Source organism: Larus michahellis, chromosome 4, assembly GCF_964199755.1.
Source record: "Larus michahellis chromosome 4, bLarMic1.1, whole genome shotgun sequence".
Lineage (NCBI taxonomy): Eukaryota > Metazoa > Chordata > Aves > Charadriiformes > Laridae > Larus > Larus michahellis.
Window position 1 is genome coordinate 81,575,263 of NC_133899.1, and position 60,948 is coordinate 81,636,210.

A 60,948-nucleotide genomic window follows, 5' to 3' on the forward strand; every position below is an offset into this window, starting at 1 on the left:
TCCTGGGAAGGAAGAAAACTCTTTTTAGCTTTCACAAGATTTTCTTCACGTCCCTTCCTGTCAGTAAGAAGGTTTGAAATCCCTCAGAAAAGCTAGTGCGTCATGTCCCAATGTTCACAGATTCCTTGGCATTCAAGCCGAATCTGACCTCGAAGCACCTATTTCCTCAAGCAATCTTTTAGCAATGAGACACCCCTTAACCTTTCAACTCTCCCCGCCTGCATGAAGTATTTCAGTGAAGTGTTCTCCAGAGAGAACACTCTGAAACTGTGCAGACAACATGCATTGCATAAGCTTTTGGGCCCGCTTGTTGGCTGAGGGAGATAGTGTGTCACCCTCTCTCCCCTTTTCCAGCTGTATCTACTAAAAAATCTTTAGCCCTTCCTCAGGGTCTTTTTGCTAGAAAGGAAGGTCTCATGAGAGAGCTGGGCACTGTTTCTAAGATTTAACTTCAGCCTCGTTTATCTGAATACTCTGGCTGCAACTAACTTTAAATGCGTGTTTAGTCATGGTATGAAATTGCTTGTACAGGATATAACAGATAAGTAATTTTATAGCAGTATAATTTTAGAGCTTGTATTTCCTGAGATCATAGATCTTTATAAAACAGTGAGGAAGATGCAGTTCAGCACACAACGGGCTTAAAAGCTTTTGCTTTATTGCTACACTGCACAAAAAACACTTGTGTTACAGTGTAAGTGTCTACAGGAAGTTGATGATTCATTTAAGATCTAAATAGTCTAATATGCTATTACACAAATACAGTCCCTGCCAAATCCAGTGGGAGGAAATAATCCAAACTATAAATTATGATCAGATTCCAAATAAAGCTTCGACTCGTGAGCAGATTCTACATGAAGCTTTAATTTGCTCAGAATTTCTTATGTTTCGAATCGGATAATTTCAAATTATTAAACCATGTAATTCACTATTATAATATTTTTAATTGTATTTCAGAAATGCTAGTGCTGTGAGGAGTCAGTCAGGTCTATGAACTTGTTGCTGTGGGCACTGGTGCCAGATGACAGAATCCTTTGTTTTTTCAAACCCTTTCAGTAGAAAATTGTACATACTAGCAAGATGGGAATTGCTGACACCGTACCAGATAGCATTTTTTTTTTTCCCCTATTGTAAATGCATATCATGTTTGTCATCTCTCTTTGATTATCCCATTGTTTCTGGTACTCCAGGTAAAACGATTCAAATAGTGGGATTTCTTTCTTGTCTGGATAACTCTGACAAAACATCAAATAGATACTAAACTGAAGAATGTTGGAAGTAAAGTTATAAATCAGATTATCACACAGAAAAACGTTTACCAAATAATCCTGAAACCGAGGAGGAAAAGCACATACTGAAAGATGTAAATAAAGTATGCATCACAATTCAAAAGGTGCAGAGTAGATGTTAAGTGTTGGAAGGGCTATCTCTTACTTTGGTGTAGTGGTTTGTACAGTGAGGAATGAATCACAGTTTGGCATGTTTGTTGTCCACTAATCACTCAGAGCCAAGGGGTCAGGCAGAGCCTGCTTCAGTGAATGTCTGACTTCTAATTAACCTGCTTTGCATTGTGTAGCCTCTCTGTGTTACCCCAATGCACGTAACTTGACAACACAGGTTAGGCTGATGTCTGACTCTTGCTAAATTCTCCACAGTTCCCACTGTAAGATGTACAACAAACAATTACAACAAAACAAACTTGCTCCATGTTTCGCATTCTGTTAGTACAAGCGCCTGGCCGGCAGATTGTTCCCAGGACGCTGATTCTGCAGTAAGCTCCCTGTGTTAGTATATATCTCATTAAAAATAGAAAAGATAACTCTAATCAGCTCGGTGTTATGGAGCTTTCTGAATTCCTGCCAGAGTGAAATTTAAGGATTCATTAACTAGATCACTTTGAAGTTGAAATATACTGCGTAAGTGATATTTGTTAGACTAGACTATCAGAAGACTTTTAGACTGTTTTATGCTGTTCTTGGTTCCCCTCGGGGGGGATAATGCTGTTGTGAATGTATTGGCTATTTTACTAAACTTTGAAACTGTCAGTGGTGTTTAGTATCTGCTGACAATTTAAATAGTCACCTCCAAAGATGCCTACACCTAACAGATATCAGCAGAACCTCTGCATTCACTCAAGAAAAAAAAAGGGACATGTCTGGGGAATGTTCCTTAAGACTCACTCTGTGAATAAAATAACGCAAGAACCTCTCTTGAAAACATTAAATTAGATTAATTTACTGGAAAGAAAGCAAAGAATGGAAAATACCACCATAAGCCACATCCCTTATGTGTTTAGAGGAGAAAGAGTTTTGGTAACTGGAACTCCGTGAGTGATCATGGAAACTTTCAAAACATGGTTAAGATCAGCGCTGCTGGAAGCAGCTTCGCTCCACAGCGTACTGAGCATGATAGCTGTGGACTGAAAATAGATTTACTCTCTAAATGGATAATGTATCCCCTATATCTGATGTATAACTTCATAAACAACATAGAATCTCCTCTGTTTTTGGAGTGTCTTTCTAAGCTCTTCCTGATACAGAACATGTGCTGCACAGTACTTCATTCAGGAGAGAAAGAATGACAGAAGTGCTCTGGTTTCCAGTCTCAGTGGCTTTACCAGTGGGAACAGCATTCTGTACGTAAAGGCTACAGACTGAATGAGGCAAGTAGCCACAAGCTTTATATGAGTCAGGTTTTCAAAAATATACCTTAAACTCAGAATATGAGTTCTTTCAAATTGTATGTGAACCAAAAGGAAAAATACTTTTTTGACCTGCTAGAAAGAAACAAAATATATTGACAATTACTAGGGCGGCAGCTAAGTGGTCAGCTTTGTGAAGTCACTTCCTTTTGTGGGTGGCTGGATGGAACATTTTATTTTTATACAACTGAAAGATGTCTTCCCAAAGCACAAAAAAAATGTATTTGCTTCTTTTTTAAATAATGCCTAGATGGACTGATGGAGCACGTGTCACATGGCTGAGTCATTAATACTGCCAATGCTTTGTAGACTGAGTCATGCTAATTGTCGGCAAGAGGAAGGAGGAAGAGTGGCTGAGAGTGATCCTACTCCTGAGAGCTTCTAGCTGAAAATTATCAAAAACGAGAGCATTAACAAGTAAATTGTAGGTGTAATTTCTTGAGGAGAAGTGCAGATTTAGAACCCTTTTCTCCTGCTTTCCCCTATTACTGTCTTCTTTCTGACCACCACAAAGGAAACTGCATTGTTTTAACATTTTTATTATGTGTAAATATGGCAAGAAATTACTCTATTCCAACTAACAGTTTAAACTTCACAATAAAGGAGCTAATTTTGCTCTACACAGAACAGGAAGGTACTTTGCTGGCATCTCAAGAGAGGCAGTGGCTTGCAAAAAAGAAGTAAAAACCTGAAAGGCAGGTGACGCCAGAGATGACCTCCCTGCCTGAGACCATTCCCAGGAGAGCCCATCTGTAACATTAGCTGGACAATCTACCAGGTTCAGAGTGCCTGCTCTTGCCCGTGCCCCCGATGTGTTTTGATGAGCTCATACTTCATATTTTCATTAGTTATGATAAAGAGTTTGAGGATATAACTAGTGAATTAGCATCTGCACAGAGTACAAGTTAGGATGGAATGCACTGATTAAAATGAACAGAAAAATGTCATCAAGAAGTGAGATAAATAGAAATAAGCACATACTTGTAGCTGGATATCTCTGTTTGTGTGAATGAAGGATTAGAAATATCTTGGGGCCAGAAGGAGAGGTAATGAGAGACTTTATAAAAGTCGGTGCTCAAGGACAGAAGCTGAAAACTGAATTAAACACCAAGCGAGAGCAAAACTTGTAAGCATTAAAATGAGTTGAATCTGAACTCCAGAATCATAAATGTTCAGATTAGTTTCTCTCCTTATATTTTTTTTATTAGAAGGTATGTCTTTTAACTCCTATTGTCAATTTTATGTACAATTGTACATTTTATGTACATACTGTACATGTGTGCATACTGTATGTATATACTGTGCATATGTACATATAGCATGCTGTACACAGATTTATGTACAAATGTACAAAATGCACATTTTTAATAGTATGTACCTGTTTTCATTACTGCTTAATTAGAAACACAGTAAAATAGATAGCTATGATGTTTCTATCCCAAGAGGTAAAAATACAAGCTGCATTCTCAGTTCTGATGTAGCTCTTGTTCATAATTAATAGTTCATAGATCACCTTAAACAGCCAGCTACATTTTTTTTCTATTGCATGTGCCAGTGGTGTGCATGAAATGGGGAAAGAAACTTTTCTAGTTAGTCTGCTCATATCCTATATTTGAATGCAAGAAGACAGGAATTAAAGGTTATTTTGTCTTGCTGCAAATTAAGAGTGAAACTTACCCTGTAATAAGCTTATGCCATCCCAACTAAGGGTCGTGAAGCTCTGTCAGGTTCCTTAAATGTAGTACCAACTTTCAGAGGCCTTACTTCTCATTCTTTTTGGTTTTTTTCCAGACTCGGAAAGAACTTTCTCTAAGAAGTCAAAGCTCTTATTAAAAACACCAGGAAAAGAGGGAATTGTCATCACAGTGCAGGGAATCTCAAGTGTCCTCCTGACAGAAATAACTAGCTTACTGTTTGTAACAGGAAGAGGCTGAACAGCTCCACCTCACTCTGTCAATTACCTCATCCCAACCCTTAGTCTAGCCTACAGTATCTCAGTTCTGGGAACGGGCTCAGGCAGAAAATATGTTAAAGAGTTCAGCCAGTGTCAGCTTTTTAAGATAGGTAGCAAGGGAAATACAAATATTTCCAAAGCGAGAAAATCTTCCTGGCACCTTATTCGTGCTCCATGTCTCCTTCTTCAAAGTTCTCTGCAGGCACCTGTGAACCAGGGCACAACCCACACATAATGGAGCACAGCGCTGTAGTGGGGGGGCAACATGAGCCATATCCAAATCGTGGGCAGAGAAAAGGGAGGCAGCGCAAGAGGAGAGTGAGTATGTGGAGCTGCAAGGAGAGTCCTTGCTTGACTCAAAAACAGCTGTGCAAGACTTCAGCCATGCAGCGCTTGTCCGCAGGTGAGGTATTTATAATCTGGCATTTATTACATGTGATAACTAGAGAATGTATATGCCCTTATTCGGGAATACACCCATTAGTTGCGATTCATATTTAATACTAGGTTAGGATCAAATGTAATGATTGAATTTATATCCTGTCTGCATCTGAGTTTATACTGACATACCTGAAAATTCAGATACTGCGTCTAAGGAGGGATATGTGCCTTCAAGGATTCCTTCTTATTTATAGCAATAAGGTAGCTGGACATAGCTGTATGCAGGGCAAAAGTTCCCAAATCTAAGTTACTCCATGGTAAAAACACTGTCTTTAATCTGATCAAAGACTCATTTTAATTTCTCTTTAAATGCCATTACTGATTTTTTCAGACTGTTTTTACAGATTCTGCTTCCAGAAATGTGCAATTGGGAGTTTCAGCTCAGTTAAACTGAGGCTTAGGATATATATATTGGGGTGTTGGCAGAAGCTTCTGTCTTTTGATTCTTGTTCTTGGGCACATAAGAGGGAGGGGGTGAATAGTGAACCTGAGCAGGGACCTTTGATCTCACTAAATAATAGTCTGTGTTTCTTTTTGCTGGTTTATTCTTTGTTGGACTAGTCCTGAACTGCCTCACTGTACGGCCACAGAGTTGTTCAAAGGGAATGATATATTGGCAGAAAAAAAAAATCAAAAGTGGAGATTTCCAGTGCCCATTTAAACAGCCCGAGTCTGTGGCTTGTTCTCTCCAGTCTAAACCCATCATTTACTGTCACCTTTCTGTGGGCCAGGTCACCAATCCTGATGTAACCGCATTGCACTGCCCAGCCATACAGGCCCGAAACATGCCTTATCTGGAAAGCCTGGGGTTCATGTGAAGGTAACACACAAAGATCATTAGTCTGGACAGCCAGCTTCAGGACACCTCCCAGTATTGAGCACATACTGGGGTGTGTAGCTTTGACAGTGTCTAAACTGCTGGAGTAATGACAGAAATTAATGCTGCAGAGTGCAGTCAGGTGTTTTTAAGCTGCTTTTTCCACTGTCCTCACAAAGGCCCAAGTGGAACCACCCGCTGGAACTCACCAGGACCTGAGTGTCTCCTTTTACTGCCATGTTTTTAAAAGGTAGACAAAGAGTCAGATAATTGTAACTATCTATTGACATGTCCTTTCTGCATTTTGCTTTCTCACTGTAAGTAGGCTAAGCAGATTACACTACCATAAAGCAAGCTTCGTTTTACTCTAATTTGCCCTGAACTGAAGTCCAAGCTCTGTCCCCTAATGCTAAGAAAGAAGCTAGAGGAGAAAATGTGTTTATTAAAAAAAGAAATGAAAATAGTAAGATACAAAGCAGAGAGTAAACACTGTGAAAGATGAAAAATGAGAACTTGTTGAGATCTGAAGAGAAACCAGTTCAGTTTCCTCATTTATTCTACAGCTCTCTTAGAATGCGGTCTTTAAACAACATGCCACTTGGTTACCTGAACTGGGGTTACCAGCAGAAAGGGCATGTCAACAGCCAATTGCCTAATGGCATTGCAGAGTCAAATGGTTAAATTATCAGCGATCATCTTCCACGTTGCGCTCTGAGTGCAGTTTTAATCATCCTTTGGTGTTAAGTGATAAACGCATTCGGCTTGGAACAGAAGGAGAAAATCAGGAGCACAGGCACATAGTTTTGAAAAACAAACCAATAAAGCATAAAATTAACATTTGCCTCAGTGTTAGGAAAGATTTGCATGTCTTCTCATTAATTACCTAAATAACAGAATGACCTTAAGCAATGGCACCCAGATTATGGTAAGCATGCCTGGCAAAGGAGAAATTAAAAAGAGGAGAGCTTTTAAGAAATGCTGAGGATCTGACTTCTGACCTCAGCTTCTCTGAAATTCAGGCTCAGAATGTCTCAATGTAGCCCTGTGTCATATGACACTATGTTCCCAGGTTTTTACGTTCTGGGAATACATTTCTCTCTTACCTACATAACTTGGTAAACAATGTTATATCACACAGGGGGAACATGGTTCTGGTCTGATGGCAGAAGCAGCCTGTTCCATGTGACACAAGGCCTTACATGCCATTCTGGGTCGTGCTATGGGTGACAGGGGCAGTAGTTTACTCATCCATCTTGCAACCCTCATGAAACCATCAGCTTGAAGATCTGCTGCTGTAGTGTTTCTTCTGAATCTATTGTCATCACCACTGTACCCACAAGTCATAGCACGTTGGATGATCAAAGCCATTCACTGCTCCTGCTCAGAGAGAGAGTTGTTTTCATTGCTGAAGAGGATCGTTGCAGAGACATTAACCTGGAAAGTAAGCATGTACCTGTGTGGAGTAAGAAGGGAAGAGAATATGTAGTTCATCACACAGTCATACAAATGCAGAGGCTTTTCCTCCTGCTCACAACGGGCCATTTCTCACAGCATTGATGCACAACATACAGAGTGATCAAAAATGGCTGAAACTAGAGGCAGTGCCCCTGCTCCTGAGAGAACGCGGGTGATCTCAGTGTCTGTCAGAAAGCACCTGCTGTACAGAAATACTGCAGGAGAACAGTATGGTCAGGTAGCTGAAGGTTCATTTCTGCAGTTTTTACCAATTTGCACTGGAAACCTGAATGAAGATTTTAAAAATTAAATGCACCTTACTTTTCAGAATTAGTAATTTTCAGATTTAAATAGCCTGACCAGCAGTTATTTACAGTCATCAGTGAACTGTTGGCTCATTGGTTGATCCTTTGCTTTATTTCCAGGTGTTGCTGAAGTGTCTCTGAAGATCTGAAGAGAAAGGTCAGAGTTTCTACTTTGATTGGAAATTTCTTCTATCTTAGAGGAGGAAGAGAGGAAAAATCAGGGATCTTTGGAAGTGGAGACCAGACAGGCAAAGATTTGGAAAAAAATGACATGGTGGTTAGACACATGATTCAGGAAGAATATGTGGAACAACAATTCTGATGGGGAAGGTGTGTTCAGGTAATATGGGAGTGTAAAACACATTGTAGAAGAAAGAAGGATAAGAAAAAAGGAAAAGCAGGAAAAGGCAGTATTACCTTTTCCACAAAAAAGCAAAACTTCTGGTGAAGTAGTTTAGAACTTCTAAGTGTTTCCCATATTGTAAGGAGTCCCTGCAACCTTCAGATAAATTGATGAATTGCATTTGAGATAAGGAGGGGAAAAGTTAATAGGATGGGTTTTTTTCCTGTAACTGTGTTTCACAATTCACAATTTAAGAATGCATGGTCTAATCAGAATATGTGCAAATGTCATGCCAGATTTTCTTCTGTTTTCCTTTTTCTGTGACATAAAAAATGTCTGCAGTGAGAGCACCCAATATTTCTCCTGATCTGGCCTTTAAGGTCTAAGTTTTTCCAGAAACTAGCCATAATTCATAATGAGTGGGCCGATAACCAATCCACAAAGAACAAACCTTTCACCCTTGCTATATGCAACCACACACGCAGTTAGTTTTTAAGAAATGTATTCAGGTCATCATTAAACCAGTATTCTGCAATGGAAGATAATTAAAATTCAGAGCAACATCAAAGGGGTCAGAACGTGTTTAATTGAAACATTTTAGAAAAGCTGCCAACATTCTGAGAAATTAATTGCTGTATGTGTATTCCTATGGGAAATTATTAAATTAATTGAAAAAGCTATAATATGACTGATAGCACTTACTATCGTAATAAATGAGCATCACGGAGTCAGTTGTTAATCAGGATTAGAGATTAAATGGGGACGGTGTGATAAGTGTAGACTGTTTTCATCTAAGGCAGTTCTATGAAGAAAAACTGTTCATTTCAATCTTCAACATTATGTTCCTAGTTCTAGACAAGTTTCCTGTGGAACAGCTTCGCTGAATGCAGAAATGCAGATCTACAAATATCTGTGATAAGCAAATTCACATACTTTTTCTACTGCACACAACACTAGTTCCTTTTTGCCTGTGGACAGATTACAGGATCAGCTTTTGGCCTGCTTCTTGCAACAAAATAGGCTACAGCCAATGACTGCAGAAAAGAAATGTCAGATTCTTGTATAAAACATTATTAATTAATATGATGTAATAATTTCTGAATAGGCAAGGCTAGTACAGAAAAAATAAAAGGAATCCACAGGAAGACTGGTAAATGGTTTTATAAGAACTAAAAAAAGCTGGTATCCCATTATTCAGTAGAAATCCTTATTGTAGCTGAACCAGCATGTTTGCTTTTGTATGCGGAACTACTTGCTGTACTGGTGATACAATTTCATGCAAATACTTTACTAAACTTTCAGCTTGATTTAACTGTAGCAATTCATTTTTTTATCTTGTCAATCCAGCAGAAACATGAATGAAAATTCATTTCACATGCTGAAGCGAGGAATCCTGCTCAGGAAAGGCCAGGAGTAGAACAGCAGAACGCTGGCAAGCAGGAACCAACGTATTCAAGAAGCACACAGGGAGGAAGCTGACGCAGCTCTTTGTTACCCTGAGAACACGATGTTGCCCTGCATGCATCACTCAAGTGCCTTCAAAAGGTGAAATGAGGGGCAAGTGTTTTCCACTTTGTTACTTCACAAAACGCATGGAAAAGTCACAGAGTCCTGTTCAGCCAAAGACATGGGCCTTGGCGATATGATTCTTGTGTTTCCATACACATTCCCTGCTTTGCTGTTGCAGCTACTGGAATTAGCATGCAGCAATCGTGAGGTGTGTTTATCCCACAGGCCAGGCTAACTGAGCTAATTTTAATGTAGCTGTTGGCTACCAAGAGCCTGGGAGCCACAGGAGTATGAGTGTCTGGGCCAGCTATGTACTAACTCAGCTAGCCTCAGTCAAAGATAACCTTAATACCTCTGGGCTGCTGCTCATGCAGAAGCTAAGATAAAGCTATGTGTCCTCTACGTTTTTATGTCCCAGGCAGATACCCAGCATGTACACACCCCAGCTCACCCACCTGTTATTCCACATAAATAGTGGCGCACAGAAATAGTGGCGCACCAACGGTCATCACGAAACCCACACGTGTGCTCACAAGTAGTGTGTAATGTTGAATAATAACAATTTCATCACTTATTTTAATATCTGTATTTCTTTAGCAGTTTACATACAGGTCAGAATGGGTCTTATGTTTACCGTTCCTCAGCATTATAACCCCTTTTGTTAAATAAGAAAACACTGGTATTTAAAACAATATAACCCAATAGAAAACATACTCATCCCATTTGGACAGCAATACTGAGTTGTAAAAACTTGCAAAGAATAAACAGTATGAGACACCTAATAAAAGTGCTAATCAGATAACATCTAAAATGCAAGTAAAAGAAGGAAATTAAAAGAATGTGGTCTTATAACAAAAAATCTATTTTTAATACACTGAAATTCTGATATTTATCTGTATCTATGAAATACAGATCTCTACGCTTTTCAGCTCTAATTTTGTTATTTTTTACTCTCTTAACATAAGCAGCTAACTAAGGTTTATGATTGATAGAGCTATTACTAATAGAAAAGTAATTTGGTGAAGGAGTTAAGGTACCTTTATGAAATCCTATTTATTTAGAAAATACGTATGAAAAGTTGTGCTTCAATTAGCATAGCAGGAATCGAACAGAAAGGGGTCATATGTTTCTTTCAGTATTCATAAGTAAACTTTCCAGCTTATTTTCTGCTCATAAACTCTGTATCTAATCTTAGATTTTCTCCCAGTCAGCTGTAAGCAATTCCCTGCCTGCCTCTGGGTATTTCTTTGATGCCTTTATTATGCTTCCTCTCAGGCAGACAGAGAGTTCACCAAGCAACACGCAGTCCCCTTTGTTTGCAGTAAGACCCAAAGAAACAGACCTGGCCACGTAGGTCTGATCCGTCAGCTGCCCTGGGTGGGGCCTCTGCTTTTAACACAGTTCTGATTATTTCAGCTCTATATTCCATAAAGGAACAGAAGTGGTTTTACATTTTTCCTGCATAAAAGGCTTCTTTTCTATCTACCTGCTTCCCCTGTATCACACAGAAATGTGGTAACCGTACTCTCCATTTACTTTACTTTTCTAAAAGAAAAAATGTTTACATATCAAATGGGGAAGGGAATAGAGAGAATATACCTACTTGTCTGGCATAAATTTTAATCTTGAAATTTTGGCATAGAATGGATTTTAAGGGTATCTGTTTGGCATTGGACTACTGTCATCTTGAACTTGCTATTTATGAAAATTAAACAGGAAAGCTTTAAAAGGTTCAATTTAGTCTTTTATTTAAAGATAAACTATTATTCATTATATTGACTTAGCAGTATGCATAATTGTCTCCTCAAGTTTAGAAAGGACAGAGGGACATCTGACAAGCTGGAAAAGTAAGAAAAAAGAATATTGTACCATGCCAGCAAAAACAAAATATGTTTTCATTTTTATAATAAATATATAATAAATCCCAAATGTGCAATTAAGACTGCAGTCATCACTAGAGGTCAGTCATATTTACTGATTTCTCTTCCTTGGATGAATGTTTCCATAGTATTTTGATGTCATTCATATTGCACAATAGTCATAAAACTTAATCCCTTTTACCTCTGCCTCTTTTCTTATACCTTCTTTCCCTGTATCACTCACTTTTTTTCCACCTCTGACATTCTTTCCCTCTCTTTTCTTTTTGCTGCCTCCATATTCTTCTTCTCTCTCATATACATACTCCTTGCTACCGATGACATCCATGCTGCTCAGCAGCTGTTAAAAACTTCATAGTCTAAATACCCACAGGCAAATTAAGGTGTTTGAAGGAAACCGAGCTTCCCAACGTACTGCCTTGTGGTGTCACCTCACAGTAGCATTAGGAATTGATGGCCAAGCGTGTGGGCAGCCCTGAGCACACCAGAGGCTCCTCACCACGGCCCTGTCCATCCCTGTCTGCCTCGCAGCCTTCCTGGCTGCCGGGACTCTAGAAACGCTTCATAGGCAGTTACATCTGCTGCCGAGGAGCCACGCTGGTACGCCTTCTAAACACAGATGTGTTACGGGGAGAAATGCCTAGAATTGTACAGACTGGAATGAGTTAATAAACTGAATACTATGTTACTAGATTACTGAAATTCTTAATGCATGTATGTAGTGCCTTGCAAATGAAAAGCTTTTCCTAAGTGATGAAAATTTATTCTAGTGAATTTTTAATATAATAAAACCCTAGTCCTGTCCTACTGTACTCATTGTTATTTAATCAATTTAAATGGAATCAGGATATGATTATAAAGACTAAAATTATTCTAAACAGAACTAACTTGAACTCTCTGTCTTATTAAACAGAAAGAAATATTATACTTCGATAAATGTACATATAGCTTACATAAGCCTTGCATAGCCTCACTTGAACACATATTTAATAATACGGCTAAAGTTATAGCTTAAATAGCGTTTTTACTCCTATGAAGTTTCAGAAATTTTTGCTTGGTCCCCAGCTTGAACATTTTCACAGCTATTTCTGAACAGTTTCAGTTTATTGCTGTGTCTTGCCTGTAAAAACTGCATTAGAAAGCTTGTGTTTTAAAAATAAGCATCCGCTCGAACACTAATAAATCATAGATGCACATCCCTTATACTTAGATTTTCTATAAATTTGCTTCCTCGATATTTAAAGTATGCATTACATTTGATCCACAGGTGGCCATTTTAGGAACAATCATAAAAAATAAGATGCCCTTGGGGTCCTACTTAAGGAATGGTAAGGAAAGGACATACTTGTTTTCTTGCAAAAATAAAATAAACCCATGCCCATAATGCATGTAAAGAGAAAACATTCTTGGAGAACACAGTGGTAACAGTCATTATTCTGAAGACATGCTGTCTTGGATATGCTGCTGACATGCTGTATTCACTTGCAGCAATTCTGTGATCTTCAGCATGAGTTTTCATTTCACAATAATACAACAGATTCTCATCAATGCATTTTTTAACTTATGTGGTTGTGCAACTGAATTAAAAACATGAAAAGCGCATAAACTCTTAGTGCCATCTTAGTGCCGCAAGTACTGGTTACTGTCTCCTGCTTGGCTCTCCAGGGTGTCGCAGATCCACCGTTCTGCGGCTTTATAAGTTTGGCGTTTTCCTTTCCCTAAGGGCCATGAATACAATGTTTTTGCACACAGAACTCACCATTTTCTAGTGTCCGACATTGATTGTCTGTGTCTATGTGCCACTGAGGCTAATTTGAAACTGTCTTTTTCTGTTTCATTTTCCCTGCGTGAAGTATATTTTTTGCACAGTTTGGCAGGGGGTAGAGTTACAGAGCTGGAGAGGACTCCGTATTGTGATAAGGGAAAGCTAAAAACATAGATGCATCTGCAAATACAAGTATACAGGCTGGAAAAACAGTGCATGAGGTAGGAGGAGACAAGACTGCTGTAGCCACAGACACTCTTGCTCCGCTGCATCTCACGGAACCTGATGCAGGTTCTGGGCTGGATTAGTTGGACTTCCACATTGTGGGAACAGCCTTCAGGAGCAGATACATCTGACTTGAAAGCAAACAGCAAAACCCAAACCATTGTGCAGTTTATGATCACATCATCTTGTCCAACATCCTGTATAGTACCAGCAATTCAAGTTTTATGCACATATTTTTTATTAAAGCCCTAATCTTGTTGGTTTGACTGAAGCACAGCTTGTGTTTTTACTAAAACATACCTTCCAGAACAGCATCCAGTCTCAGTCAGAAGACATTGAGAAATAGAGCACTCACTACAGCCACTGGGAATTTGTTTCAGTGATTCTTCAGTTTCATCTGTTAGATATTTGGTCCTGTTACATCTTTCTTCACTAAAGAGCTTTTCAGTACCCAGTAATTTCTTCTTGAGGAGATACTGTCACCCTTTTTTCTCAGCTTGCTGCCAGCGTTAACTGCTAAAAGTAAGAATTGATGAGGGAGTCCCGTACCTTTGAAGAGATGTTTATTTTACAAAAAATTACAAGTTCTTCTGAACTCAGAATTACCATGCACGGGAGCTTTTTCTTTTTTTTCACACTGCTCAAGGTGGGTTTTTTTGTGTTGTTTTTTTTAAATAAGCCATTGGTCTAAAAGCTCTATAAAAGCTCTATCTCCTTGGCACTTACTCAGGACCTTAATATCACTGGCTGTAGTACAGAGATGGTTTCTTTACTGCTTCCTCTCAGCATTTCTACTCCTGCTGTTCCACTTGCATATGCTCCCACCAGCTAATGGCCGAATCTTGTTTTCAGCCTCTGTCCGCTGGGAAACCTGGTTGAATATGGGGTTTAGCATCTGCTCAAGCCCTGCCATCTGGCTGGAGGGGGTGGGGGTGACTTGTGCTTTTTTTTGGTGGGGTGGAGCGACTATTGAGCTCATGGCTATATAAAGGAGCTTAGCAGCTTCTTTACATCCATCCTGAACAAAATTTCAGCAAAGTTTACCGGAGAAGTGAAGGCAACTCCCAGCTGCCTGGGGGGGATTAAGGGGAGCTGTGCAACCACAGGATGGGCATGCTGTGGCATCCTGCTCTCCCAGCTGGAGCCAGCCTCAGAGCAGGGACTCTGTAAGGAACCTCCCTTACGCTGCCCGCTAAATTTATGCTTTATCTCATCGTTATAGTAGTGACATACAGTAATCAAGACTCCTCACAACTTTTGTCTTAAACCTAAGTTGGACATTTCAAATAGGTCTCACACAGATGAAGAGAATAAACTCTTCAAATAATTATTGTGGCTATTTTATACAATCCTGTTTGTAAATACTTAAAAAAACATAAATGCTAGAGCTATTTTCTGGCAATGTAGCCTCTGTCCCTCCAGCACCAGAGGAAGAGACAAATGACTTCCCCACACCCCCTTTTCACATCTCTGTTTTCAACTCGAAGATTGTGCTAAGTCTTTTGCCACCCCGTCCTGCTGGGAGCTCATGTCAGCCTGCATGCCCACGGTGTCCCTGCAGTCTACAGAAACCTGCCTGCACTTTTCCGTTCTTAAATGTCTAACTTTACATTTGGCTGCACTGAAATGCATTTCTGCTTGTTGTTCAGGTCACCAGCTTGTCCCATCCATATAGGATTGTTTTGCTAATCTTATGTCATCCTCACAGTGATCTACAGCGATTTTTATATTTATTTCAAAACTGCTTACAGTATCAAATAGCAAACAGTTAGCCAGTGGTATCAGCAGAAATCCAACAGAAACCAGTCCCTTAAATAAACGCTTTTATCAACTTTTTATCAAGAACTGTAATTTAGCCAGTTCTCAATCCCTTCAATGTGTGCTCAGGTTTATAGCCTACTATGATATTTTAAAGCAAAGAAATCTATTTATACTGTACCATTTTCCCAGTCAAACAAGAGAACTCCTAAAACAATCACCTTTGTTTCATGATTTTGCAGGAGATCATGTTGACTATCATCAGTTTAGTTTTATGGCTTCATACCTGAATCCTATTTGAGCTTTTTCTTTTAAGACTAATCTAAATAGTTATTTGCAAACTTTGCATATTGGCACAATATTTCTGTGCATCCTTTTCCCTTCCTATTGCCCTCTCTGATTTAGCACAAGTAGCTCCAGGATAGCTTTGGGTGTTGGTGATTCATCCACTCACTCCATGTCCAAACTCCCTTTGAATTTGTAGGATTGGCAGGTACCTTCACAGGCAAGTATTTTTTTCCAAATCCTGGGTTGATACTTTGAATGCAGCTGATGCAGGAATACACTGCCTTCACATAGCTGGAGTCAATTTGGCTGCTGTCAAATATGTTCCGGCACAGAACAGCTGATAGCAGCATTTATCAGTTACTAACTTTTTGGGAATATGTAGATGGCGTAAAAATTTCTGCAAAATTTTTTGGAGAGATGTGGTGAAAGCACCCAAACCTGAAAAGGCTCAAGAAAGATCTTGATAGCTGTGCTCCCCTTACAGGCAATTTCTGGCTTCTAGCTTTTCATTTACTGTAAAGAGAATGGTACCCCAGAAAGGCATACATGCTAAGCAGTGCTCTGCAGTCAGCTCCAAGGGAGTATACTGCTTTATTAAAGCTGACAAATACTGTCTTTGTTATTGTTCCAACTTTCCAGGGAAAATACACATGACTGCTAAACCCAAGACAGTCTAGGAGAGTATGTTTTTTATCTTCGGGAGTAATTGCGACTGATTTGTATCCAATGTTTGAGGCCTGCACAATACCACATCTGCCTTTTATGAGATAATTTGAGAAGCTCAGTTCTCCCACAGTGGCCTGAGGTTGTCTAGAACAGTTCATACACAACAGAGAACATTATCGGGCAGCTAATCTCTGCAGCACATACACACTTTTTTCTGTTCTGAGACCAAGAATTTGATGAGGCTTTTCTGGCTAAGGGACACATTTCTCTCCAACGTTAACTCTCGTGATTTGAAATTTGGCTTAAAAATTAAATTGTTATATCAACTCATCTCTTGCATCTAGCAAGATACTTATTTATGCTTTGGTAGGATATTTTCCCCCTCTTTTATTTGCTAAACAGCTTTGGCACGAGTCCTTGCCAATTGCTGTGCTGCGATGGCTAGGCTTAAAGTCTCTTTTGTCCTGCTAATACTGTTGAAAGAAAGTATCTGACAGAAGCAGGTACATTTATTTAATCCTGACAAAATTTCAGTGTTCAAGATGCCACAGCTCACCAGTCCCTTGTACTGCGGTGTACTGCTAGTATGTCTGCTTTCTTTGATCTTTACTATTTCATCTCCCTCTTCAACACTGAACCACCTGTGGCAAATGGAATCCATCAACAAATTGTTCAGATTTGTGATAAATTCTTTTTAAACCTTATGGATGTTTCTTCTTAAAGCTCGTGTGCAGTCTGCATGAAACGTCCATCTTGACTGAATCTTGCATTTATTAATTTCTGTGAATCATTTATGCAGTTAATCCTGCTGTCAGGTTAGTTGTTACTACTTCTGAGCAAGCAAAGACGTGAATGCAAACATCCTCATGAATGCAAACATTCCTTGACATAGAATGTTTTCTGTTTCAGAGTACTCAGACTCCGGACAATTGCTTACACATTCTTTTGCATATTTTTTTTTTGTCCTCCTCACTTTTGTATACAAATGGTAACAGGTCTGGCGATAAGCTTCCCCAGCCACAGCACCTCTGCTGACAATGGTTTACACCCCATTGTGCTTTGGTTTGCACCCCATTGTGCTTTTCTTTGCAGCATTTCGCATGTGTGGATCTGACAAAGAGTAAGAGGTGTAACCAGCACATCATGAGCCCTTTGTCCTTTGAAGTACTTACTTCTCTTTTTAAAGAAGATATATTCTGTTTCATAAGTTGTTGATCAGCTTAGCTTCTGCGTTCTCTCTGGTTAGAGGCATTATTGCTTACTCCTTTGATACAAAGAGCATTGAGATTTCATCTTGCATCTGCTGTGACACAAAAGCATGGAAAAGACTTTGTTGTAGCATTTTTTAATGGTATTGAATCTACAGTATTTCATCTTTCTTTACATTTTGGGCAACATCTAGAATTGGAGTGTGACTGCAGATCTGGGCAACTTATAGAAGAACATCCTATGACATCATGTCCTGAAATTATGCTGCATTGCCACATGGGTCTTCTGGGTCCATATGTCTCCTGGGCTTATTTAGAAAGCCAGCCATTCATTGCTGCTTTGCCATTTAGTTTTATGAGGCATTCATTTTCATACTTGCAATAAAACAAAAAAACACCACCTGTGTAGTGTAAATCATAGGTTTTAGCATGTAAAAAAAAAACCAACAAACCACCAAAAAAAAACGCCAAAAAAACAGTATCAAGAGAAACTGAGAAATCCAGTTTTTAGTCCAGCAACAATCACGGACAAGTTACTCATTTGGAAAATGTATATACAGAAGCAAGTCTGTTAAGCTGTTTCATGTATGAAATGACAGTCTAGATAAACCTGACTAGCGCAGATTTTGCCAGCTGAGACAGTACTGGTTAGCCAGCCTTAGGCCATTCTCTGGGATGGTGGCCAACTGAGAGAGGATGGCCTTCAAAACCAAGCTGGCTCCATCCAGGCTATGTGATGGGACTGGCCTGTGGCCCACGCTAAGTCCATGTATGGGAAACGTTTGCAAGGCCACCAGCACAGTAGGGTGGTAAAGGGAATCAAATTTTAATGTGGTATTTCCTGAAACTGTTTGATTGATATGCAGCTTCTTTGGTAATGTGCCTTCATTTCAGAGTTGTTCCAGGGTGGGCTGTTCTTCATTGTATTAGATATCTGAGTGTTCAATAAACTCCTTCCACAAATATAACTCAAAATTCCAAGTATATCCCCCATGTCATCCTCCAAACAGAGACATGATAGTGAATGACTCTGTATACTAATGATTACATTTTACAAATCACTATGCTCCTAACTTATAAATAGCGTTGCTTATTTTGTTGTGACTACTCATGTAAGTGAAATTACTTCAGTGCCCAAATGCGTAGGATAAAGCCTGCAGAAGTGACTTACAGACGACCAACTCGAGCAGCCCAATCCTCATTTTGTGGCTGAGTCAACCCCTCCAGGAATCATTGAATCATAGAATTGCTGAGGTTGGAAGGGACCTTTAAGATCATCAAGTCCAACCTTTAACCTACCCTGACAAAAGCCACTTCTAAACCATGTCCCTAAGTGCCCCATCTACCCTTTTTTTAAACACCTCCAGGGATGGTGAATCCACCACCTCCCTGGGCAGCCTATTCCAATGTTTAATAAACCTTTCGTGAAAAAACGTTTCCTAATATCCAATCTAAACCTCCCCTGACACAACTTGAACCCGTTTCCTCTCGTCCTATCACTTGTCACCAGGGAGAAGAGGTCAGTCCCCATCTCTCTACAACCTCCAATGAGACAGCTCCGCTTATATTGATTTTCTAACAAATTTCTGATACATCTTTGAGGATTTTTTTTTTCTTTTTTTGGGGGGAAAACTAGCAGAACAAAACGCTGGATTTTCCCAAATGCTTAAGAACTGTTTGCGCCCTGTGCCCATCATAAAGCAAGCGCTTTTAAAGGAACCCCATGCCTCCATGCATCCCTCCTTCCTCACCAGCCATCAGAGCCGCTCTGAAAAGGGAAAGCGTACGTGATAAAACGAGGGACTTTCGATAAAACAACGGATTCTACTTAAATCTTCACGCGGCCTACGAGTTCTGGGCAGGCCGTGTGCCTGCCTTCCCCTCAGAGGCGGGCACCCCACCACAGCAACCCCCCCGAGCCTACCGCAAGGCCGAGGTCGCCTTCAGGCTCTCTCCACTGGCCCCCGCCGCTCCCCGGGCTGCCCTGCACACAACCCACCCCCCCGAACCCTGACACCGAGAGGGGAAACCAGGCGGCGGACCCTTCTCCGTCCGTCCGTCCGTCCGTCCCTCCCCTCCCCTCCCCTCCCCTCCCCTCAGCGTGCGGGGGCGGCGGCGCGGCCTCCCTACAAGCGCGCCCGCCGCCCGCCGCCTCGGTTTGGCGGTTAGGCGCGCGGTGGCGGCGGTTGGGGCCGGCCCTTAGACTACAGGTCCCGTGGCGCCCCGCGGCGCGGAGGCGGGACGCGGGCGGCGGAAGGGGCGCCGCTCCCTGGCGGCGGCGGGGGGCAGCTCTATCCGGGCCTTTGGCGCTCTCCCTTCCTTTCGCGCCGGCGGCCGCTGCGAGGCGGCGGGTCCATGTGCGTACGGCGCGGCGCGGCCCCGGCCCCTGCCCTCCGCCTCCTCCTCTTCCCCCCGCCGCCGCCGCCATGGACCCCAACACCATCATCGAGGCCCTGCGGGGTACCATGGATCCGGCGTTGCGGGAAGCCGCCGAGAGGCAGCTTAACGAGGTGAGGGAGACGACGGGGCCTGGGCCGGGGCTGCGGCCGCCGCGATACTGGAAGGCGGAGCGGGGGGGGACACACAGCGGGGCGGGCGGCGGGGTCGGGGCAGGCCTGTGTGAGGGGGAAGCGGGGCAAGGGCGGCGGGAAGGGGGACGGGGGCGCGGGGAGACGGGGCTGAGGGAGCGGGAGGGGGGTCGGGGGGGCGGCTCCCTCAGCCCCGTCTCCCCGCGCCCCCGGCCCCCTTCCCGCCGCCGAGCCCCGCCTGGTGTCACGGCGGCTGCAGGCCGGGCCCGACCGCCCGACTCGCATTGTCCCCGGCACATGGCAGCAGGGCCTCCGGCCGGGGCCAGGCCAGGCCATGCCGTACCGGGCGGGGCTGCTCAAGGAGGGAGATTTAGCGGCCAGAAAGCGGTCCGGCGTTGAGGGAGGAGGCCCCCGTTGGCTTTCCTGCTGGTAGCAAATTACCTCCATTGTCTTCTTGCTCAACCCGGGGAAGGATCATCTGTAAGGAGGGGTGTTTAAAATCGTCGGTGGCGCAGGCCCCCGGTGGCTCAGAGGCTGGAGCCAGTCCTGCCTAGGACTGTCTAAGGGCAATCTTTGGATGTGGAAGGGAGTAATCTGTGAACGGGAAAAGGGGTATCAAGACCCCCATCACTTTATAACTAGTGCAGCCTGTTAGTGTAAGAGTGACCTGGTCTGAGTTCAGAAATAAATCTGGTAGCCTGGCGTTGTGTGGTGTTCGTACAAATCCTTTGGACTCCGGGTTCAGCGGCGCTCTGGAGGTAGGTGTGCTTTCTGGGTGTAGTATCGACACGTGCCCAAGAGACGGGGGAAGACAGAGTTCCCAACCCAGGTATGTCATCCACTTAGACTACATTTGTATGTCATATTGGGACAGAGCAAAACCAGCAGGTCCTAGTTCCACAGGTTTCAATTTTAGAAGAAGGTTGTATTTTTGTTCCACTTAACTACACCCGGTAGCTGAAAACTTTTCTTTATTGATGAGACACAGCCGCAGGACTTTTAGACATTCTGAAAAAAAGGTGTTCTAGTGTTTGACTCAGAGAAAAGGTGATAGCTTGATGGAGTAGGTAAAGGATAAGCCTGTGTGGCAGCTCTTGTGGTGCCTTTAGTTGGCCTTTTCCACAAACGTTTTTCTTTGTTGCTCTTAAGCAGACTTTAGACCTGAGAAAATACATTTAATGCAACAGCTGTTCAGCAGAGCTTAGATAAAGGTGGGCCAAATGCTCTGTTGGCGGTAGAGAAACTTTCAAAAACTAAAGGTACAGCTGCTCATATTATAAAAAAGTGTAATTAGGCTGAATTCCTGCATGTCTTTTAATAAGTGAATGGCAAATAAGTATTAGGTACATTTGAAATAGATAGCTGTAAAATTACTCAATGTTTAATTGAGGTTTGTGTAAAGTAATTGGCTATCTTTTCTATATACTTCAGTAAAAAGTATTTTAGTCTTTCGTATTTAAACCAAAAGTGAAAATAATGTAATTGCCTGTAAAGACAGTAATATGTATGAAGTCTTAAGCTGGCTCCAAAATGCAATTTTTTTGTGTTCTATGCATGTCAATATCTATATATAGTAACTTGCTTGAAATCTATTTTAGCTGTTTCTGCAGGTGTTGAGTTGCTGAACATGCAGGAAATGACGTTCTGTGCCAGTCGGGGTCTTCAGCAAATGGCTAACTCTTGCATGAAGGATCATGCTCACTGGCAACTGCCTTTTGTTCACACTTTTGAATCAAAACATGATAGTCTATCATGTACTATACAAGTATTAAATTGGTATAAAATCAAAATATCTGTTCCCCTTTAAAAACACCGGATATTATTGAACCTGTGCGTAAGCATTCTTTATGATTGGAAATGTAGCCTCACTGATCTTTCACAGATCTTCTGTGATAAAAATACTTGCTAAACCCTAAATCTGCAGGCACTCGTACATTTATATAGTTTTAGTCACATGCATGGTCTTGGTGTTGCGTAGGTTTATTGAAGTCAGTTATGCATTTGCTTGCAGGATATAGGTCTAAATCTGTTAACTGTTAGGGCAATTGTGTTACCAGTTGATATTTTATGGGGTCTCTTTCTCTGAAAAAGATGAAATCATCCAGCAGTGAATGCTGTTCTTGCACGTGGCCAGGCACACAGAAGTGTTCTTATAATTTAAGTTTAATAGTTGTCCTTGGTTAACCTTTTAGTTTACCTTTAATTTGTCTGAAGTGTCTCTATTGAGCTGATGAGTCTGGTTTTCAGTAGAATGGTCATTTTACGTATCAGAAAAGAACGTGCCTCAGTCAGTAATTGATATTCCTAATTAATGGAAGAGTTAAGTGTCTGATCTGTCTTCATCATAATCAAGAAAGTTTCCACTGACTGGAGAAGGGAACCGGGATGGGTGTATGATTCTTGGTTTGTCCAGGCTTTGTTATTTTTCATCTGACCTTGGCTAAGTCGTGAATTGTTCTGTGCTTTATTTCTTCTTTCAGTAAGTCTTATCAGGTTATATTGCCTGCACATAAAATCCTGTGAGAACTTTTAGAGTTGAGATACCTGCATTTTTTTTTTTTAGTGTATTTCAGTCTCTTTGGCTTTACTTTCCTCACTGTGAAAATAAGTTGTAGGGAATGATACCACTAACTCTTGTGTGTGACAGTGTCTCACGTAATTTCCAGCTGATGGTGTAACCCTGAGGTGTTTGCCCATCTCTGTCCCCGTCTTACAGGGGAAGGCTGTGTTTTACAAGGACTTAGAACCAGACTCTTCAAGTAAGCTACTGGAAAGCAGCAAGAAGATGCTGTTGCCTTTTGAAACAGTCTTTGTACTGCGTGTACAAAGTGTTTCCCAGAAATGGTGATGAAAATAGATATTTTTAACTATGCAGCTATGGAATGACACTCTGAAAGTAATACACAGTGTTTCATCTTTTAATATCAACGTATTTATAAAGACAAAATTGCTAGATAATACTTTTCTTACAGGTTTCTTATTTGTAATTCTGAATAATTTATAACTTAACTGTTATGTACGTCTTGTAAATATCTGAGCTTAACCTAAGTATGTATGAGCTATTAAATATCTTTTTAGACTAACAACCCAATTTTTGTGTCCAAGAATGTTGTGTTTTGTTTTGTTTTTTTTTAAAAAGGAGACCAATCACCAATAACTCATTTTTTTAAGTCAAAGCTTAACAGAGTTTGTTTAGGAAAGTGTTATGCTGTTGCTCTACTGAAAAAGTGCCTTTCAGAAGTTATGTTTAAGCTGTTTCACATTCTAATATAAGCAACAGGGGAAGGAAAAATGCTTTAGCTTGTTGACTAGTCACTGTAGCATGCCATCAGTTTAACAGGATACAGTAGGGCCTAGTTCAGTGTCTTGCATTGCCTGCTTAATAGATACAAATGTCAGAACGATGTAATGATTAAATTAAATGATTGGACCGTAACTACTGGGAGCTTTGGAGTGAAAGGTTGTCAAAGGGGAAGAAGCAAGCTGCTTATTATGTGGTGCCTTTCACACAGGTATTTCCAAATGCTGAAATGCTATGTTTTGGATACTTTGGGGTAGGTATTTATAGTGTTACCCTGATCTTCAATTTTTTTTTTAACCTTTTCTAGCATGGTCTGTATGTATAATACCTACGGCTATATATTGTAGTGTGAGGAAGAACAAGAACAGAGCATGAGGTTCCTGGCTCTGATTATCAGATCATGGGCTCTCTTTTAAAGTTGTTAGTATGACACTTCACCAAAAGTACTTGATCGTTTTCACTTCCCTTCTGTCTATGTATTTTGGTGTGTGCTAGATGAGAGGTGCTTTGGGAAAGGATGATTTTAAATTGTATGTATGAAGGCTGGTCCAATGCCAGAAATCCCCTTGGGGGCAGTAAGGAACCAAGGGAGCTTTGTCTTCCTTCGGAAGAAGTTACATTCTTCATGCACATTAACCCAGTACAAGTTAAAATCTTAGTATACAGGGTGCCTTGCTACTTTCTCATGACTTAGCAAATAGTTACTGTGTGTGCTTAGCCAGCCTTTGCTAAGAGCACATTCCTTTTTTCTCTGCGAACATAAGAGCAAATAGGCTTCAGAACTTGCAGACAGTATTGCGATGAAATGAGCCTCAAGGATGTTTGCAAGATCTGATGAGCATGTATGTATTTTTTGTGGACCTTCAACTGGATTTACATGTACGTTGTAGCTGCATAAGAGGTGGCAGAACTAGCTTGCAAAAACCTGAGGTCAGAATGACTTCCACACCTGCTGAGTTCTTAAAAAAGAATTGAAAGAGTGCTACAGGGCAGTTTGCTGATTCAGCATGGCCTTACAGTTCCTGGCCTTACCTTTCTATAAAAAAAAACCCAAACTGTTTTCATCTCAGTGTAATAGTTGTGTTCACCTAGTTCTGTTATGGTCTAGATAAAAAATTGCATGCACATTTTTTCAAAATTGGGACAGCAGAGATGCATTGAATTTGTATTTTTTCAACTCCTTTATAAAGAAATCGTAGCTTTTACTTAAATGTGTGCTACTTTGAATAACTATTTAAATAACCTAGGGTTGTAGTTGAGCAACATATAGTAAATACCACCCTTCTGATTTGATTTTTTGGTTACGGTAAAGGAGGTACTTATTGTAGTGTGTCTGTTATGGTATTTTAAATTCTCAATGTCTAAGCAGAACGCACGGAGGTCTTTTTGCCTGAGCTGAAGCCTCTTGTTTTTATCATTTAGTGGCATGCAGGTTTTGTGTAAGATATGAATAATTCTAGTATTAAAGGTGAATGTAACTGACTTCAGAGGTTATTATTACTGGGGAAAAAGTGTTTTTCCGTATCATGATTAACTGTTGATAGTTTATATGCGATGAACTGGTTTCTTTAATGTTAACTTCAAACTTCATTTATATTTCAGATTATGGAGCTGGCATGACACTTTTCTCAAAAGTGTGTTTTAGTACATGGCCAACAAGCCAACCCTGCCAGGAAAAACTGCAATGAAATATGCAAAAAAGATTGTATGTTCTGAAACTGATTGATATTAACAGACAGTGGTGCAACGTTTGTGGTCTGATAGAATACATTCCTTAGCTCGCGAGGCTGCATAGCAAAGACTGCTCTTGGGAAAAGTCCCTGAATTCTTTGGCTTTTAGACAACGAAGTCATACCAGTGACATGGCATGTTGGAACATTTGTAAGGGGGAAGGACTAGAGATGGGTTTTGGTTTTGTTTTTTAAAAATACTGAGTTGATGTTGGAAAACAGACTTTGACTGTGACAGAAACATTTTTTTTCAGTTATCGTTGTAGTTTTCTAAATTAATATGTATTTTTAAAGGATATTTATAGACAAGGAGCCAAGAGAATAAAAGACAAAATTTTACCAATGTCAAAACTTAAGTCATATAAATTGTTCCTATTCTCCACACAGTTTAGATTATACGATAGCAACCATTGTGAAATCTTGATTTTAATTCTTGCATGCTGGAGCCATGGCACTCCTGTGTAGAATGACGCTGCTTCCCAGTAGCTTTCACTGAAGTGGCATCAGTGCACCCAATTCTTCTGGAGACTGGGGCGCGCATGGGCCAGCAGAGTCCTCTACATTCAGATAGTTCTCTGATAGACTTTAATGAATCTTCATTTGTAGCTCATCAATTGTGGAAGTATTCCGGCTAATTGCCTGCACTAAAACCAAAAGCTAGTATTTGTATAAAATTTTTACCTAAAATAGGTGTGGTTTTTTGTTTGGTTGGGTTTTTTTTAGCAGTGCTGTCAGTGAAGAGGAACTTGATGTCCTCAGAGGCAGCCATCTTTGGAGAGTAAAAATACTAAAGATTAAAGTAGCTGAAATGGATGTGTGTTCTGTATTTTTTTAATGCCATAGGCACAAAATCAGCATCTATGTGGTGTCTTAAGTTCAGTTGTTTTTCCATGTGCCAATAAAACGTTGGATGTTCTTTTTAATACTCGAGCAAAGCAAGGGAGGAAGTCACAAGTTATTGTAGTATCTGGGGTTTTATTTGATCCTCAGTACACATATACCTGTCCGTACTCCTCCCCACATTTCAGTTTCTGTGGAATCACCTTCCCTTCAGTGTCATGGGAAGAGCTTCATTATAAAGAGTTTGGAAGTACTTTATATTCTGTATAGAATGCATAGAAGTGTTAATCTAGCTCTGTGAATTCAGTTGTGAACTGAATGGATTGAGAGGAGGCTTTGTTTGGAAAGTACAAGGTATTTTACTTATGCTACTTTGTATTAAAAGCACACAAATTATTTCTAGTCTGAATTTCTGCTTTAAACCACTAAAGGTGATGAAGTAGCTCATCCTCGTGGTTGGTGAGTGTCTGATGCTTGAGATGTTAATAAGGATGATACTTGTAAGACTTTAAAAAAACGAGATAATGGTGTAGATGTTTTGGTCCCATCCTGTAAAACTTGTTATAGTTCAAAGAATCCAGTGAAAATATATTAATCCTACATACTAATATAATTGACATTTCTAGGGAGCTTCTATAGCTTGCTACAGTCCTGATTTTTCTAATGAAGAAAAGATTATTCTTTGGTATTTTATTAAATTTCAACGTGTGGCAGTTTTGTACACTGCTATTTCTTTGTCGCTTTTTGCTTTTAAGACACATCATTTTTGTATTCAATTTCTTTTGTTATTCCCATTAGTCCCTTGATAGTTCTTAGGCAATTTCTCTATTTTTTATTGAAATGTCCCTGTTACAGTTGCTTTACTTAAAAGGGTAGTTGTCATTTATCATGAAAGAAGGGAAAGTAATCCTTCATTTTTAAAATTCTAGGATTAAATGTGTTTCAATTTCCAAACATGAAATGCATTGCAAATTTTCACTATTGAAAAGGTAACTAATAAGTTTATCATAGTCACTGCGGAAAGGCATGGGTTTGCGCTTCTAAGTCCATTTTATGCAGACAGTAATCTGACTTTATGCGTAGGTGAGTTAAAGGTTATTGAAACTGAAAGCTTTCTTCGTAATAACACACAAGTATAGGAGCGCTTCCGTTGACATTAATGTTAGGCATATAATTGAATACTGTGCAGAATTAGGGTCTAATGTCATTTGGTATGTGTTGCGGGAAAAGTGTGTCTTACTAATGTTACTTAAGAAAAGAAGGAACTTAACAGACCTGTAGCTGTAGTAGAAATTAATACCAACACGCAATTTTTATTTTAAATGTATTTGTTCAACCATTACCTGACAGTTGAAAACAAATACTTTTTTTCCATTTGAAAGTATATTTGCTTCTTCAGGACTTTGAGGATATCAGAGGGACCCGGGTCAGAAAGTTGCGTGCTCATATTGCACTGTCAGTTACTCACAATTCATCATAAACATTTCAGTTGGACCAGATGTGAGTGTTGCTCCTGTGCATTTTCTGTGGCCTGTAGATTTTTAGTGCATAGAATGAATACGTACAACAATGTTTTAACATTTTGGGGAGATTATTAAGTCAAGTTAATTTTTCATTTAAAATCAGTTTTAAATAACAGGAGATAGAAAACAAGCTACAGTAATCAAATCTTAGTACAAATGTATGAAAATGTCATGTCTTAGGCTATCCCTTTTGTTTATACTAGAGCATATAGGAGATATTTGCTAGGGAAAGTTAAGTTTGGAGAGAAGAACCTGGTGCTGTAAGAGTGAGCTGGGCAGCCTTACACTCTTGTACTGTCAAAAGAGCTTTTGGTGCTACTAAAAGAATAGAAAGATAATTTCTGATTGTTTTTCTTTATGATGTTAATTTGCTCTGCTGCAGTAACTGAGACAATAGTTTATTTTTTATGAATGTATAGTGTAATTTAAATTGTTTTCAAAGTATTAATTTATTTGCTTTATGTAGGGAGTAAGAAACTGAGTAACAAGTAACTAAGAGGTGTTTTCCTGTGAGTTTAACAGGTTGTTATGTAGCTCTGTGCAGTTGTCTTTGGTAGAAGTGCTGCAAAGAACATAGGAAATTATTGACATGGAAGTGAAGATAAAGCAGCAGTATATCTTGGCAATTTGAATCATGGATTAATGAGGTTAGAAGGGACCTCTGCGGATCATCTCATCCAGCCCCCTGAAGCAAAGTTGTTTTGAAGATAGATGAGGTAGATCAGGACTTGTCCAATTGAGTTCTGAGTATCTCAAAGGATGAGGTCCCACAGCTTCTGCGGACAGACTGTTCTAGACCTTGGCTGCCTTTGTGATTTATTTTTTTTTCCTTTTATAAAATAGGAATTTCCCCCACTGCAGCTCATGTCCATTGACTCTTGACCTTGAGGAGAATTATGCTGTTTTCCAGTTATAAAAAGTAGAGTTAGTTTTTAAGGATTACAGTTCACTTTTCCCAGCAAAATTAATTTAATGTTTCGAGTTTTTGATGCTTAGGAAAGGTGGGTAAAGGATGCTGTAATAATGTTAAGGTTAGTTTCCTTGTACTGAAAATGTAATATAGCATTTAGTGTTATCAATGACATTTCTCATTATTGTAAGAAAAAATATGTTTTGTTTTCTTTGCAAGTAAACTCTTGCAAATCCTTGCAAAGTTGTTAGTCTGCGGATATCACCACACTTAGGTCTCCGTACTGCTGGTTTGCTGTTGTATGGGTATGCTGAGAGTTGCTGCAGTAATGCATAAGTGGTCACCTGAAGCTGTTTTTTCCGAAAGATGAGCTATGAGTTGGGCAGGCTTGCCGAAGGCTGGACTTAGTTTTGTAACATAGTTGCTGTCTGTTTCTTAGATTACTACATACTGAATTCATACCTTGTTGAAAGGTCACTGTAAACTTGCTGCACTTGGGTTTTTCTGGCTATTTAGATATTCTTCTTTCAAGTAAGTATTTGTTATGAATGAAGAACATGTTCGGTGACTGTAAAAGGCTGATTCCTGAAGCCTGTTTAATGATTTCAACTCTATTACCTTAAACGGTAGGGTTTTTCCTCCCCCATGCTGTCTTCAGAATACAGTGAGCATGAAACTTTGGAATGCTTTGGTTGATTAGCCGAGTACTGTGAAACTGTCTGAATTGCTGGTATTCTATTGATTGCATTACATCATTATAAAGATATTGTAAAACCTAATGGGAGTATTCTAAAACTTAACTGTGACTAAATAACACTTACTTTTTTTCCTCTGCAGGCTCATAAGTCAGTGAACTTTGTTTCAACTCTGCTTCAGATCACTATGTCCGAGCAACTGGATTTACCAGTGAGACAGGCAGGCAAGTTTTCAAATCTTTTTTTCATTGTATCTACTTTAATGGTGCATACACACAAGTACATATGCAGATACTGTTAAAGAATTCTAATCAATTTAATCTCAAATACTCAAAAGGTGAGAGTCGCTTAAATTACAGTCGTCATGAACTATATCTGGCACCATACACTGAATAGGGAAAACAGAAAGAAAAAGCAGCTGGCTCTTCAGTGATTGCTACCCTTTATTTCTAGTGAATAATGGTCTTTGGGGAAACAGAATGGTTTATGATGCTAGTACACTTGGTTCGAGGAAGTAATTTAACCTTGTCCTACTAATGCTAATGTTTCTAAACATTTTAAATGCAAGAAAACAAATTATGTCTTTTGGAACCCTGTTGGTTTGCACATGAGCCATCAGTAAAATTGGTTATCGAATACTAGCAACTCCATACATCATCTTAAAGCTGCTATGATTACTTGATAGAGGTTTCCAACACGATACTTTAATGGTTTTTCTGACAGTTCAGGAAGTGTGATCTTAATCACTTTATGTGGCTCTTACATGTAGTAGACTATTCTCAGTTGTAGCATAAGCCTAACTTGCATTTTATCTTATTGATTGGAGGTACCATTCAGATGTTGACTCAAAAAAGTTACTGCTTCACATGTATAACATGCAAAAAAAGGGGGTGCTTTGAAAACAACCTCTGAATATTCGCCCTCAGTGTAAGCCAATTAAAAACCAAAGCAGTTTGTAGAGAATGGAGACAAGTCATACATTGCATAGCTTGCAAACAGTGCATGTTTTGCAAACAAATTAATGGCATGATAAATCCCTCAGAGGACAGATTGAAGTCTGCATCACTTCAGTTTTGTAATAGCTCCTATCTACTGAGTGTTGCTTACCTTTGCAGACCCTTTCAGAAACCCTTTGGTTTCAGAACCTTCAGAAGGTGCATATGGAATTTGGGAAGAGAAGTTGCCTTGTGGATTTGTACATAGAATTAGATTAATAGTAATTTTGTTGTTTGTTTGTAATTTGAGATTTCCTGTTGCATTTTATAAGTCCTTTTCTTTCCAACTGCTGTAATCTATATTCTGCCACATAAGCAGTTTGGATTTGATTGTCAAATCATAAATGCAGGCGTTTGTGCCAGCAGCCTGATGGCTGCAAACTGCTGTGGGTCATAACTTTGGTATAAAGGAGCTCTGTTTCTCTTTAGCATTCACTCCTGTTTCACAAATTTAATTAGATTTTTTTTTTTGCTTACAAGGGATGTTTTAGATAGTCATTAGTATTGATTAGCTTTATTTTAATGAAAATACTAAGAAAATAATTATAAAGTATTTTTCAGAAGTGTGTTGCTAAAATGTTCCACAACTATTTATCTGTAGCATGGATAAAGGCAATAAGTTTAGTATTTTTATATGAAAACACATTCTTTACATAACTGAAATACAGACATCACAATAAATGGTTAAAGTGTATCAACTTAGTAAATTATTAGGCTAATAATTTGCATGGTTTATGTATTTTGATTCTCCTATTCAGAAATGGTCAATGAATTAGTCATTTCATTCACTTTCTTTCTAAAATAGATTTCTTCGCAAAATGCGTTTTTGTTTTGTATTTTGAATGACTGTCAGCTGATTTTCCACTTCTGTTTCACAGGAGTTATCTACTTGAAAAATATGATAACCCAGTATTGGCCAGATCGTGAAGCTGCGCCAGGAGAGATTCCACCTTACTCCATCCCAGAAGAAGACAGACACTGTATTCGTGAAAATATTGTAGAAGCCATTATTCACTCTCCTGAGCTCATTAGGTAAGCAGTTTTGATTTGCTTATGAATTGGCTGTGGTTGTTATGGGTTTATGAATTGGGGTTGTTATGGGTTTTTTGCACAACAAAGATCACCTGCATGCTAAGATCATTGTCATATGCTGTGTATCCTAAGCATAGAATTAATGTAGATGGAAAAACATTTTTCAGCTTGTGCAGCATGTAGAAATTTAAAATTCCTCACATAGAATCATAGAATTGTTAGGGTTGGAAGGGACCTTAAAGATCATCTAGTTCCAACCCCCCTGCCATGGGCAGGGACATCTCCCACTAGATCAGGTTGCTCAGAGCTCCGTGCAGCCTCGCCTTAAAAACTTCCAGGGATGGGGCTTCCACCACCTCTCTGGGCAACCTGTTCCAGTGTCTCACCACCCTCATGACGAAGATGCTAAACAAGACCGGTCCCAGTACTGATCCTTGAGGGACTCCACTTGTCACTGGCCTCCACTTGGACATGGACCCATTGACAGCCACTCTTTGGGTGCGGCCATCAAGCCAGTTCTTTATCCACTGAATTGTCGGTCCATCAAACCCATATTTTATCAGCTTGGAGACCAGGATGTCATGCGGGACAGTGTCAAAGGCTTTGCTCAGGTCCAGGTAAATGATGTCAGTTGCTCTCCCCTTGTCTATTGATGTTGTGACCTTCTCATAGAAGGCCACCAGGTTTGTCAGGCACAATTTGTCCTTGGTGAAGCTGTGTTAATTGTACCCGATCACCTCTTTGTTACTCTTCTGTCTCAGCAGCGCCTCCAGGAGGATCTGCTCCATAATCTTACCAGGCACGGAGAATATTAAGCAGAAAGTACAGGACCTAAGCCTTCTAAACAAAACTTGAAATAAGTCTAAGTTTGGGCAATATTATCTGTTTTCAACACCACAAGAATATTTTTAAAATAATAGCACTACCTTATTTAATCATTGTGTATTTGATTTCTAGGGTACAGCTTACTACTTGCATTCACCATATTATTAAGCATGATTATCCTAGTCGCTGGACTGCAGTTGTGGAGAAAATTGGATTTTATCTTCAGTCTGACAACAGTGCTTGTTGGCTTGGAATTCTTCTTTGTCTTTATCAACTTGTGAAAAACTATGAGTAAGTTTTTTCTACCATCTAAACCAACGGAATTAATAGATTTGTGTTTATTTTTTGTATCCTATATGTATGCTGTAACCATGTAGAATTGGGTGTGGGATTGCGCAAAGATGATAGAAATCTAATTTTAGAAAATATTCTTGAATACTTACTATGCAGATGTTGGCTCGTGTATCTTCTCCACTAAGAAATTACAGGAAAAGTGCCTTCATTAAAGATTTGAGATCAGAAAAAAGAGGGTGGTTTAAAGCCTTAATTTGGTAGTTGTTTTTTAACGATTGATAGCAGTAAGAAAGTCTGCTCAAAATCATGACTTTTGCAGAAAATGATTATTTATTTAAACCAGGTTTAGGCTCTTATACAATTTGTACTATAGGTAGCAGTGACACTAAACATATAAAGGTTTCAAAATGTGAAATCTTGAATGTTAGAAAGTTCAGAATTAGTTGACTGACTTTGGTATGTTCCTTTTGAAAATTTTGATAGCCTCATCCAACCCATCATAGGAAATCTTCATCAAAGCCTGCCATTCTCCTATATGCAAGGCATTGGGCTAGGATACATACGGATGAATGTTCTTTGCTCTGTGTCTGGTATTATGCTCAGAGCTTTAAAGCTGAGGTTGTACTTTAGGAAGTTATGTGGAGCTTAGCTGCTGCTGCTGGCATGTAGGAAGCTCATTTGAGCTGTGTCACAGACAAGTGCAATCCTGGAGTCAGGGAATTGTAGTAGTGGAACTGATGGAATCCACAGTTAACTCTTTCAAAGCACTGTCATGCGTAACTCTCTTGTTTCGTGTACTTGATTTAAAATGTTGCATTGAAAAATTTCACTGTCTAATTCCACAAATTTTTTGTAAATTAGTGTAAAACAGGTGAATATCAGTTTCTTAAAAATCCTTTTTTTACAAAAAAAGATAAAATCCTTTTATAAAGACTTTTTTAATCTCATGTTGTTTTTTTTTCCTATGGCTGAAAATTGCAGGTCCTGCTAGGAAAGGAAAATAAACTAATTTCTCACTTGATTTTCAAATTAAACATCTTTAACCAAATATAGAGCAGAGATCTGAGACACATAAAACATGAAGTGTTCACTGGTAGTGTATTATGATTAAAGCAATCCTTGTTTAGGGAAGAATTTTGATATGAGCCACAGTCATTGTGTGATTAGTGTAGGTAACAGGTGTGTTCATAATCTTAGTTGATCAAACACTAGCTGAGGCCAGCCACTGCTCATACTTGTTTAGCTTTCTGGGTGAAGTCAACAAGGGTCTGTTTCACAAATCATGTAGGATTTTGCATATTGCATTGCGTAACAATTCGTCTGGAAGCAGGTTTCTGTAAAATTTGTTAAATTACTTATGTCAGTTCTGGGGGGATTTTTTTTTTTCATAATATGGAGGGTAAATATCTTAGGCTTTTCAACTTTATTTCTTTTTCTCCAAAATCAGCCAGAAAGATCAAATGGCTGCTTTTTGCGTAGTAATTTTTTCTGTTCTTTTTCTATTGTGTCTTTTGTGGAAATTAGAAACTGAATTTTCCTGATCAACATTTCTATTCCTGAGCAAGATTTCTATTTCAGAAAATACATGGAAACTATATTATTGAATAGGATTTTGGAGCTCTGTGTTCTGTAGTAGTTTTTACAGAACATGGCATCTGGCAGCAGATGGAGTAGACTTTATCTTGTATTTCTAGAAATTGGCACAGTTTAAGAGTCTGAGCATTGATATTTAATATTAGTGAAAAGTCTACCAAAAATGTATTTAAAAAACCAAAATCTAATTCCCCAACCTAAAAATCTCCCACAAGAGTCCAAGAGTATTATAGTATTAATCGGTTAATCAAAATATAAAACTGTACAGTCTTACGGTGATATTTTACTTTGTTCTTACTGTCATCACCAGTATGGACAAGATCCTATTCTGCTGTGATAACTCTTGAGTCAATAAGGACTTTCTTCTTCAGAAGTTAAAAGCTGGGGGGGAAATTTCAAAATGTGGCTTCATTTCCTTTCAGGAATTTTGAAATGTTTTAAGAAAGGAAATGGAGCCTTGTTTTCAGCATAGGCAAGCTTCCCATGTCACCAGCATGGGAAGGTCTGAGACACAATTTCAAGGTGGGGTTGCAATCAAAGCCTGCTTAGTGTCCACCATGTAGGCTTGATTTGGGCAAATTATATGGTAAGATGAGAGATACATCAATGGTAAACTGTGAGAGATCTCAATTTACTTTCTTCAATGTCCGTGAAGTAATCCAGCTTCTGGAAATATTTTGATAAATTGTGAACTCTGATAAATGTCTTTCTGTGGTTTTACTGACTAGCCTGGCATCTGCCATTCTTGGCAATAAACGCGTACCTTTTGCTTGCAGTTTTTGTAGTGCTCTGATTGCTTTTCACTATAGTAATGGTGTGGCTGAACATGATGTAGTATTCCAAGCGAGTGAGTTGGCAGGAGTGCATTACCAGCAGAAAACTAATGTGAATATATAGTGGAATAATGGATACTCAGCAGCTTTCTAACTTGCCTTTTAACTGTAATGTTGTCTGGCTATAGCTTTATTTCAAATTCTGTAACAAATGATTAGGTTTTTTTAGAATTGGATGCTGTTATGAACTGTAATATAACCTACTTGTGTCTACATCGTGGAAAGATGGACTTTTAAAACTCAAAAGCTACCTGAAAGATCTACAAAACCAGTTTGTTCTTATCTAAAGGTACAAGAAACCAGAGGAGCGGAGTCCTTTGATAGCTGCAATGCAGCATTTTCTACCAGTTCTGAAGGATAGTTTCATTCAGCTCTTGAGTGATCCATCTGATCAGTCTGTCCTCATCCAGAAACAGATCTTCAAAATATTTTATGCCCTTGTCCAGGTAAAAAATACACTTTGTATATACTTGATTGGTAATTTAGTTTAAAGCATTATGCTTTTCCTTAAAATAGTAAATGACAGAAATATTAACAATATTAGATTACATCTGAATCATTTCCCCTACTACTCAAACTGTGGTATGAATCATAGGTTTTTGCTATGCTTGATTGTGGTGTACTTTTACTTTTGTACAGTGCTATTCCTGGTTGGCATTAGATAGAATTTAGGCACAAGGTAGAGTGTTTGCTAGAAAACTGATCAGAAAATTGGTTTTCGAATAACAGATTGTAGAGCCCAGCCTACATAGAATAACCAGTGTAAATGCAGCAGTTTGGAATGAGTCTTTTCATATGCTGTCAATGGCTTCAGAAGTTAGTGTAACATCCGTTTAAGTAGTGTCTTACTTAGCATTGCATAAGCATAATGAATTGGAGTAGAGACCTCTAACACCTTTGAAGATATTGAGAATATGATTAGATTGTGTTAAGTTCTTCAACCTGGTTTTTAGCATCATTTGCTAATCTAGTTAAGTGTAGACAAAGATTTGAAAGAGCTAACATTCATACTGTGAAAGTAACATTTATTTTCAAATTCCTTTACAATGAATTTATTTTGGCTTTTTTTTTTTATAAGTATACGTTACCTTTGGAGTTGATAAATCAGCAAAACTTGACTGAATGGATAGAAATCCTGAAGACTGTTGTCGATAGGGATGTACCAGCTGTAAGTGGCTTTTGGCTATTTATGTCTTTAAGCTTAAATATTTTTCATTCATTAGAATGTTAAAAAATTTATTTTTTTTATTTCTGCATTCTTTTTTCTCAATAGACGCCCAGAAAATAAATTTTTAAACTAAAGAGGGTGTTTTAAGCAGACTAGACAAATTTTGGAAATATGTAGCTTTTATGGGAATTCTACCATTTTCAAATTATAGCAAAACTTACTTTGGCTTCTTGTTTCAAGAATTTGTTGACCATTTATGCAGTATATATAATGGGATTTATTTTTAGATAATGCTTTGCTTTGTAATTCTATTAAGCTAGAAGTGCAAAGAGCAGGCTAAAACCAAAATATGCTATGTAGTTGTTCAAAATACATCTAACTCTTTCTAAATAGGTGGTAAATAATATTTCCCGACCCCCCCCTCCTTTAGGAAACCCTTCAAGTTGATGAAGATGATAGACCTGAGTTGCCTTGGTGGAAATGCAAGAAGTGGGCTTTGCATATCTTAGCTAGGCTTTTTGAGAGGTATTTTCTCTTCCATTATATTTTTTAAAAAACAAACAAATATTCAAATCAGTAATATTGCTGCACTCTTGAATTTGCATACTTGCTTCTAATTCTAGGTATGGAAGCCCTGGTAATGTTTCAAAGGAGTACAATGAGTTTGCTGAAGTGTTCCTGAAGGCGTTCGCTGTTGGTGTTCAGCAAGTAAGAAAAATGAACGTGGGGGATATTAGGATGAGTTTGGTAGTGATTTACTGTTTTCTGAAAAGGCTTCTTGCTCTTCTTCACAATTGTTGTGGGTTTCTTTAAGCACATTGGTATGGAAAGCACTGATATCTGTGGGTTAAAAGAAAAGAATGATTTAAAAAATTTTGAATTTGCCACATAGGACAATCCACTGAAAATAGCCTATGCAGCACTGATAATCTGTAAATAGAGTAAATGCTCTCATATAACAGGCCTTCAGATGTGCTTCAGGTAAATGCTATCATTTTTTCTCTTTCTGGAAGAGATAGGTATAATGTTTATGTTGGGTAGTTGACCATTTCACCTGCCCTTTTAACTCTGATAGTATAGTTCTTTTTTGACTCAAAGTCAGTAAATACTAAGCTTCCTAGCCTTTTGCAAAACCCTGATAAAGCAGAGGCTAGCTTACAAACAGGTAAGTCTGATGGTCACTTTCTACTCAACTCCCTGTCTGGTGATCGCCACTTCTACAGGGTTGTTATACACAAAGCATCTTCTGGACTATAGCAATTTCTAACCTGATGTATTAATGTTATGCCAAGCTATCCTTGACTAACCTTTATTGGGAGTAACTTTCCGATTCAGATAGCAATCTACAGGTTTTCCTGAAGGGACAGAATGGATTGGTGGGGCAGGAATTGTCATGTGCCACTCTTACAGTGTATGTGTTTGAAGTCAGTAATTTGAGCATTTTGAACTAGCAAGAAAACTCCCATGAATATTGGGAATTTTCTTGGTTCTGATTCTCAGTGCCTGGCTGTACTGCTGACTTCCATTCTTTTGAAACAAGTTTATTTATAAAAAAAACTTAAGAGTAGTTTTTGTAAAATTTCCTTGTATCGGCTCATAAATCTGTTTATATTAAGGTGATTAGGTTGTAAACGTAAATAGACTATTAATTTGTAAAAATCTCAGGGAGCGCATTGTCTTCTTCAAAGCTTTTATTTTAATCAGGCTCAGACAATTACCCATTACTGCTCTTCCATGTGGGTGGCGATGAAGTTGCAATGTGTAGTCCAGGGGCAATCAAAAGAGACTTTCAGGGCCTTGGGACAGTTGGTAAGGGAATCTGGAGTACAGGTTTTCTTTTCCTCTCTCCTTCCAGTTGGAGGCAGCAACATTGCAAGAAATAGACGGGCCCAGTCTATTAATACATAGCTCCATGACTGGTGTCATTGCCACAATTTTGGGTTTTTCGATAATGGGATGGCCTACACAGCACCACGCGTGCTGGCATCAGATGGGGTTCACCTTTCTCAAAGTGGGCAGGAGGATCTTTGCTCACAAGCTAGTGGGGCTCATTGACAGAGCTTTAAACTAGGCTTGAAGGGGGAGGGGGATAATATCAGACTTGTCCATGACAAGCTGTGGGATGACATGCCAAGGTTAGAGGGACAGGATGCTAGTGAGGGCCCTCAGACTGTTACTCTGAGACTGCAGCACACTGGAAGTCCTACAGAGATGAGCCAGGGGCTCCTGAGGTAACAGCAGCCAACAGGGAAACACCAGTGAAATGCCTCAAAGGAGTGATTTGAGACAGCCAGCATGGCTTCACCAAGGGCAAGTCCTGCCTGATCTAGTGGCCTTCTAAGATGGAATGACTACAGCAGTGGACAAGGGAAGAGCTATGGATGTTGTCTATCTGGACTTCTGTAAGGCCTTTGACATGGTCCCCCACAGCATCCTTCTCTCTAAATTGGCGAGAGATGGATTTGATGGGTGGACTGTTCAGTGGATGAGGAATTGATTGGATGGTTGCATCCAGAGGATAGTGGTCAACAGCTCAATGTCCAGATGGAGTTCGCTGATAAGTGGTGTCCCTCAGGGGTCCTTACTGGGACCAGTACTGTTCAATATCTTCATCAGTGACATAGACAGTGGGATCGAGTGCACCCTCAGCAAGTTTGTGGATGACACCAAGTTAAGTGGTGTGGTTGACATGCCTGAGGGATGGGATGCCATCCAGAGGGACCTGAACAAGCTTGAGAGGTGGTCCCATGTGAACCTCAGGACGTTCAACAAGGCAAAGTGGTGTCGTGCATCTGGCTTGGGGCAATCCCCGGCTAGGGGATGAAGGGATTGAGAACAGCCCTGCCGAGAAGGACTTAAGGGTACTGGAGGATGAAAAGCTGGACATGAGCCAACAATGTGTGCTCAGAGCCCAGAAAGCCAACCATATGCTGGGCAGTATCAAAAGAGGCATGGCCAGCAGGTCAAGGGAGGTCATTCTCCCTCTCTGCTCTGCTCTGGTGAGACCCCACCTGGAGTACTACATCAAGCTCTGGAGCACTCAGCACAGGAAGGACATGGACCTGTTGGAGCAGGCCCAGAGGAGGGCCACGAAAATGATGAGAAGGCTGGAACACCTGTCCTGTGATGACAGGCTGAGAGAGTTGGGGTTATTTAGCCTGGAGAAGAGAAGGCTCTGGGAGACTTTATTGAGGCCTATTGCAACTTAAAGATGGCTTATGAGAAAGATGGGGACAAACTTTTTAGCAGGGCCTGTTGTGATAGGACAGTTTAAAACGATGGTTTTAAACTAAAAGAGGTTTGATTTAGACTAGATACAAGGGAGAAAATTTTTACAATGAGAGTGGTGAAACACTGGCACAGGTTGCCCCGAGAGGTGGTAGGTGGAAACATTCAAGTTCAGGTTGGACGGGGCTCTGAGCAACCGGATCTAGCTGTAGATGTCCCTGCTTATTGCAGGGGGGTTGGACAAGATGACCTTTAAAGTTCCGTTCCAACCCAATCTATTCCACGATTCTATGAATTGGGAGAAGAACAGTTCTTAGTTCAGTTTTCATTCCTAAGGAAATTATAATGAATTACAGGACTTTAAAAGAGGAAAACTAGGGAAAGCATCTCCTAAATACATGTTTTTTGAAGGTCATCCAAAGTATTGAAAGGATAGAGAACATTTGTCACGTTGAGTGTTAAAAAATATATCTCAACATATTCTACTCAGACAAGTGGGGTCAACATCACGTTCTGAGGTGCTTATACCTGTAGATGGCATCAGGCAGATAACTATTACACGTTCTTTAAGACCTTACTGGTTGCTTTGTACTTCAAAGGTAAAATGAAGTTCTGACTGAAGACTGTATGGGCAAAAGAAGTCTTTGAAAAGATAAATTTAAACAGTTCAACAAAATACTTCTTGTTTTTTCTTTTTTCTTTGAATCAAATTTGTTCCTTTTATTGCATCTAGGAAACACCGAGAATTCAGGTCTTTAAAGAAAATTGCTAAAGGGCAAGACTTTAAAATGCTTACAGTTTCTTCCTATACAATAATGTAGTTTGTATAGAAATACAGATTATTTTTAAGACGCTGTCCACTGTTTCTATGCAGAAGATAAATCTTGTATGTATGCTCAAGAAATTTGAACTCTTCAGATAAATGTTATAGAAGATTTTTAAATGGGATGGATCATCCTTACAAAAATTGGAAATCTGTACCAAAGAATACAAATGCTGATAATATGCTTGACTTGAGTTCTCTTGACTCTCCAAAGTGTACGCACCCTTTTACTAAAGGAGTAATAGATAAATACGCGGTATGGGATTACAAGTTGTTCAAGTGTAAACTTGAAACATACTGCTAATATTTTTCTGATAGTTACTTCTCATTGATTATTTTTTTATGTAGTCTAAATTTTGGTCATGTGCATGTCACCAACAAAAACAAAAAAAAAAAAAAAAGAAAAACCAGTACATTCAGCATTAGTTTTAGCTAAACTTTCTTAACCTTGTCCAAAACAGTCTGAGCTGTCTGGCTGGAACACCTTGATTCTTACCTCTTGTTTTAGCAGCTGTTTTGCTCAAGACATTTCTCATTTTGAAGGACCTGATGAGCCAGAGCTAAGCCCTGGTCAAACACTACTGCCTGGTTGTTCCTTGACACAGTTGCAGAATTTTATTTGCCCTGAAGCCTCAGTCCGACATCCTGCTTTTACTGTCTGCAATTCTTAAACATTTTCTTAATCTTTTAAATTTCTTTCCTTATTGCATCTGAATCCTAGGAGGTAGCTGTTTAGATCTGTGAAAAGAAAGGACCAAACCACTTGTTCTAAGTAATGTGGCTGCATAGACCATTTGTTAGGCCTCAGTTTTGTCCTCATTTCTGGATAGTATTCCCCATCTTTTCACTGACTGTTGATGAATTAAGGCTTTTCTGTGTGCTATCCTGGTGCGTTGGAGAATATCTCTCTCTCTCAAAACAAAAAAGAAACTTCAGATCCTTGTAAAATTCAAATACACCAGCAAACTGGACCTTCTTGTATAAGCTTTTCCACAGAGAAGATTGTATTCCTATATGTTAAGTTCTAGTTTGCTCAAGACCCAGGATTACTACTTTTGCCTAGAACAAAGAACCCCCAATTTGTATCTTTTTAATCTCTCCTGAGCTGCCACCATGGTGAGACTTAGGCCGTGCAGCCTGTCTCAGATCCATGCGTTATGAAGGTTCAGTATATGATGTTAATAGTGATCGTCATTTCTTTGTTGCTTGTGTTGAAATTTATAAAGGAAGAGAATCTTGTGTTCTGTAAAATGGCAAGAAATCCCAGTCTTTGTTAGTTTCCCAATTACTGCTGGAAAGACTGTGTTAAAGGTATACCATCAAGGAAGTAAAATATGTTAGAGTTGTTTACGTGTTTAATTAATTTTGTCACTAGCTTTTTAGACTCTTTTTAATGATTAACATTCTTGGTTGTTCTAAATTCAAGTTAGAAGCCTTTCCAGTTCCTTCAGTTTTGGATTTTTTTTAAACGTTGTTATATGTGAAGAATTAAATTAAACCCTGGAAATGGAATTTATCATTTCCCTCCCATTGGTGCTGCTGCTCTTAAAGGTGCAGTGTTGCCACTGACCCGGACTGGGCTACAAGGAAACCCCCTTGCATTACCAGTACCAAACTTTCTAGTGAGCTGGAATTTAAGTACTAGTAATGGACCCATGTCCATTTCATGTCCTTATTTGTGGAGAGCCGTGGACTTTAACAAGAGTAAATCCCTGTGAATACTTCTGAACACCACCTCAGGAGAAGAATTGAGGCCTGGAAGCAAAGGGGAGAGGCTAGTTCATCATTCTTCATACACAGACATTGGTCATACAGCGTCATTGCTGTAAGGCTGCACATAGGCAAGAATCAGTAGACTGCCCAAGTGTAGAGTGTTTTACCAATCCAGTGATTAGGCATGAATTTCCACCCCCAAAGAGCGGCAAGATGGAATAATAAACCTCAGAGGGAAGAGTCCCCTGGGCTATGTTGGTGATGAATTAGCATGTATGTTTTGTCTTATTAAAGGATTGTATTTTTAAAAGATAAGCAGCACCTGATAGAGCTGCAAACTGCCTTACAAAATTAACAATGACATTTAGTAGAAGGATTAGTCAGTACTTGTTGCATTTAGAGGGGCTCTTATGTAGGATTGTGAGAGAGGGTGGAATTCTTCAGGTTAAAATGGTCTGTGCTCAGTATAAGCTATTGATGAGATCTGATTTTTTTTCTAGGTGTTGCTGAAGGTGTTGTATCAATACAAAGAAAAGCAGTACATGGCTCCTAGAGTTCTGCAGCAAACACTGAATTACATCAATCAAGGAGTGTCACACGCAGTCACCTGGAAGAACCTGAAGCCTCATATTCAAGTAAACCATTTTCGGGGTTTAATACTTACATGACTCAATAGTACATTAGTCGGTCTGTTGTACAGTGTTTCTAGCCTTGCTAGAATTCAAGTTTTAGGGACCTCTGTTATAAATTGGTGGTGGAAATGGTTTAAGCCTGTTTGGTGAAGGTTACCTCGATACATGAGCAAAGCTAGCTAATTGCTTTTTTTCCTGTCACTCTTTTGTGCCTTAATAAGGATTACAGTGTAACAGAGCAACACAACAAATTTGGAGATGATGTTAACTACTGAATTTATGGCATTGAATCATCTCCACGTACCGTTATCCAAAGCATATCTAATAGCTTGCACTGTATTGTGGCTCTACCTTAAGTTAAAAGATCTCTTCTTTGTAAGGTACCACATAAAATCCACCACGTCCAAGTAGTTTTAGAATGTTACCGTTTTGTATGAGAAGTGACAGGATGGACAAAATCCATGAAATACGGGGCAGAATATAGAGATTGATTTAGTAGTGCTAGCCTGTTTTCAACTTTTTTTTTCTTTCAGGGAATTATCCAAGATGTTATTTTTCCATTGATGTGCTATACAGATGCTGATGAAGAGCTTTGGCAAGAAGATCCATATGAATATATTCGCATGAAATTTGGTGAGAATTTTAAAATCTATTCATACTAAAATATGAATTCACACAAAGATGGAATTTTTGTAGGCTTTTTTTGAAAATAGAGATGGCTTTAGTCTTTAAAAGAAGAAAAATAAAAAGAGAAAAACAGTCTGTGTTATCCAAATAATATAACTTCATATAGTTAATTTTTGGATATAGTGGTGGAAATGACAGGTAACGTGTGACAGTCAACAATGACACAGGTGTTTTCTGCACTTGAAAAAAGTAGCTAATTTTGACAGTTACAAAGTTTTTGTTAAGTCAAACAGTCCATGTCTTGGTGGCAATAATTACATTGTTTAATGTTATTAAAAGTTTATGCTTTACAACAGCTGCTATTTCAGGCCTTGGACTTTGTATGATCTTAAGGAATTTCACATGTGGCATTGTTCAGAACAGATTTACTGTAGTGGTAAATGAAACATTATGAAGTTAACCTAGCATTCCAGACTTGTCTAATTTCACCTCCTGTGGCTTGCTACTTTGTTGTTGGGGTTTACTGTAAGTCTATGCAGCCCTTTCGAGCTGGGGAAGAAAGAAGATACATCAGACTTCCTGAACAAATTCTTCCTTCCACTAGGACTTTTATATGGCTAGAACAAGTAATCTTGATGGGATTGGGAGTTTCTTATCCCTCAAGTCAGAGGCAGACCTATAAACGGTACAGGTATTATACAAGGGTCTGATAATCTTATGCAGAGAAATAAGAAACTAAGCATTTTTAACTCAATCAATTACGTGTGCTTGCCTGTACAGCAAATAACATATATGTCAAAAATAGACATCTGTGTGTGCTTCTACTGTTACAAAAATTTTATCTTAAAAATAAGGAAGACGTACAATTTCAAATTAGACAGGTAGAGCTGGTGATCATGAAAAAGGTGAAACATGTATCGGCATCCTCCAACCATTTGTTACTGCTATTTGGTCTTGGAATATTTGTAGTAAGAAAGCATGATTAACCACCTGAAAAGAAGGACGATTGTTGATATCCTGTTTCATATTAAATAATAAGATTACATTAGGATCATGAATGTAGTAAAGGAACAAAATCTACAGCTGATGTATGTTTACTTAATAGATGTATTTGAAGACTTCATTTCTCCAACAACTGCTGCTCAGACGTTATTGTTTACCTCATGTAGTAAAAGAAAAGAGGTAAGCTATTCAAGGATTTTAATTAAATATGTTAGCTAGATTTACCTTATAGTCTCCATTTGCTGAAATAATTACTAATAAAAGTTTTACTTTTCTGTTCTCTGTTGTATTGTAGTACAGTAAAATTCATCATTCCTCTCAAATTTATGTTGTACTGGTCTACTTGTGATTTTTGTATCTGCCAATTCCCTAAGACCTCTATATCATAAATGTTGTGTGTTTATAACAAAGACAAAAAACACTATTCAAATTCCAGATGTAGAGAAGATTATTAGAGATTTAAGCATTTCAGAGCACTGAGAATGGTACCTGAGATGATTGACTGAAATACTTTGACTAACCCTACATGTAATCTAGGTCTTGCAGAAGACAATGGGCTTTTGCTATCAGATCCTTACGGAGCCAAATGCTGACCCTCGTAAGAAAGATGGTGCTTTACATATGATCGGGTCTTTGGCTGAAATTCTCCTAAAAGTAAGCATAACAAATCCGGTGGTTCTTTTATTTATTTTTTTTCCTCCTTTCCTTTCTTTCACATATGGTGTCTTAGAAGAAATGAGAAAACAGCTCTTTGAGTTTACAAGTTTTGGAATCATTGCCAGATTTTTTAAAGCTGTTGAACTTAAATTGTTTTGGTTTTGTTTTCAGCTTGCTTACACAAGTTCTATTAGGTCGCGTTCAATTTCAGATGATTGTTTTAAGTTCCTTTAAGTTCTCTGCTTCTACTAAGAATTGCTACACCATTTGCTGGGCTACACTTAACTACATTCCTTTTTTTTTTTTTTTTTTGGAAGCAAGGAAAAAAAATCCATTCAGTGAGAGGCCATTGATTTAATGAGGTCTTTTCTGTGTATAGAAGAGAAGAAATAAAGTGAAATTAGCAACCTTGTTCAATTAGAATGGTAGCAAAAAAGATGCAGGGCATGGACTTGGTAATTGGATCATGTCTCTGCGAAGTTTCCCTGACCACTTTTTCTTTTGGTACCAGACTAATGTACTGCCAAGTAAAAGGTGTCTCTAGGAGTCAAAAAATGACAGAAAGAAAGTGTCACTGTTTTGACCGAAAATTATAAAAGTCCATGTTGGATCCAAGTTTAATTACTAATATGGGATTTCATTGTTGCTTAACGGACTTTAATAAAGGGGGAAGTTAAAAGTCTGAGGGCTTTGTTATGCTGTTCACACTTCTGTATGTGACATTTTTTACTGGGTTAGAAATGCATTTTTACATGAAGTTTTAAACTAGTGTGTTTCTGTTCATATTCTGACAGAAAAAGATTTATAAAGATCAGATGGAATATATGCTGCAGAATCATGTGTTCCCTCTCTTCAGCAGTGAGCTGGGTTACATGAGAGCACGGGTAAGAAATTGTGAGATTTACTGTTAAGATACACTGTCTGTTCGACTGAAGACTTCAGGAATATTCTTTAAATTTTTCCCTCTAACAAATGCACACCTCTTTGCACCTGTTCTGTAATAAATTGTATGCTTATTTCAGAGACTAGTATCAATCTTTGTGTGACTGTAGATAGTTACTGTGTAGTTTTAAAATGGCTGCAGAATTGTGTGCATAGTTTTCCATCTGTGTCTGGTGGTACCGTCTATTTGTGTTCTGCATTTAGACCGTACTGCTCACACAAAACCTGTGGCCAAAGATGAACCTGAGATCATAGTACTGGTCTAGTGATGTCTGAAAGACAAACCTCCCACTGGCCAGCCTCCACACTCTCAGACATCTTCATCTGTTAAAAAGTTTTACGGTATCTTTATTCAACAGTAGTTATACTTCAGATTTCCTAATTTGTGTAGGTTAGGGGTATGCGAGTAGTCGATAATCCTGTTTGCAGGTTTTGTAACTCTGAATTTGTTCAATGTCTTTTTTTCAGGCTTGTTGGGTTCTTCATTATTTTTGTGAAGTCAAATTTAAGAGTGACCAGAATCTCCAGACAGCCTTAGAACTCACAAGACGGTGTCTGATAGATGATAGGGAAATGCCTGTAAAAGTGGAAGCTGCAATAGCACTTCAAGTTCTGATCAGTAATCAAGAGAAAGGTAGCCTTCTTTTCTTAAAGCTACAGCAAGCTTTAATGGAATAGGCATTAATATTGCAGTGTTCAGGGAGACTTGTTCTCTTCTTTCCTGATGTTAATTTACTTCTTGGCAATTTTAATTTGTAGTCACTTATTGTAAATTTTTTTAATAATATTTTAATTTTTATATTGTAAATTTTTTTAGATAGATAACATCACAATTTCATGATACTATAAATCCAGTTTTACAACACCTCATCATCAAATCAAAAATAAGGTGGCAATATAAGCATATCTGTCTCAGCATACATTCATTCATGTTCAAATGTATCTTTTTTAAAAAGTTGTCTTTATCCTGGCAGGCTTTACATTGCTTAGTAAAGCAAACAACTTCTGTATCAACTACTTTGGCTAATTTGACAAAAATATATATGTACCCGTTCCTGTTCAACTAAAATTTGCATTGATAAGTAATTTTGCATTCCATAAAGACTGTAGAGCTCTGGTTTTCATACTTCAGTTGTGATCCCTCTTGGTATACATTTTTACAAAAAAATTGTTCAGAATGTTAGTGTTGTTATAATGATTTATACTACCCATGGTTTTGGCATGTTAATGCCAAAGCACTAAATACTAATAAAGTATGTATTGATTTTCTTATGCTGATACTGTAGTTTTGTAAATATGTCAATGCAAATATTTCCACTTGTTTTACAGCTAAAGAATATATTACTCCATTCATTAGACCTGTCATGCAAGCTTTACTTCATATTATAAGAGAAACTGAAAATGATGATCTTACTAATGTGATTCAGAAGATGATCTGTGAATATAGTGAAGAAGTTACCCCAATTGCAGTAGAAATGACACAGCATTTGGTAAGACTTTCTGGTGACTTAAAAAGATGTTTAATATGTGAAAGATGGGTATTTAAAATGAAGATAGTTGTCCGTAAGTCAATAGCTGTTGGTACTCCAGTCTGCTTAAGTGCACTCATACAGGTAATTTTCTTCTATATTTAGATTGTTTTTTCTCAAAAGTGGCTTTGTAGCTTGAACTAAATGGAAATTTCTAAGAACAAATGTAGAAATGTTTGAGAAATCTTGATACTTAGTTTCTCCTGATACTGTTCATAATGAATTTTCTGTTTAAAAATGGAAACTTAAAGAGCAGATTTTTAATAAAAAGTTTGGTGTGAAAATGTTACATTGTATGTAATATGAAAATGAAATTGAATCTGCAGGAGAAATTCGGACCTTGAATGGCCGTATCTAGCAAGTTGTTATAATGGCTTCAAAAGCAGAGGTCGGCTCAGTGCTTCCCTATTAAAGGCTCTTGCCTTGGATTTAAAACTAAATTGTTTTCATGTCCTCTGTGGGAATGCCTGCAAAGTGGCCCAGTCTAGTGCAGCTACCAGTTAAACCTTACGTCAGAAAAACTTACTCATAGAAAATGTGTTCTTTTGCAAGGAAAGTAATGTAATTTGTATCTTATTCATGAATGGATAAAGGATGACAGCTCAAGTGGCTTAACATTTAAATTTTATCAATCTTGAATACAAACTCTGGAATAGAGCAGTCACTCTCTAGTATTCATACACATTTTCTTAGCAGAAGTCTTCCTTAAATTGTGTATAATATCAGACTTGCACAATTGCTCTTCATCTCCGAACATGTTCTCATTAAATGACATATTTATGGGTTGTTTTGCTGTTACTTGCAGGCAATGACATTTAACCAGGTGATCCAGACTGGCCCAGATGAAGAGGGCAGTGATGACAAAGCAGTGACAGCAATGGGAATCTTGAATACTATTGATACACTTCTCAGTGTAGTTGAAGATCACAAGGAAGTAAGTAAAAATTACTTTAAAGCTAATACGTATTGTCTCTAGACATTGAAAGTCTTTTTGTACTTCCCGTATTCCTGACGTTATCTGAAAAACTGTCCTTTCAGGCAAAAATATCTTAAAACAGAAAGCAGTGAAATACTTACCATGCAACAAAGTTGTAACAGTGGGTCACATTTATGACACAACATGTGTAGTAATAGAGCATAAATGTTACCACAGTATTTCCCATAAGAATCCAGATTCTTGTTCAAATAGGTGAAAGAAACTTGTCTCTAACTAATGGAACTCTGTCGGCTCAGCTGGAAAAACCCATTTGATTTGATGAGGTCTGCCCTTCGGAGAAAATAGATAAAACTTCAGTTAGCTTTGAACATTGACTCTGCTGACTTAGTTTGCTCTCTGCAACAGAATCAATGTCTGTAAATACAGCTGTTGTGGCTATGCCAAGTGATAGCTTTGTTTACCTGCCTAATCTGCACTGTAGAATTCTCCAATGTGATGAAAACTTTTGTTAGTTAGCTTTGTTCGACTGAATGGACTAACTTTGGTCCAGAGTACAGCTTGTTCAAAAGATGCTGTTGCTGATTGAAATCCTTCTTGACAAAGTCAGCTACTGTTGTTTGATAAATACATTATAGTTTTTTAGTGACTAAACAATTCAGTAATAAATTGTACTCTCAGGGCTCTGAAGACTTTACTAAGGAAGCAACATAAACGAATTCTGAATGCCCATGGTCGGAATCCACTGCTGCCATGCAATAAGCCAAGGACCAGTTCGGCTCATTTACTTGTTGCTAAAGCTGCTCAGCAAGCTTTTCATGTACTTGTTTTTGTCAGCAAATTCTTGCTATCTAAATGAAAAGTTTGTGTAACAATATGCTAGTCCTGAGGAACTCAATTGTAAAACGTTGATCAGTAAACATTTATATTTAGAGACATCTCACAGAGGATGACCAGTGTTCCAAGAGATAAGGTATTTAGCTGGTTAGTTTCAAATCCTGTTCTGCATAGCTAAGACCAGAAACTCAACCCTTATTTGTCCCTATGTAAGGTAAGTGCCCTAAACAGGTTAATGACTGTTTTGTTAGCTGTTCTAGGGACTAATAAATACTAATTGGGAAGAGTGTCTGCATCTGTAGAGCAGCATTTATACTAATTGTCCACATAGCCTATGAACATCCTAAGCTAGGTTTGGGGGGCGGTTTGGTATTTGTTTTGTTTTTCGAATTTACACTTTTCCAGAAAAGCAAATAGTTCCTGCAACTTCCATTGCTTACCCCTTTGATATATAAATACTTACTGTGTTTTGATGGGACTGAATGCTGCATAGGGTTACTGTCAGGCCTTTCTTTTTAAAGGATACCCTATAATGAGTTTCTTACAATATTAAAAGAATATCCCAAAGCCACCTCGTATTAAAAGCTCTTACAAATCCTTAGCTAAGAGTGCTGCTCTTACACATTTAGTGTTCTAAAATGTGAGAAATTTTGAATTTTTTTAGAAGACTATATTGTCTAAATAGAAACTGTTTAGAGTACTTTTATTTAAAATGTGTTTAATTTAAACTCCAAAGTATTGAAAACAGTCATAAATTTCCTTTTTCCAGATTACCCAGCAGCTGGAAGGGATCTGTTTACAAGTTATTGGAACAGTTTTGCAGCAGCATGTATTAGGTATCTGTACTTTTGTTGGCTTATTTTTTTAACTGTATGCGATTGGCATTAAATTTACCTAGATTCTGTTTGTTTTAGAGTTCTATGAGGAGATCTTTTCCTTGGCTCATAGTCTGACCTGTCAACAAGTTTCTGCACAAATGTGGCAGCTTCTTCCTCTTGTATTTGAAGTCTTTCAGCAGGATGGCTTTGACTATTTTACTGGTAAGTAATAAAAATAAATCAGAAAGCCAAACGGTTTCATACATGTAATTTCAACCATACAATGAACTGCATCTTGATTGAAGTGTTAGGAGAACGCTGACTGAAGTGAGATTATGCTTGAAGTATTTTATTCTGCTGTTGCTGCAACCAGCCTTGTTTTGCCAAGGCATCTATGACTAGATGCACGCTTATCCGGACAAATATTAAGCAAGAACTGTAATTAATTTATTAATACATAGATTTCAAACTGATTTTAACAGCTTGTCTAATAAAATGTGCAAACAATATCTAACTGTGATCATTCTTCTTTTAATGCAGACATGATGCCTCTCTTGCATAATTATGTTACTGTTGATACAGATACGCTTCTGTCAGACACAAAATATCTTGAAATGATCTACAGTATGTGCAAGAAGGTAAGTAGATTCCTCTGCGATAACAAAACCTGTGATCTCTGAAGTAATACACTGTTAAACTGGGTACTTTTTTCCACAACAGCAGACTGTAAAACTGAAGAATTTTGATGTCTGCTCTTAAGGCATTATGCTATTTAACGTTCCCTGTGATTCCACAAATTAGTGAGTTACTGCAGAGAAATTTAAAGAGGTTGCATCAAGTTTCAGATACATGCTTTTGCTAAAAGGGAAAAATAAATTGTGCACAACAAAAGCAGATAAAACAAACCATGGTTTTGTGCGTGTGTGTTTTGAGTAATATACTTTGTGCATGTGGGTATGCAAAACACACGTATGCATATTGCAAAAGGTAAGTGGTTTCTTTTATCTGCGATTTGTAGCCTCACTGTGGCTGGGATACCGCATACCATATGTATGCTAGAGGTCTTAAATCTATTAGCTAAAACAAGTGGAGCAGGGATGGAAAGTAGAGGGATAGGAATAGGAAGTTATTTTCCCAAGTTCATGCCAAGTCAGTGATAAAAGCTGGGAGCAGAATACAATTGTTCTGACTCAGACCAGTGACTTTTGGGGCAGTGTTTCTGTATTTAACTTAGCTTCTCAGCTCCTGCGTATTGTAGGTGGCTATCAATTGGGCTTTCGTTATCCAATGCATGTGTAGAATACAAAGCTTTCCAGAATGTTAGCCCTATGTGAGGAAATTAATACTTTTTTATAAAATGGTGTTAATATTTTATAATCTCTAATAGTAACCTGTGCAGATTGCAGTTTCCCATTTCTGGATATCATATGTTTTGTCTATATAAGAACTATGGTGAACTGTCAGCTGCCCTGACCATGGTGTTTCCTGAGTAATTCTTCTGAAGATGTTTAAATATTATAATGAATAATTCTTGTCAGCCTTTATTTGAAAACAAGTTGCAACCAGGCTGACTGTAAATACTTGAACATTTTATATATATAAAAAAGAAAATTAGCCTGTTAATTCTTAGATATTAGGAAGAATTACTTTACTGAAAGAGTGGTCAGGCACTGGAACAGCCTGCCCAGGGAGGGGGTTGAGTCACCATCCCTAGAGGTAGTTAAGAAATGTCTAGATGTGGCACTTCAGGGCATGCTCTAGTGGCAGAGATTGTAGGTTGGTTGGGGGTTTTTTTTGTGTGTGGTGTATGGTTGGACTTGACGATCTCAAAGGTCCTTTCCAACCATGAAGATTCTATTGATTCTATGATTCTACTGTGCCTCTTCGTGATTAGTTTTATTAGCTGAGCACAGTGAATCTTTAACACTGAAGTTTTAGGTATTGTGTGGTCTCCCACTAGATATCTCAAATTTGTAAATATAATTTTTACAAAATTCAGTACATGAATGCATAAGAAAAATTTTTGGTTTGTGTATGAAATAAACCTTTGCAAAGTGGCAGCTGATGCTTATCCAGTTACTGTTGTAAGCTCTGTGTCCATAGAGTTACTGAATACTTGTATGTGTAGCTCAGTTTTACCCACTTTGAGCAATGTTTCAGTCTCTAGTTCTAATACTGAACCATTGCTGTAGACTTGGCTGCTTCACTAATGGATATTTACGCTAGCATTATAATAGAGTGCATAAATTCATATCAGCTTTCCAAAGCAAAGCAGTACATAGAAAATACTTCTTGAAGGGATATCATCAACAGTAATTGTTATTTTTCAGGTCCTTACAGGAGTTGCCGGAGAAGATGCAGAATGTCATGCAGCAAAGTTGTTAGAAGTAATTATTCTTCAGTGTAAAGGGCGTGGCATTGATCAGGTTAGTAACAACTTTGGTTTCTGTAACTAATATTTTAAAAATATTTTTATTCTCAAATATTAATTGCTTATGTATTAACATGAGTTCTGTACCAAGAAGTTTGTGTAGCATCACTAATAATCCTGTCTTCTACTTCAATGTCACAAGTCCTTCTGCTCAGTTAACAGCACTACAGAGAGAGTTATTGCACACTTTGTCTCTAGAACTTAAGACGCTACAAAACTCAATGTTAAGTGTTTTCATGAATCTGGAAGAGGGCTGGTTTAGGAGCATCTTGGTTCTAAAAGTCGATTAATTATATTCTAAGTTAATTCTAGTGAATATTTCATGAACGTTATTCAGTCTGTCAAGTTAATAGCCTTGAAATAAATAAGAATGGAAGTGGAGTTCTTAGAATCCAAATTAATGTCCTAGAGGAACCAGGGACTTCATTATGCACATAGGAAAGTTGGAATTTGAGAGATGAGTCTGTGTGCTTCTGCGCTGTACGTAACAAGCACTGTATAATAGCTGTTTAAACATTTTTTGCATGCTTTTTAATACTTGTGAATATGGTCCCTGGAAACTTTAACTTTTAATTTATTTGAAGGATAATCTTCTATAGGGATTTTTTTTTTCAGTGTGGCATCTCTGACAAGACTGCTCCTTTGAATAGCTGTTTTCTTGGAATGTTACTAATATCTCTTGACTCTGTTGTGGATGTTAAAAAAGACTGAGTTGATTTTACTGTACTTCCTAGTGTACGCATTTCCTCTATTTTTCATTTTTAAAACACAAGATTATAGAACCAGGAATTGCATCTACTGTGCATGATGTCACAAAATCCATGTGCTTGGAGTAGATTAAATCTTCTCATATTTTCATTTCATCTTTATACATGAATTCTGCTGGCAATTAAAAATTACTCCCATTTGATGCCCTCTATATTTACGCACTAGACTGGTTTTATGCTATTTCTGAACTTTTGTGTAAAATACAGAAATACAAAATTTAATTTTTATCATAAATTTGTAATGCTTCTCTTCAGTGCATACCCTTATTTGTGGAAGCTGCATTAGAGAGATTAACCAGAGAAGTGAAAACAAGTGAACTGCGAACAATGTGCCTCCAGGTTGCCATAGCTGCTTTGTATTACAATCCTCATTTACTATTAAATACATTGGAAAATCTTCGTTTTCCCAATAACGTGGAGCCTGTCACTAATCACTTCATAACACAGTGGCTTAATGATGTGGACTGTTTCTTGGGGTAAGCGTTTCTAATTTTGAAGCTTATTCTCTGTGATTCACCTCTATATTACCTGCTTGTAAATCATAACAGGATTTGTAACTTATTTTACTCTTATATTTTGTAGACTTCATGATAGAAAGATGTGTGTGCTTGGCTTGTGTGCTCTCATTGATCTGGAGCAAATACCACAGGTTTTAAATCAAGTTGCAGGCCAGATCCTGCCAGCTTTTATCCTTTTATTTAATGGATTGAAAAGAGCATATGCCTGTCATGCAGAGCATGAAAATGACAGTGATGATGATGATGAAGCTGAAGAAGATGAGGAAACAGGTATGGAAACTGAAACATTGCTGTTACTTTGTATTTTTCATTTCTTCTGTTGGAGATGCCGAGTTCCTTTGTGGAATTCTTCAGAGTTCCGTAATTGCAAAAATGAAATGCTGACATAGAACACTGCACATTTTTAACTACTTCCATGTACATCTGACTTACTTTCCAGTCCCTCTTAAAGACTAACTTCCTAGGCAGAGTCTCCTCAGAGTCACATCAAGTTAGCTTTTGTGTGGGGATGCTGTCATTACTGAAAAGAATTATTACTGGGGCATGTTTCCCATTTGAGTGAGGGGCAAGAGTCAGTAGAAGAGTTTCCAGGAATCCTTCTAATCCATTGTACAGTTCAACCTGTATATTACAAACTGTCCCGTGAGCTGCTGGTGTTGTAGCTGTGTGTTGAAAATGACAGTTCTTGTGATACTTTTTTTTTCCCCTGAACTAAAGTGATCTCAACTATATCAGCTTTTATAGACATTCTTCTTCATACAGTCATTTCACGAACTTTCACATCTTTTACCGTCATCTTTATGTGAAGTTCAAAATTGCCTGCAGCTTCCCCGTACTTCTTTCTTCCATCGTTCCCTATACTCTGATTAAGCTTTCAGTTCTTGTTCCCTATTTTTATCTTCCCATCATTAGCCTGGTGTCTTTGTGAGTAATTGTTTGCAACAGTTGAACACACTCAAAGGAGTATCTGTTGGTTTCCATCTATCTACTTAGAGCCCAGGTTTTTTTTGGTACCTGCTGTTGAATTCTGGACTCTCCAGACTGTTGTCATTATACATCATTCACACTATTACATTTTGTATTTTTCAAGCATTCTTTCCAATAGCCCTTTTGAATGTGCCTTTAAAAGTGTTTTCATCAAATTATTTCAAACTTCTTTTGGAGCACGAATACTACTTTGCCTAAAGTTTTATCGAGTGCTGTTCCAAACTATCTGTATATACATTTTTCTGTATATGTTTTTGTGACAGTAAAATTTTAGTTTCCCACTTACACAGTTGGTGCAAGTCATTTAACCCCTCTCCTAGCACCATGGTCTTCCCCAACCCCGACACACTTTCCTTGCTTACACCAACTGTGTAACTGTGCACAGTTGGTGTAAGTGAGGAAAGTGTGTCAGGGTAGGGGAAGACCATGGTGCTAGGAGAGGAGTTAAATGAGCTTCCCGCTCTCTAGTCTGCGTTGTACTGTTAGCAGTTCTATTGACTGTTTTGTACAATGGGCCATCTTCCTAAACAGTTTTTCTTGCTATTCCTGAGATAAACTTCTTTGTGTGTGATATTTAACTCAGAGGAATTGGGGAGTGATGAAGATGACATTGATGAAGATGGTCAAGAATATCTAGAAATCCTAGCAAAACAGGCAGGTGAAGATGGAGATGATGAAGATTGGGAAGAAGATGATGCTGAAGAGACTGCTTTGGAAGGGTATTCCACAATTATTGATGATGAAGACAACCCTATTGATGAATATCAGATATTTAAAACAATTTTTCAGAGTAAGTAACTTTATTCCCTTTCCTGGCCAACAAGTTATATTTTAACTTAATTTTAGTGCATACCATTTGTAAACTAGAACCTGTTTAAAGCTTCCAAACAGGCTTTCCAATATGTGCTCTGAACAAGCTCTTTGGAAAGGGGAAGCCATCATTAAACTTTCAGAGCAGGGGGAGATGCTTGAATGAATTTATGGTGAGAGGGAAGAGGTCAGAGTTTGTGTTAGTGTTTTTAAATATCTTGAATTATGTAACCATAAAAGAATATTATTCTGATGGAAATGGCAGCGAGTTAGCAAGCTTTGAGTTACAGAACATTTTAATGAACACTTTCCTCTTGCTTATGTTTTCTTTCTCTTGCAGCAATTCAGAATCGTAACCCTGTGTGGTACCAAGCTTTGACACAGGGTCTTAATGAAGAACAAAGAAAACAATTGCAGGACATAGCAACTCTGGCAGATCAGAGGCGGGCAGCACACGGTATTTTCCCCCCTTTATACTATTAATTGCTTCTTTTGCTGTTTGAATGCTGTTTATGTGCTCAAGAAGCATAACACAGAAAATGCCTGTAATTCAAGGCTGGTAATGTCTCTATCAAAGCAGGGTTGGTTTACACTCCAGAGATGTTTGAAATCTCTTAAGATTGTCAGGTCACAAAGCCTCAATGCATGAATTGTATGGCATACCACAGGTGTAAGGGATGATAGAAACATTTTAATGAAGTGGACAAGTAAATAAAAGCTTATTTGTCATAATAGCTTGGATTTGAAAACAATTGATTTGATTATCTGAAGGTAGATGAACTCTAGATATGGTAACAAACACATTAAGTGGCTGATAAATTATTTCCTGATGTGACCTAGTCCAGCTGGGATAGACGGATTCTATGGGTGGGAAAATACTAAATTAAGGAAGTCGTATCCCTCTGTAAAGCTACATCATTAAGCCTATTAAATATTGAAGATTGTTATTCTTCAATACAGATTTTAAAATATAGGAAGTGGGGAGATCTTCGGTTGGTTGGGTTTTTTTCTTTGCAAGTTTTCCCAGGTGTTTGGGAGTAAGCCAATACAGATCACTCTCTAAAGTCAAGGCTGAATTTTGAGTTATCAGTCCAGTCTCATATCCTGCATCTTATTGAGCAATTACTACAAGATGTTTCAAAATAGAAGTTCAGAAATCTTTCAATAAAAAGATCGGTAGTAAGAATGCACGTTTTATAAGTAATTTTTGACAGAAAACAGCCCAAATTACCTCACAAAGCTTGTAAGTGTCCAGAACGATCCACTTTTAATGGTTATAAAATACAGTTTCAATGTGACCCTTGTCAAGCACTAGATAGAATACTGATGAGATTACATACTACTTGTGCATTTTATGAAAAAAAATGTTCCTTTGTTTTTTTTCAGCTGTCTATTCATAGAGCAAGTTAGGTTCAGATTGTCAAGTTTAACTTAAGCAACTAGATCCTTACAGGAAATTCTTGCCTACTATCAGAAAATACTGACAGTCCATTTAGGCTGCCTACCGCACGGAGGGACATCCTGTTAGAAGGATTTGTAATATAATTGTGTCATTAATGTAGTTAAGCAGAATTTCCATAAGCTAAGAGATTTGTCTTCTGTGCACTATGGAGCCAGGAGGGAACAGAGTGATGCTCCCCAGGTCATGTTCTCCCCCGTCCTTCATCAGCCATGGCAAGATTTTTATGGCCTGTTTCCAAAGAAACAGAGACAAAATACAGATCCTCTAGATAACACGAGCTGTCCTGTATTCCCAGAGAGAGAGAGATTGCAACTACTGAGGTAGGAGAAAGCTCTTAGACTGGAAATAAGACATTAATAAGCATTCTCTTGAGCTGGAAATAACATAAACCTTCTGCACTATCTAGATTGTAGAAAAGGTAGATAGAAATACACATTTCTATAGAAATGTGTAGATAGAAACGTATAGGTAAAAATACACATTTCTATCTGCTCTTCACCAACCTAATTTTCAGATGTGCCTGTATTAGAGCTTGTAAAAAGTAGTCTTACCGTAATCTTCGAAGGACAGAATATGCAGCTATTAAAACCAGACAGCTTAACCATCACTGTTAGTTACAGTGATGGATATGTGGACCTCAGATGCCTAAAGATCTTAAGGTTTGGTTGAAAACGAAAAGTGATAAACTTGGTAGTTTTCTCTCAGAATTATGTTATATGGCCTAGTAACCTAAACTCCAAATTATCTGCTTGGGCATGGGGGGGAAACGCAGGTATACTAAAAAGTCTGTTTCTGGTATTTCAGTGGCTATTTCTACTTACGTTGTTGAATTGAGATACAAAAACTGAAAATGTAGCTAATATCTGTGTACTGCTTTTTTTGTGCTCTGTTATTGATTTGACTGAAAAGTCTATAAATGTTAATCAGAAAGAACTGGGCGCCTGTAGCAAGTTCAGAAGTCCAACATTCATTCAGGTCCTGTTTCTAAAATGTGAAAATTACATACTTGTGTCCAAAAGCTGAAGTGTGGGGTTAAACCTGTATCTCTGAGAAAATCAAAATGGTCAGCGACAAAACCTTTATCTGTCTTCCCCCTACACACTAAAATATCTTCCTTCTGTTTTTTTGCTTTGTTTTAGAATCCAAAATGATTGAAAAGCATGGAGGATACAAATTCAATGCTCCAGTTGTGCCAACTTCATTTAATTTTGGAGGCCCTGCCCCAGGAATGAATTGAATTATCACTTTTCCTGCTACTGTGTGATTGTAGTGAAGAGCTTGTGTTCCTCCCAATAGTGGTTCCAGAACTGGTTCATGTTATCTACAACTCACTCTTTAAACTAATTGATAAATAGATTGGACAAAAGCCCCAGAAGTGGGACCTGATCATGCAACCTAATACTGGAAAGCAAACCAGAGGTTTTTTTGAAGATAGGAAGAATCTGAATTTGAAGCTTCAAACGACACACTTTGGAAATCAGAAATCAAGAGGGGATGTCATGAAGGCAGCTTTTCTTTTTCTGAGGAAAAAAATAAGCATGGGCTGCAGGACTATTTAAAATGTCTCATTTACAGTACAAGCTAGAAGGCAGACTTAATTTTTACACCTGTGGCGGTATGAGTATTTGCCCAGTTTATTTCCCTTTTCTCCCTTCCTATTGGGTGTCTATTCTTTTAATGTAAATAAGATAAGGTAATCAGATAGCCTTACTTAATCTTCATCATTTCCATTTATCAAGATTGTTCATATGTAGAATATTGGACACTTAATGTAGCACTACATAACTGATAAATCTGTAAATGAATTAGCACTTTCATATTGAAACAAGCCTGCTAGCCTATGTACAAAAATAGCAAAATGTTTGCTGTTTATAAAAAATTAAAATAAATAAGGGATGTATTGGGGAAAATAATTTCAAGTTATTAATTTAAAATGAACTAGCAGTTTTGTACCTGGTGACTTTGTGGTGCAGTCACCTCTGGTTGTGACTTGAATTCGGTTATGTAAAAAAGGGGTTAGTGATACTTCATTGCTGCTAAAAAAAAAATAGCAACACCCTCCGTGTCCTTTGTTTTTCTTAAAGGTCTCACTGTACGAGGTGAAATTTGTATACAAATGTGTACTGTAAGCACTGAGGAAAAAGTTACCTTCTCTAAAGCAGGTAAATAAGATGTGAAGTTCTGCTCTTAAAAGTCAATTAAAGTGTGTGGATGAAACATCTATATATGCAATCTATTAAAACCACAACAATTTAATTTGGCTAATCTGGGCTATGATCTATGAATGCAGTTGTTGCCCCTGATTTTGCAAAATATTCTTTCCAGCACGTGGTAGTGCAGGTGCACTACTCTTGCATTTCATCGCCCCTCTTTTTGCACTCCCAGAATTAGTGCGTGCTGTTGTCTGCCTGATCCAGACAGTGTATTTGAAGTTTTGCCAATCTTTCATTTTTGAAGCCACAATTTTCTTCCTTCAAAGTTGCTATAGTAACTAGTATTTTAGCTAGAGAGGCAGAATACAGTTCCCTCTGGGACCACTATCAAAACCACTGTATGAAGAAGCCAGCAGGGAGATGCTGTGAATGGGTTGGCTTAAATGCCCCCTTTTTCTTTTCTAAAAGCAAAAATCGATAGGTTTTTGATCTTGCCTTGAGATCATTGATGTCAGGTCTTTTAAATCAAATGTTTGGGGTTTTTTTTTCTTTTGGCTGTTTTTATATAAAAATGTCACCTGCTGTTACAATTGATATTAAACAAGCTACCTTAATTTAATGTAAGCCTCCAAAATTTAAATACAGGTTAAAAATAAACTGAGTTTATATCTGTAAAAATGAAATGCACATATATATATTATGATACTCAAAATGCAGTCTTCAGAAAATTGGTTCGTGTGGTGTGTTTTTTTGCATCAGCAGAGTAGCAGGAATTCGTGGTTTGGGGTTTCCTTGGCAAGCTGAGCAGCACCATGCTCTGCCTTCCATTTGTTGCACAACCGCTAGCGCTTCTCTGGGCAGCTCTAATGGGTTTTTCCAGTCACTCCTCTCTGGTCTGCCTTTCTTCGGCAAACACAGTTCCCTGCGCACAGAGTGCTAATGTGAGAGACTGAGCCAGGACTATAATGCCACGTTGCCCTAGCCGAATACCAAAGGGATACTTTAAAAGCAAATTGTGGACTTAAACGGATGGATATTGCACCTGGTGTGAAAAAGCCTAAAAAATTAAGCCTTGAATCAGAGTATCCGTTATAGTAGTGGTATGAGAACCACGGTAGTACTTGTGAATCTTTAGCTGACTGGCCAAGTACACATAGCAGAACTGTTTTTTTGTAAATGTGTAACTCATGAGCGCGTACAGGTGTACTCCGGCCTCAAGATAATATCTAGTCAAGGTTTTATTTTTGTAGAGAAAGGTGACAGAAGTAATTACAGCATGCCTTTTCCTGTGCATTCCTTGACTTTGAAAAACGCCCAGTTTGACATAAATCATTTCTGAACATCTGCTTGTTGGGTATCTGCTTATCAAGTTATGCATCCCAAAAAATGTAAGAGAACCTTCTAGGACAGATGAGAGAGACGCTTTTGCCTCAAGGCAGAAGATAGAGCAGCAGTGAGAAGGCTCTAGATACAAAGCAGATGAAAAAATGAGGGGGAAATCACCAATTTAGTGCCACTGTCATTTCTGGAACAGTTATATTTTTCAAGTCACAAGTCAAGGGAAGAATTTTATCTTGGTGTGAGGAATACAGTCTTACTTCAAGGGTGCTTTTATGTGTCGCTAGACTGGTTAGCAAGGAGCATCTTTTTTAAGAATGGATCTAGAACTTTGCTTTCCTTTGCTCCAAGAAATGTATTTATATAAATTGCAAAACAATTTTGCATTGTTGTTGGTGGTGATAGTGCATTTTGTGATGCAATATATCAATTTCAGTGATACACTTATGTCAAATTTAAAATTAATCTTCCTTCTAGAACTTGCACTTATCCATTCCATTTTCAAGGATAATGCAACTCTAGAGGAAGAGCTGGGAAATTTAAAGCCTCTGTTTTTTCTATTATGGAAGATCTCCTTGGATTAATAAACATCTAAAGCAAATCCTTATCTTCACTTATTTCAGTGTGGTGTTTTGAATGCAGCTGTATTCTTGCAGTACTTTGGAGTCCTGTTCTAGTTGCATAGCTCTAAGGTTTATATTTTCCTCTCAAAAATAATTCTTCAAGCAAATGTTAGGCACAACCACAGTTTCTTAACTGTGTTAAATACAAAAGGCTTTTGTCATACACTCTTTACTGAAATGTTGACATATTGGGTAAATGTAATACCCTTTTTTCCTAAATCACTATCTTAAAACAATTATTAATAGCTGTCAGCATAGTGCAGCAAAGCTCTGTTCAAAAATCTATTGTAGCCTAGAAGTATTACTGCAAGATTCAAGAAGTCTGCAGTGGATTAGTTACAGAATACATGCAGATGGTCTTAATTGTGCCTAATAATTGATACCTGAGAGGTTTTAAGGGTTGACTTCTATTTTTTTTCTAAAGGAAATTTCTTCCTCTTGTACTATGAGTTCTTGAACTAAGAGTAGAAACGTCATGAAGCTTCTCAGCATGTTTTACCTTTGCACATCTCTGTCAAGTTCCCTTTCAGTCCTTCCT

General features: G+C 38.4%; 1 protein-coding gene and 1 non-coding gene across 2 annotated transcripts; both read left to right on the forward strand.

The window, feature by feature from the left end:
- The first annotated feature begins 19,578 nt into the window (after positions 1–19,578).
- IPO7 (importin 7) lies at positions 19,579–60,394 on the forward strand. Its single transcript, XM_074585929.1, has 25 exons — positions 19,579–19,822; positions 28,982–29,063; positions 30,713–30,866; positions 31,824–31,982; positions 34,701–34,857; positions 35,490–35,579; positions 36,010–36,104; positions 36,203–36,287; positions 41,844–41,978; positions 42,509–42,608; positions 43,708–43,784; positions 44,142–44,258; positions 45,056–45,145; positions 45,672–45,837; positions 46,533–46,693; positions 47,538–47,666; positions 49,273–49,339; positions 49,418–49,543; positions 49,862–49,959; positions 51,652–51,747; positions 52,775–52,995; positions 53,102–53,307; positions 54,608–54,814; positions 55,175–55,291; positions 57,436–60,394. Exons 1-25 carry the CDS (start codon positions 19,739–19,741, stop codon positions 57,531–57,533), a joined length of 3,117 nt encoding a protein of 1,038 aa, XP_074442030.1. The 5' UTR covers positions 19,579–19,738; the 3' UTR covers positions 57,534–60,394.
- Positions 45,342–45,523, forward strand: LOC141743230 (small nucleolar RNA SNORA23). Its single transcript, XR_012586997.1, has one exon. It is a non-coding gene; the product is annotated as a small nucleolar RNA SNORA23 (small nucleolar RNA).
- Positions 60,395–60,948: the final 554 nt, after the last annotated feature.

Excerpts from the sequence above, each read along its gene's own strand:
- IPO7 (XM_074585929.1), top strand. The coding sequence starts at position 19,739 with ATGGACCCCAACACCATCATCGAGGCCCTGCGGGGTACCATGGATCCG. Across the intron at positions 30,867-31,823 it reads CACTCTCCTGAGCTCATTAG|GGTACAGCTTACTACTTGCA; the intron begins GTAAGCAGTTTT and ends TTTGATTTCTAG. Across the intron at positions 43,785-44,141 it reads CATGTAGTAAAAGAAAAGAG|GTCTTGCAGAAGACAATGGG; the intron begins GTAAGCTATTCA and ends CATGTAATCTAG.